The following is a 58,305-nucleotide window of genomic DNA, read 5'->3' on the forward strand; positions in this document are numbered from 1 at the left end:
ACCTTTATGGTTTTTATAGTATTTTGTGTCTGAACCTTTATTAGTTATGGTTTTTGACCAGGTGTATTGGTGTGGTTGTGGGTTTTGTTTTCAGGTCTTTGTTAGTTCCTGATTTTCATTGGATGGGGTGTTACACCCCCTCGGTTTCCCTGCCTCCTCCTCTGTTTGTGTTTATATTTGCAGATTGGGGACAGGTGGAGCTGATTGGGTTGTTATTAAGGTGACAAGTTGCACCTGGGTTTGGGATCAACTAGGTGATAAAAGGTCCTGATGCCCAGTCCTGCCTCTCTCCTCTCTCTCTCTCCACAAGCACCATTTTGTTTTGTGATCTGGTTGATTGTTTTTGTTTAGGTGGACCTTTAACACTTACACACATTTTACCTTCATCCCTGCATTTACATTACAGGCTTACTTTCACACTTCACAAGTTAGTTTTCTTGTTCAAATCTAGGCTAAGCACTATGCCTCCCTCAGTCATATGTTGAACAACATCCCTTATTGTACAAGTAATATCCCTCCCAGGAACACTGTACGTCTGAGTCAGATATGATACTCCCATCACTTTATTAACACGGTTAGCAAAAACCCTTGCCAAAATCTTATCAGTATTCCGTAAACTTAAAGGCCTAAAATTTTCCAGCTTCTCCCTGCTCCATTTGTTTTATAATATTTAACGATCTTGTGGACAATGATTCTGGAACTACCTGTGCCCGTTCCATGTACACATACACGTCCAACAATACAGATGCTAAAATATCCACAAATTGATAAAACTCACTTTTCAGCCCATCTGATCCCGGACTTTTATTCCTATTACTGGCCAAGACAGCCTCCCGTATCTCCATCAATGTCATATCTTTGTCATACATTTTTCGTTCAGCATCAGATAATTTAGCATCAATAAAACCTAAAACCTCCATCACTACAGCCTTGATCGCCACCCCCCCATTGCCCCCATACATGCACTCTTTTCAAAGTTATGTACAGCAGCCTGAGCTTCCATAAAGCCTGCCACATCATAACCCTCCACCGTATCAACTTTTTCCAGCTCAATGTCAAGTCGTTTATTCAAAGCTATCCGCTCCCTCTTTAAAATAAAATTCCTCCGTCTTGCATAGTCAACTCAACCCTCTAACCCTTCTCTTTTAGACCCTCCCACCACAATCCAATATTAACACATTTAAAATCACTAAACATTTCTCTGTTTAATACAATCGGCAATCATATCAATATATTTTTCTTCTTTTGGTAGCTCAGCATTCAAACAACGTACACCACCCCCTCTAGTAGGCACACTATGACCCAGCAGGAGCCCAAGAGGAATAATCACATAAATGTAAATCATACCTAATCTTGTGAACATATTGCACCATATTTACAGCCGCTGAACAATAACCAATGCGGCTTTGCCTGAGACCGTTTTAAAACAACCTGCCTCCTTGAGAAAGCTCTCTCACCTGGATGCATACCCCGACATACATCACTCAGTGATCCTTCATTACCCCCAGCAAGACTAGCCTAGTCGGATCAGAGCACAACAATGTACTCCTTGACGTGTCCAGTTTAGTCTCACACATTTTAAAATCCCCCAACCCATACCCACAAAATGTTACTCAAGTGACTGAAAAACACGTCTCGGTCAATGTCATTATTAGGTGCATAAACATTTAAAAAAGGTAATACTTAAAATTCTACCCTCACCTGTGTGCACTTCTCTAATATTCTGCACACTTTCCAGCTTAATTAAAATAGCAACCCCACACGTCCTCTCCCTACCATTATTAAAATAAAGCAAATCCATCCACCGCTTGACCAGCCTCCTTTCCTTCGCTTCTTTCCTCACTCTTTGGACTTCAATCTGTCGACACGTCACGCACAGAGTCCTTCCTCTTCGAGGATTCGCCCTTCACCTCCTGCACCTTCAGACGGATCCTTGGCCAACACTCCTCCTCCACCCTCAGGCTCCTTTCCATCTTCGATGACGGCGTCCAAGAACTCTCCGTCCATGCTAGACCCAATTCCATCTGCCACAGTAGATTCATCACCCTCTTCTCCTTCACCATCCTGGCCTCCTTTTTCTCCCTCCCGTCCTCTCCTCTGTCACACTCTCTTCTACCACCTCCTCCTGTTGTTCAATGTCAACACCGTCTGTCGGCCCAGTACACATGCAGTGGATGCCACACTCACCACAGCCATTGCAAGGTCTTTCCGCTTTCGCGACGCACTCTCACATAATGCCCTTGTATTCTCATCGCCGGCATAAAAAAATCATGGCAGTTCCGGACTACGTGGCCAGGCAGAATACAAACTCGGCACACTTTAACTTGCCTGTCGTGTATCACACGGAAGTATTCAGGCCTCTCCAACATCTCAAACTTTGCAGAATACGGTAGCGAGCACATCACGTCTATGAACCGGACCTTGCAGAATCTTGTGACATCCGCGATCTCCGTTACCAGCCATAATCTTCTCTAAATCAGAAACCGCCGACACACCCCATTCGTCTAATTTGGCAACAATAGCATCATCGCTAATATACACGGATAAATTCATGAAGGACGCCACCAGTTCATCCGATGAAATGTCCCTCGCCATTACCGTACACGATTTGATTTTCAGTCCATCCATCAGTCACTCCTTCCCATGGACATGTGACATCGTTATCTCGTACTCCTGATCCCCCTTGCATCTGCACCCTGTCACCGCTCCGCATGCCTCCTTTATCCCTCACAGCAATTCCATCGTTAGTTTATGATTCCCAGTGATATCCACCACCACAGTAAAAACCCTATCATAGAACTTTTCCCTCGACGGTGGTGCACCAGGATTATTTTCTCCATGTCCCGCACTCTTTGTTTCCTCGCGATGGTCATAGAAGCCATTGTAATCCGTCCGGTTACACAAAGAGACCTTTCCCCCAACACCATAAGCTGGTGAAAATCAACTCAACTAATAATTAAAAAAATATATTTCAAACAAATTGCCAAACTAAATATATATATATATATATATATATATATATATATCAAAAAGCAGCAAACAATTCCCTCTCCTACAAAACCAACTTGCCTGCAACAACTTCCTCAATCACTGACCCTGCTTAGCTTCCGAGATCAGATGAGATCGCAGACCAGACTAGCAGACAAGACAAACCTGAAGACAGTGGGACGAGCTAAGGGAAGACAAAATGATACACAGGTGTAATGCAAAACAGAACAAGCAAAAAAGAAAAACTAAATATAAATTAATAAAGAAAGGAAAAGGACCAGCGGGCCTGTAGTCTACCACCAAGACCAACACCTTACCCAGGACAAAATAAAATAATTGTGAAACAGAACAACAATAATACACTTAATAAAATAACTCAGAGCACAATTTCCCGGGTGCCCTCTGGCCTATGATCGCCTCTCCGATCAAATGCAGCAACTGTAAAAGAAAATTGCCTGTAGCAAGCCCGTTATATTTGTACAACATTTATACACATAAAACAGCATTTAAATTTGTTAAAAAGTACATGTTAACAATAGAAACAACCATGAATAAATTTATTTTTTCTTGTGAAACATCCAATCTGTAAAAGTCATTTAAATTGTGTACAAATGATTTAACAAAAGTAAAACATTTAAGACATATAAACATGTTTAAAAAAGTAATTTTGTTTAAAAAAGTGCTATTCCGAATCAATAACCGTCCTGTCCTTCGGGGCCCAGAGGAGATCCCTCCCTTAGGCGCCGCAGCGCTGTCAGGCCATGACCGCCGGGACCTTGGGTGTTGTGGGGGACCCTTCGCCTATGGGGTCGAGGCCCCCTTCTGTACCACCCCAGGTCTACTGTGGCTACCATGGCCACTGCCTGGGGGGTGTTTTCTACTCGTTTCGCTACCAGCAGGTTATGGGAGGACCACAGTGCTTCCTTCCACAGGTCCCTGGCAGCTCTGCACTCCCAGAGCAAGTGCCTCACCGACTCCTCTTGGCCATAGCCTGGTCAGGTGTCCTCCCCATGCCCCGGGAGTGCATAATGGCCCTGACCTGGAGGATCTCGTGGGTGACAATCCAGGACAGGTCCCATTGACAGTTCAGGAGAGCAGGATGGGCCACGTTGCGCCAAACCGTTGTGGGCTCGCCTGTAGCAAGCCCGTGCACGGGACACACTGGTTCCCGCTCCTGCAAAAGAGAGAGAAGAGCACAATGTTTAGTTAAAATGGTTACTGCCTCTTTTTTTGGTTACTGCCTCTTCTCCAGTTTAAAAAGTCTTAACTTCTGGAGCTGGACATAGTGTGCGGGGAGCAGGAAAGAGACTGGGATCAGCCTCAGTGTTCTGAGGAAAGATCCCAGCCAGAACTGCACTCCCAGGACTTCTACTTCAACAACAAATGTTGTTTTGGTTCCAAATAATCCATAGTTATATCCAAATACCTCAGTTTTGTTTGTGTGTTCAGGTCACTATCCAAACAGTAACGCGCAAGCGCATTTCGTGACAAAAAAATTCAAAATGTACCTTTACTGTACTTAGAAGCATGTCAAACGCTGTTTAAAATCAATTGTTATGCTATTTTTCTCGTAAAGTAGCGATAATATTCCAACCGGACAACGTTGTATTCATTCAATGAGAGAAAGAAAAAAATGGTGATCTCTCTTGCATGTGCCTTTGTCCTCAGGCAGTCCATTGACAAACAGAGCTCCTATACTTTGCCCAGAGACAGGTGATGCCCCAATCCACTTTCTGGCAGCTTTAGAGAGCCAATGGAAGCCTTAGAAAGTGCAACATAACCCCACGGGCACTGTAGTTTCGATAGACAAGCAGAACTACAACATCGCAGACCGGGCACTTCCTGCTTAGAATCTTCTCAGGTTTTTGCCTGCTATATGAGTTATGTTATACTCACAGACACCATTCAAACAGTTTTAGAAACTTTAGTGTTTTCTATCCAAATCTACTAATTATATGCATATTCTCGTTTCTGGGCAAGAGTAGTAACCAGTTTAAATCGGGTACGTTTTTTATCTGGCCGTGAAAATACTGCCCCCTAGCCCAGACAGGTTAACCAGCCCCTGCCTGGCATCCCACAGCCCTTTCTTAAAAAGACTGATAAGCAGCCACAACAGAAAACGATCCCTACCTACCCCCCCTGCTCTCCCTACCCCTCTCTCCACCCTCGCCCATGTTAAAACAACCCCCCCCCCTTCACTCTCCCTAGCAACCCCTGAGCCCTGGCCCACACTACTCCTGCGAAAGCACAGTCCCAGTACATGTGGCGTATTGTCTCCTCCCCACCACAAGTTGGTCTCGGGCACAGGGGGGACCGTGTCAAGCTATGCCGGTACATGATGGATCTTACCGGCAAGCACTTGTGGAGGCTTAACCAATTTAGATCCTTAAGACGATTGTCTATGCCCCGCGCCTGTATGGTCTCCCAGACCACAGCAGGGGTATCCACCACAGGGGGAGCACAAACGGTCCGTCTGACCTCCTCGTACAGGCGTCTGTGATCCAAACCTACTCGGGCGACTTCAACCTCGGGATGCGCACGTAGCCACTTCGCTGCATGGCTGAAGTGCCACTGCAGCTGTTCAGCCCGAGGACCCGTGTTGGACCACACCATTATCCTTCTCGCCTGGTACGAGAAAAACACCCGCAGGAAATAACCAGAGGGATGAATCACTGGATTAGCGAGCTCATTCAACAAAAACGAAGCAGAAATCGAGTCCAGCTTGAGTGGGAAGTGTGAAACTCCCCTCCCTCCCTCCCCGATGGTTGAGAGCATGCGAGCCCTGGCCCCCCCACATGAACTGAAACACGAGCCTTACTAGCCCCCTCATGCTCGCTGGAAATGAATAGATGTATGCCAAGTACAGAAGGGAAGGCAGTACATCCACCTTCAGGACCAGGACCTTGCCCAAGAAAGACAAGGATCTGGCCTTCCACATTACCAGCTTCCTCTGTACCACAGCAACTCTCGTGTTCCAGTTCAGTGTCGCGGAGCCGGAGGTCTCAAAATGGACCCCAAGAATCCTCAGGGCCCCATTACAGAGATAGTTCCCCGGGCACGTCTGCCGAAATACTTAACCTCGCCAAGTCATCTGTTAAGGACCGCTCCCGACGCCCGGGTAAAGTCTCCAATTGTGGCCAGAGACCTTAGCAGGCACGAGTCCTTGCACAAAAGCAAGGTGGTGTCATCGACGTACTGTGTCACCTTAACACGCAAACCGCCGCTCCCAGGGACCAGCAAGCCCTCCACCCCTACGTCAGCCCTAATGGCAGCCGCCAGGGCCTCCATATGGAGGGCGAAAAGGAGTGCTGAGAGCGGGCATCCCTGCCTGACCCCTGAGGAGAGGCCAAACACGTCGCTCACCCGGCACCCCGCTCCCACATACAAAATCTTGATCCACTTCATAAAGCGATCACTAAACCCTAACCTACCTTACACTCTGAAAATAAAAACCCTGCTGACGCGATCAAAAGCCTTGGCCTGATCAAGCGCCGCTACCATCAGAGGTAGACTTCTATCCTCAACCCAGACGAAGGAGTCCCTGATCAGTTGGAGGTTCCACCTAATAGAATGGCCTTCTACCCCACACGTTTGATCCTCATGGACAATGTAGGGAAGGGCTGTGCTCAAACGGTCTGCCATGACCTTAGCTAGAATCTTATAATCTACGCACAGCATGGTCAACGGCCGCCAGTTGCTAAGGTCGGCGGCGTCCCCTTTCTTGTAGAGGAGGGACAGCACGCCTACAGCCATTGACCTGCCCGGGACTCCAGTCTCGAACGGCCGTCAGGACTTCAAGGACCACCGGTCCTAGCATACCCCAAAATTTGAGGTAAAACTCAGCCGGCAGCACATCCTTCCCTTTCCCTATCCTCTTGAGGGCGCTCTCCACCTCCTCTAGTGTTATCGGGGCTTCCATCGCTTTTCTAATGTTCTCCGGCACACGCCGGGACAAGTGTTCTAAGAACACTTTTTCTACTACCCTCTCCTGGAAAAACCCCTGGAAATGGTCAGTTTCCACCCTGACCATCTGCTCTGGCTCCCTAACTACTCTACCCTGTCCATCCCTCACCCCATAAATAACCTGTCTTACCTGCTTTTTCCCTAAAATGGGGGACCCCATGAAGGGCGCTTCGCCCTTCTTTCAGTTTGGATGTTTCTTCTTTTTTCATTCCTTCTCTTCTGCTAGCTGTTCTACATAGCTTTGTGTATTTTTGTTGTCCTTGACAATGGGAGAAAAGTGTTGCACCGTTCCCGGAGGTACTGCATTACCGGGTCGATGCGTAGAGCGGACGGAGCAAGCCCCATTTCCGACTCCCTGTTCGAAAAATCTATTTAATATGTAGTCCCCCGATGGGGGACGTATCAGATATTAAACTGATAAGAACAGATTTGTATTTTTTTTATTAATACAAAAATTTTCAATTTACTGTGACATTCTTTTTCCATCAATACTTTTCCAGTTTCATGCAAGTTTTACACTTCCCCAAATGCCTTTACAAATGTCTTCCCCATGCTCGTATTTGTCCATTTCAATCACATTTCTTAACTTCCATACAAGCAAGTAAAAGGCATCTGCTGGTACCGTTGTATCTTTCTCCTTTTTAATACACACATTTCTTTTTTCCCACAGTACCAGCTTCCCCAAACTGATAATACTCCACACTGCTCTAAACTCTTTCTTTGGCAATGTTAGGATCTCCTCTCCATACACTATTCTTACCATTCAAAACAATCTTGTTGCAGACCATGTTAATGAAAGGTGCGCACTTTCCCCAGAAATGTTTTGCAAAACCACACTCCTAGAATACGTGCATTACTGTTTCACTTTTTTTACACCTGGGGCACTCTGCGTTCACCGCACAGTTGTCTATACATCCTCTCCTTTACAGCCAACCTATTTAAAGCACACAGCCATCCCAAATCCTTGCACTCATTATCCATCCATTTTGGTTGTATCCCCTCCCAATTAACTGCTTTCAGATCAGCCTCATCTCTGCTCCCAATTTTTCATTATTTCATACATTTTCCTGTGGTCTAATAAGACCTCTCTTTCCATTTCCTTTATGTGTATATTCAGAAATGATATGGCCTGCGTGTAATACTCAGGTTTTACTTCTGCATTCGGAACCCTGTTGTCCCAAGGTAACATCCCTCTTAAAGTGGACCCGAACCATAACCTAACAAAGAAAAATGATTTATGCTGTATTCCTTTCAACAAAGTGTTACACACCTGATTGAGGAAAAGACAATCCAGTTTCACCGACAAACATGGGATGTCCCTCCCTCCCTTTGATACTTAACCATACATCATCTATCTCTTTACGCTTTCATATGAGCCACCCCATAAAAATGAAAATATCAACCTTGTCACAATGATTTTACTCCTGGCATTGATTGGGAACACCAGTGCCAGGTAAATTAAAGTTGGTAATATATCTGTTTTTATTGCCATAATCTTTCTGCTGACCTTCTGCTTTTCCACATATTGAGTTTCACCTTTACTTTTTCAATCTTTCCTTCCCAATTTTCTTTTATCCTGTCCCTTTGAAAGAAATACACCCCTAATATTTTTAACCCATCTTTACAGACAGTTATACCTCCCTTGCCCTCTGTTCTCCCTTCCCAGGCGCCACAGTACATCATAGAGGACTTTCCCAAATAAATTTTTGACCCCACTGCTTCTCCATAAGTTTTCAACAGTACGATCGCCCTGTCTATCGCCCGGTCAGAGCATAGGAACAAAGTGGTGTCGTCTGCATACTGGGCAATTCTAACCCTTTCTCCGTTACTCCCTGGGATATGCACCCCGTCTATACCTTTATCGTTCCTTATCAGATTAGCTAGTGGTTCAGCAAATAGCACGTACAGTAGTGGTGACATCGGGCACCCGTCTCACCCCACCTTCTTGAAGTACCGGTTTGCTGAGAAATCCGTTGATTTGCACTCTACTGTATGCTTTATTATACATGGTCTTAATCCAATTAACAAAAATCGTGGCAAAATTCATTCTTTCTCGAATTGAGAACAGGAAGTCGAAAGCCTTCTCCTGATCAACGTTCAGCACACACAAAGGTAGGTGTCTGTCTTTGGCCCAAACGATCACATCCCTGGTTAACTGTTGGTTGTATGTTGCGGACCTATTCATAACCCCGCATGTCTGGTCTTCATTAACCAGGCTAGGCATCACCTCTTTCAGTCTATTTGTTATTACTTTCCCCAAAATGTTATTGTCCACATTTAGCAAAGTAATGGGCCTCCAATTTTTTAAGAGCTCTTTTTCTCCCTTCTTGTATATTAAGCTCACTACACCAGACCTCATAGATTCCGGCATCATCCCATCGACCAAGATCTCTCTATACACCTCCAGTAAGTCCTCACCTAGGATTCCCCAAAAACAACAGTAAAATTATTTTGGTAATCCATCACACCCGGGAGTTTTATCAGCTTTCAGAGATTTCAATGCCTCCTCTATTTCCTTTTTGGATACTTCTCTTTCTAAATTTGTTCTTTCTTCATTATTTAGCTTTTTGCTTATATTATTTAATAATTCCTCCGCTCTTGCATTTTCCACTTCTCTTTTCTTAAACAAAGCTTGATAGAACTCCTGAGCATGCACCATTATCTTTTTTTTGGTGACTTTCCCACTACCTGTTTCTAATTCGGAGATTACACACTTCCTCTGTTTTTCTTTAATACTTTGAAAAAAAAAACTTGGATGGTCTTGGATATAAACAGATAATCTAGTCTTTTGCTTGCTCCTCTTGAGTTTCTCCATGTTTGCCCTATACCTTTTTTATTATGTCTCCTATATATGTCTGCCAAATTGTAGTCACCCAAAAAATGTTTTAAATATTGCGCAGTAAAATCATATTCCCCCTCTAAGTATGTGTTGAAATCTCCACCCATTATCACTATGCAATTTGTGCACAGAACATTAGGTAAATGCTTAAAGAAATCTAACCTTTCTCCTTTTTAAAGCAGGAGCGTACACGTTTACTAGGCGAAGCTTGTTGTTGTTCAGCTTGCCATATACAAGCCTCCCTGGTATAATAATTATTTCCTCAATTACAAACCCAGTATCCTTAAATATTATCCCCACCCCGTCCGAGTGCACGTTGCCTATGCTCCATACTGAAGCACCTGCCTTCCAGTCCTTGCTGAACCTTTTGATGTCACTCCTGAAGGAAGCACACCTGGAAGTCCAATGCCTTTAAGGAAAAAAACAAAGATGTCCTCTTGACAGTGTCTCTCAATCCCCTGGCATTAACTGACAGGACATTAAACAATTTTATTTTATGTTCCGTCTCTTTTCCCCTTGGTCAGAAACATTGTTGTTGACTTCAGGCTATCCACCATAGAGCCACTCGCAAACTCCGGCTGGGAATCCACGCTGCCCTCACTGTCCTCCTCTGATGGTGCGACCAACGGCACTGGTGGAGACTCTCCTGCTGACGACAGCTCAGGACCCGGATCTCCTTGCTCTCTAGTCTCCTCATTCTCCAGAGCGTCGAACCTGCTGAAAGTCTCTATTACTTGTTTTTTTTTTCTCGGTGTCCAGCCTCTCCTCTGTTACTTTCCTTTTTGCTGTTCTCTTTCCCTCTACTGTTTTCCAATCCATCTCTTTATCCTCTTCTGTTTCACCCCACTGTACTCTACTTTCCACTGGGGTATCTGATATTATTATCCCCAGTGAAGATTCCTCTATTGCCGCCTGTCCTGGTTGAGCAGAGGTTCCTGCCACCGGATTCCCGAAAGCGTAGGGATCCGACACATCACCCGGAGTCTTTCTCAGAGAAGCCTCCGGAAGAGGCCTTGGGAGGTTCTCCTGTGCGGGTGCATGGTCTCTCGAGATCTTGTCCAATACCACCTCAATGTTCCTCAGTGATTCTGCATAGGTCTTGTGTCTGTCTGGGCAGTCTTTGAACATGTGCTCAGTTGAATCACACAGATTACACGATTTGGGTTTTTTACAATCTCTTGCCAAATGACCCGCCTCAAAACAGTTTCTACAGAACGTGTTCGGGCACAGTGCTGCAATGTGGCCCTCTTCTCCGCATCTTCTACACGTTTTAGGCTGCCCATAGAAGTAGAGGTACCCTTTTACACCGCCAATGTAGAAGGACGCTGGGGGATACTCAATTCCTCCCGTCCGTGTTCTGAATCAGACAGCGTACTTTCTATTCTGGTTCCACATACCATCATAATCCATTTCTTTTGTTCCAACCCCCAGTACATCACAGTATATCCTGCTCTTTCGCATATGGATTTTGCATGCAGACAGTTATGGTCCTTACCCGACTTGCGAACAGAGGCTCCACGCTGAAGTTGGAGATCGGTGTTTCGTCCTTGTGTTCCAAGCAGTTGTTCCAAGCTTCCTGATACAGGTAATCCACCGTGAAGGTGACCTCGAAAGCATTCCGTAGAGGAAAATCTCTGTAGCAGTAGATTCGTTCTGTCGTCACTCCAAGAAATCCAAAGATGACATCTTTTGCGAAGCTCCTTCTTCCCATAACGAACTGCATTCCGTCCAATTCTTTCCCGACAAACAAGATTGTTTTCAAAAGTCGCGCCGAAGGAGCCAACGTAAAGTCTCACGTCGCCATCACCTTCTCTTTCGTTGATCAAAATGCGGGCGTGCCACATGCTTGGTTTGAGCCAAAAGGCCGAGAAGCGATAACCCACAAATAGACCCCTGCGCCCGCCGGGCACCCGGGGGTCTCGGCAGACCTCAGCAGTTTGGCAAAAGTTGGCTCCTCCCCACCCGACGCTTCCCTGGTGACAGGCAGGTGTTTATTTTAACAAGTCGCTAATGCGTCTTTAAGTCACTAGCTCTTTAAGCCTAGTGCGACTATTTGTTCAAAGCCCGGCAAACACGCCAGTCGTCGTCGTCGTCGTCGGGCTTGAACTCAATTGCCCGAGCGACTACTTTGAGTGGAGAAATACGCCGGTCGGTCAAACGCCTGAGCAAAAAGTCTCGGCGTCATCTCTGTCAATTTCTCTTGAAACAAGATACCGGGCTCTGCCAGAAGCAAAGCCCTTCCAAAAATACATTGAACTCGTAAGTGTTCCTCTCCACGGAAGTCTTTAGTAAAATGCGAAAGGCTTGTGCATAATGAAGAGAAACCAGAGTCGTATTGAAGTCAGAGGTCGGGGCCCGAGACACACACTGTGCACTCTAGGCCGGGTTCCCGCGGGTGGTCCCCGAACCCACTCTTCCAAGTTTTCGAGGGCTGTGGGTAAAAAGTCACAGACAGACAGACAGACAGACAATCCTGTTGAAGTGATTGTATTTTTTGGGGGGGGTCAAAAACAGACAGACACACATATACACACACACACACAGAGACACACACACACAATCCTGGCCAATGTATTATTTTTAAAAAAAATTTAAGTAAAATGGCGGGAAAACGGGGGACCCCATGAAGGGTGCTTCGCCCTTCTTTCAGTTTGGATGTTTCTTCTTTTTTCATTCCTTCTCTTCTTCTGCTAGCTGTTTTACATAGCTTTGTGTATTTTTTTTCCTTCACAATGGGAGAAAAGTGTTGCACCGTTCCCGGAAGTACTGCAATACCGGGTCGATGCGTGGAGCGGACGGAGCAAGCCCAATTTCCGACTCCCTGTTCGAAAAATCCATTTAATATGTAGTCCCCCGATGGGGGACGTATCAGATATTAAACTGATAAGAACAGATTTTATTTTAATATTTTATTTTTTTATTTTTTTTATTTTTTATTTAACCAAACCATTCATTTCAAACACTTCACATTTTCCAAAATACTGGGCATTTCAAGAACTGGCTAACCAAAAACCGAGACATGGAGAAAAACCAACACTAACAAACAGTACATACACTTTGGCCAACCACTGCAACAAGGCCTCTTACTGATAAAGGTACTTCCAGCATTCCTTAGAGGCGTGGAAGCCATATTTTTCCACATCGAAATCATACCTTTTTCTCAGATCAGCTCTAACCCTACTAACCACTCCACCCACTCCCCAGTCCACATTGGATTTAACCAAAACCACCCTTGAATCCCACAGAGCTGCCTTCCCCAAGGAAATCAAGAGCCAAATTAAAAGGGATCCCCTCCCACTCCTGATCCCCAAACCCCGCCCCAACATAATTGCATCAAAGGATAGAATCCCCAGCACCTGGAAGAAGGAGCTCACATCTTCCCAAACCCTCCTGGCAAAGGAGCACTCCCAAAAAGTGTGACGGAGCGTCTCCTCGCCTTCACACCCCTCCCGTGGGCATACCTTGACCTTTGACAGGCCGTGCCTTTAAAGGACCTCCCTAACTGGCAGCCACCCATGTATACACAACCAATTTAGATCCTTCAACCTGTTAGAGAGACCTTTTTGCTACACCGCCGGCCCCACCCCATTGACACCGACAGGACCCCACTTAGCCACCAAGGTCCTGTATAAAGAAAGCCCTGTGGTCCATGCAGAGCAGACCCTCCTGGCACTCTGTGTGCCTTCTGCTCCACTTCACTGCATGTTGGAAATGAGCCGGCAGGGATTCCGCCTTAGGTCGGGAGTTGTCCCACGCTACCAACCTTCGCAGAGGGAAAGATGGCCAAAACAAAGCAAAAGCCTTGAAGCCATGGTTACAAGGGTTAACCAGACTTTTCCATATTGATGAAAAGAAAATAGTGTCCAACTTCAGAGGGAGGTCAGGAACTCCCCTTCTTCCCGCCTCCACTGATTACACCATCCAGTCCCTTTTTACATACTCGTAGCCCCCCCAAACAAAAGAAAAAATGGTTCGCACTAAATCCTTCCTGTAACGAGGGGGCAAAGGAAAAACATAGGCCAAATAAACCAAGGACAGAAGAATGTCTGCTTTAATTACTACAACCGGTCCACTCATAGAGAGCCGACGAGCTTTCCAAAGGCCCATCATGGTGCGCACTTTCGCGATCTTCTGCCCCCAGTTAACAAAGTCCCTCAAACCCCTTACATTCTGTTATTTTTTTTAGTTTAAATGTATCATTTATAAAATAAAACAAAAACACTTACTTCAGCACAAATAAACCCACAACAACAAAAACAGGAGGCTCACCTGATGCTCCCCTGCTCCATCTCATCCGGCGGGAACGTCCTCTCCTCTCCCGACGTCCCCCCGTCCTCCTCCATCTCTCCAACCCAGGATGCAGGCATGGTGTTAGGCCTTTGAGTGCCCTGCATCCTGGGTTCCCCACCAACACCCTCCATTCCTCCCTCCCTGAAACTGACTGGGCTTAGAGTAAGGGACCCCATCTCCCCAAACAGGAGTTGAGATCCCCCCCAGATGACCAGCCCTGAGTTACGCCCAGGGATTCAACCTCCACCAATTGTTGAGGTGCTGAGTAAACCAGCGAGGACAAAGACATTTCCCCCTCTCCCATAACTCGCTTGGCCACCCCCTCACTGTCTGTCTAGCGCCCCCTCCTCTTCCCTTTCTTTTTTGGTGTTGGAGGTAACGGGGAGACACCACCCCCCTTCCCCGCTAGCTCCTCCACCATTCCCCTCATCTCTTTCACTAGGGCGCTCGACATACTGTCCCCCCACTCCCTCACCCCCCCTCCTCCCTCCCCCCAAGCCCTGCCCCCGGCTCACCCCCCACCCCCTCTCCCTCCACTGTTGCTCTCTCCTGCTCTTCCACTCCCTTGCTTCCTTCTTCCTCTTTTCCTTCCTGTCCTTCTGTTTCTTCTGCTCCCGTGCCTTCTCTTCCTCCCTCGCCTCCTGCGGCCACCTCCTTCTCCTCCTCCTTCCGTGTGGCCGTCTCCTCTGGGCCTGTGCTTGGGTCTTTTTCTTTGTCACCTCCCCTGTCTCTTCTTCCCCCATCCCCCGCTCCTGCTCCCCCTCCTGCCGCAGACGCGTATGATCGCTGACGAGCCGGGCGGTCCCGCCACAGGTGCGCTGTTGAGCCACACCCGTGGCAAGCCTTGGGCTCGTCACAATCCTTAGCCTCGTGCTCCCCAGATCCGCAAAATCTGCACTTTCTAGTGCTGCACGAGGCCAGGATGTGTCCATAGGCCATACACCGCCTGCAGAACGGGGGCTGACGTGCATAATACAATGTCCCCCTGTCAGCCCTTAGGGAGAACATAGCTGGGGGATGAAGGTACCCACCCAGTCCTTTAGGATCCTCCCGTTCCAAAAACCAAGAGAATCCTTGAGGTGCCTTGCCGTGGAGACATTGTCCATGTACCGCTCCAGAAAGTCCCTCACCTCCTCATCCTTCACGTACGGGTTATAAATGTTCACAGTTATCACCCGGAAATTGTTTCTTGCCAAACTCTTCACCTCATAATGGCACATCGGCCTCGTATCTCCCACCGCTCTCACCTTTTTAAGGATCTCATCATGCTTGCTCTCCGTGTAAAAAGCCACGTCAAACGCTCCCTTCAAAGAGTTGCCTTGGAGGCAAAACACGTCCCGTACCTTCAGATTTAGCATTACAATCAGGATTGTTCTTCCAAATGTCTCTCTTCCAAAAGGATCAACATCCTTCTCTTTCCATGCAAACCGGAGGGTGTTCGCCAGTCTGATCCCTGGGACCGACCTATTTGCAGAATTTTGCACCATCTCCGCAAGGAGAATGACACTCTCGACTCCGCTCCCCTCTCGCTGTCTTCGACCTTTTGACTCAGCGGGCTTTGGGACACCTCGGTACCAAGCTTGAGCTGAGCCAAAAGACCAAGAAGCGATAACCCACAAATTGACCCCTGCACCCACCGGGCACCCGGGGGTCTCGGCAGACCTCAGCAGTTTGGCAAAAGTTGGCTCCTCCCCACCCGACGCTTCCCTGGTGACAGGTGGGAGTTTTTTTTAACAAGTCACTAATGCGTCTTTAAGTCACTAGCTCTTTAACACACAATCCTGGCCAATGTTTTTTTTGTTTTTTTTAAAGTAAAATGGCGGGAAAACGGGGGAACCCATGTAGGGCGCTTCGCCCTTCTTTCAGTTTGGATGTTTCTTCTCTTCTTCTGCTAGCTGTTTTACATAGCTTTGTGTATTTTTTTTCCTTGACAATGGGAGAAAAGTGTTGCACCGTTCCCGGAAGTACTGCAATACCGGGTCGATGCGTGGAGCGGACAGAGCGAGCCCCATTTCCGACACCCTGTTCGAAAAATCCATTTAATATGTAGTCCCCCGAAGGGGACGTATCAGATATTTTTTTTTTTTTGAAAAAAGAATTTATTACCATCAATACCATTCATACCTTTCAAAATCATAATTTTCATTCTAATTCAAATAATATTGGCATTTTTATTCCAAAAACAAACAAAAACCCCAAACAAAAACTCAGGGGAGCATCTTCCCTCCCCGCCATCTTACAATCTACCTTTCCCTATCTCCCCAGCCCTAATCCCACCTTCCACCTCTCCCGGGCAGCATACATCCCCCACTTCGTCTCCTCCCTTTTCATCCTCCCCCTCAGATCTCCTTCCACCCTCCTCACTATTCCTTCCACCCCCCAATCTCTCCCTGTCTTAACCATGTTCTGCCTGGCTTCCCACAGCCCCCGCTTAAAGAGGCTCATGAGAAGCCAGAGCAGAAACCTATCCCTATCCGTCCCCCTCGCTCTCCCTACGCCTCTCTCTAGCCTAGCCCACGTTAATACAAAATCCCCTCTTACCCTTCCTAACAACACCCGTGCCTTCGCCCATACCTCTCCGGCAACGGCACAGTCCCAAAAGACATGCACAGTCTCCTCCCTGCCACAAGAAGGTCTTGGGCAGGTGGGGAATCGCGCCAAGCTATGCCGGTACATGGTGGAGCGCACCGGCAAACACTTGTGGAGGCTCAACCAATTCAGGTCCTTGAGCCTGTTGTCCAGACCCCGCGCCTGCACTCCTTCCCAGACCACTGCCGGGATGCCCACTACAGGTGCTGGACTTACTGCCCGTCTGACCTCCTCGTACAGGTGCCTGTGATCTAAACCTACTCGGGCGACTTCAACCTCGGGGTGCGCACGCAGCCAGTAGTACTGGCTGAGCAAGTTCCGTCAACAGAAAAGAAACAAAAATTGCGTCCAGCTTGAGGTACCTCCCTCCCCGATGGGACAGAGCATGCGTGCCCTGGCGACCCACTCGTACCTGCCACCCCACATGAACTGAAACACCAGCCTCACAAGAGGCCTCCTCAGACAAGCCGGCAATGGGTAGATGTACGCCAAGTACAATAGAGATGGCAATACATCCACCTTTAGAACCAGGAGCTTGACTAAAAAGGACAAAGACCTAGCCCTCCACATCGCTAGCTTCCTCTGTACCACTGCAATGCCCATGTTCCAGTTCAGCGTCGCTGAGCCGGAGGTCTCAAAATGGACCCCGAAAATCCTCAGGGCCCCGTTACAGAGAGAGAACCCTCCGGGCACATCCGTCCTACCACTCCATCTTCCGAAAAACTTAACGGAAGTCTTCGCATGGTTAAGAACCGCCCCCGACGCTCTGGTGAAGTCCCCAATGATGGCAAGGGACATTGTCAGGCACGAGTCCTTGCAAAGCAGCAAGGAGGTGTCGTCGGCGTACTGTGTCAACTTTACACGGAGACCGCCACTTCCAGGAATCAGCAAGCCCTCCACCCCTGTGTCTGCCCTAATGGCAGCCCCCAGAGGCTCCATGTACAGAACGAAGAGGAGAGCCGAGAGCGGGCATCCCTGCCTGACCCCAGTCGAGAGGTCAAAAACATCACCTTAGTGACTGTTAACGCTAACCCGGCACCCCGCTCCGACATATAAAGTACGGATCCATCCTATAAACTTTTCCCCAAATCCTAATCTACCTAACACCCTGAATAGAAAGGATCTATTCACGCGATCAAAGGGTTTCGCCTGATCAAGCGCTGCTACCATTAAAAGCAGCCCTCTATCTTCTACCCAAGCGATGGAGTCCCTAATCAACTGGAGGTTCCATCTAATGGAGTGTCCCTCTACCCCGCACGTCTGATCCTCATGGATGACGTAGGGAAGGGCTGTGCGCAACCGGTCTGCTAAAACCTTTGCAAGAAGCTTGTAAACTACGCACAGCATGGCCTTCAAGACTTCGAGGACCACCGGTCCGAGTATCCCCCAAAACTTGAGGTAAAACTCGGCCGGCAGCCCATCCATCCCAGGCACCTTCCCTTTTCCCATCCTCCTGAGAGCGCTCTCAACCTCTTCGAGGGAGATCTGAGCCTCCATCACGTCTCTAATGTCCTCCGGCAAACGCCGGGACAAGTGTTCTAAAAACACATTTCCCTGCTCTACATCTATTACCCTCTCCTTAAATAAACCTCGGAAATGATCAGTTGTCACCCTGACCATTTCCTCCGGCTTTCTAACTATACTGCCATTTTCTTCCTTAACCCCATGCATTACCTTCCTACTCTGCCTGCCCCTAACTGACTTAAAGAACATAGCGGAACAAGTCTCATTGTGTTCTAAAAATCCATTATGCGCACGCTCCAGGAAAACTCGAGCGTTCCGCTCCTGCAGCTCCCTGAGCTGCGCCTTCAGGGCTGTGGATCTCTCCCAGTCAATCGACCCGCCGAGGTTACCTGCCTCATACTCGAGTTCAATCAACCTTTGGATAAGATCCACCTCCCTCCTTTCCTCCCTTTTTTTCCTCCTGAAATATCCTATTATAAAAGCCCTACTCCTTACCTCAACTAAATCCCACCACTCTAAAACCCCCTCACACATGGACCGGAGGCCTTCAAGCCTCCGAAAGAAAACAAAAAAGGCGTCGACGAAAGCTTCCTCCTCCAGCACATCCCGATCTAATTTCCAGTACCACCTACCGAAGAGGCAGACTGGCTGCCCCACCTGCAGGAGCACCCCGTCGTGATCTGAAAAGAACACAGGCAACAGCCGCCCAGACTACCGACCCAAAGACCTGGATACAAAAATGTAGTCGAGCCTCCGCGCAACCCCCCTGGAGTTGTGCCATGTGGGACCAGCCATTGTCGGAGTAGTGTGCAGGCCTCCATCAACCAGACCATGGCAAGCCATTAGCCCGGTGATGGAGCCTGCACTACTATCCCCCCCTACCCCTAAATCTATATTAAAGTCCCCCCCTAACACTAAGTGCCTATTTGTAACACACAGGGGCGTCAGACAGTCCACCATCTCCCTCCTGTCTGCCGCCACCTGTGGCCCATACACCACCACTAACCTATACCTACTATCCCTAAAAGTGACATCCATCCGCATAACCCTCCCCTGCATAACCATAAAAGAACCCTCCACCTTTACATCTCTGTGCCCACACAAAATCCTTACCCCCGATTAGTGCACTCCCCCTATTCCCCAAACCGACTCTCCCTTGTCCCACTCCCTTCTAAACCTATTGACATCCCCACCATCGCTCAGGTGAACCTCCTGTAGAAAACAGAAATCAAAACCCACCCCTTCTAAAAAACTAAACACCACCCTCCTCTTAACAAAATCCCTTAACCCTCTTACATTTAAGCTAACAAAAGTAATCATCTTGAAAGACAATTAAATTAAAATCAATACAAATCAACCTACCATCACCCAAATACTAAACCCAAATGAAAACAAAAACAGGAGGCTCACCCGATGCTCCCCTGCTCCATCTCCACCGGCGGGGACGCCCTCCGCACTCCCGACGTCACTCCGTCTTCCTCCATCCCACCAATCCAGGATGATGGAATGGTGTTTGGCCACTGAGTGTCCTGCACCCTGGGTTGACCCCCCACCTCCTCCACTTCCCCCTCCCCGTAACTTGTTGGGAAGAGAGTGGGAGAGCCCATGTCCTCAATCAAGAACAGCGTCCCCCCCTCAGCCTTGTTGGGTGGTTCAAAATCCCCCTGGAGTTGAGGGGCTGGGGAGGCCAGCGAGGACACAGATGTTTCTCCCACCCCCATCGCTCGCTTGGCCACCCCCTCCCCCCTCTCGCTGTCTGTCGAGCGCCCCTTTCTTTTTAGGTGTTTGGTGTAGCGGGGAAACACCACCCCCCTCCCCCCAGCTCCTCCACCCTTCCCCTCATCTCCTCCACTAGGGCACTCGATGTTATGCTGTCCCCCCACTCCCTCCCACCCTCCCCCTCCCCCTCCTCCTCGTCTTCTGGTCCTTCCGCCGTCTCCTTCTTCCCCACCTCTTCCTCCTCTGCTGCTCTCTCTGGCTCCTCCACTTCCTTGCTTCTTCCTGCCTCCTTTCCTTCCTCTCCCCCTGGTTCTCCTGCTCCCGTGCCATCTCCATCTCTTCCTGCTGCCGCTCTTCCCTCCTCCTTTGAGGCCGTCACCTCTGGGCCTGTGGTCGGGTCTTGTTCTTGGCCTCCTCCCCCTCCTCTTCTTCCCCCATCCCCCGCTCCTCTCTCCCCTCCAGCTGCAGACGCGTATGACCGCTGACGAGCCGGGCATCCCCGCCATAGGTGTGCAGACGAGTCACACCCGTGGCACGCCTTAGGCTCGTCACAGTCCCTAGCCTCGTGCTCTCCAGATCCACAAAATCTGCATTTTCTCGTGCTGCACGAGGCTAGGATATGACCGTAGGCCATACAGCGCCTGCAAAACGGCGGCTGACGTGCATAAAATAATGTCCCCCCCTGTCAGCCCCCAGGGAGAACATTGCTGGGGGATGAAGGTAGCCACCCAGCCCCTTCGGGTCCTCCCTGAGGAGGGCCTGGAAACCCCTCCTGCCATTCCAAAATCCAAGTGAATTTTTGAGGGCCCTTGCTGAGGAGACGTTATCCATATATCTCCCCAGAAAGGCCCTCACCTCATCTTTAACCTGTCTGGGCTAGGGGGCAGTATTGAGAATTTTGGAAAAATATGTTCCCATTTTTAACTGCCTCCTACACCAACTCAGAAGCTAGAATATGCATATTATTGTTCAGGTTTGGATAGAAAACACTCTGAATTTTCTAAAACTGTTTGAATGGTGTCTGTGAGTATAACAGAACTCCTATGGCAGGCAAAAACCTGACAAGGTTTCAAGCAGGAAGTACCCTGTCTGACAAGGAGTCGTGCATCTTGCATCTTTTTATTGAAAAGTAAGGATCTTAGCTGTAACGTGACAATTCCCAGGGCTCCAATAGGCTCTCAGAGCCCGCGAAATAACTGAAGGTTTACGAGGGAGCCTCAGGTTGAAACAGATTATCGCCTTTTGTAAGTGGCTGCTCCGAGGACCTTTGAATGATGCGCGTGCATGAGTCGCTTCTGAGGAGAAATTTTATTCGGCTGTTTAGGCTCAATGCATACTCCCGGTCGGAATATTATCACTTCTCTACGACATAAATGGCATAAAAATTGGTTTTAAACAGCGGTTGACATGCTTCGAAGTACGGTAATGGAATATTTAGACATTTTTGACACGCCAATGCGCCATGCGCGAAACCGGGAAGAAGCATTCTAGAACTCACGAACAAAATGTCGCTGTTTGGATATAACGATGGATTATTTGGGACCAAACCAACATTTGTTATTGAAGTAGAAGTCCTGGCAGTGTATTCTGATGAAGAACAAGCAAGGTAAGAACATTTTTCTTATAGGAAATGTGATTTTGGTGGATGCTGACCTGGGTGGGTATCTAAATAGCTAGCCCTGTAATGCCGGGCTATGTACTTAGATTATTGCAAAATGTGCTTCATCCGAAAAGCTATTTTAAAATCGGACATATCGAGTGCATAGAGGAGTAATGTATCTATAATTCTTAAAATAATTGTTATGCTTTTTGTGAACGTTTATCGTGAGTAATTTAGCAAACTGTTAGTAAATTCAATGGAAGTTTGCCGGGGGTTATGCGTTTTCTGAACGTCACATGCTAATGCAAAAAGCTGTTTTTTGATATAAATATGAACTTGATTAAACAGACATGCATGTATTGTATAACACAATGTCCTAGGTGTGTCATCTGATGAAGATCATCAAAGGTTAGTGCTGCATTTAGCTGTGGTTTGGGTTTATGTGACATGATATGCTAGCTTGAAAAATGGCTGTCTGATTTTTTCTGGCTGGGCACTCTGCTGACATAATCTAATGTTTTGCTTTCGTTGTAAAGCCTTTTTGAAATCGGACAGTGGGGTTAGATTAACGAGATTCTTGTCTTTAAATAGCTGTAAAATAGTCATATGTTTGAGAAATTGAAGTAATAGTATTTCTAACGATTCAAAAATCGCGCCACTGGAATTTCAGTAGCTGTTACGTAGGTGGGACGAAATCGTCCCACATACCCCAGACAGGTTAACATACGGGTTGTACATGTTTACAGTTACAACCCTGTAATTATTCCTCGCAAGGCTGGTCACCTCATCATTGCACATTGGCTTCGTGCCTCCCACTGCTTTCGCCTTTCTTAGTACCTCATTGTGTTTTTCTTCTTTGTGTAATGCCACGTCAAAAGCTCCCTCCAATGAGTTCCCTTGTAGGCAAAACAAATACTTTACTGACAGCTTGAAGATTCCGATCAAGATAGTCCTTCCAAATGTTTCCCGTCCAAACGGAAGCATCTCCTTGTTCTTCCACGTAAAACGAACCGTGTTTGCAAGCCCGATCACAGGGACCGACCTGAATGAAGTATTTTGCGCCATCTCCGCAAGGAGAATGGCGCACTCGACTCCTCTCTTGCTCTCTTCTCAGAAAGGGAAAACCCCTAAAAGAAAAACAAAAAACATAACAAAATGGCCGAGATTCAATACCCAAAAAATCAACAACAAAAAACTTACCGCCCTTCTACCTTCGACCTTCTGACTCAGCAGGCTTTGGGGTAACTCAGGACCAAGCTTGATCTGAGCCAAAAGGCCGAGAAGCGATAACCCACAAATTCACCCCTGCACCCGCCGGGCACCCGGGGGTCTCGGCAGACCTCAGCGGTTTGGCAAAAGTTGGCTCCTCCCCACCCGACGCTTCCCTGGTGACAGGCGGGTGTTTTTTTATCAAGTCGCTAATGCGTCTTTAAGTCACTAGCTCTTTAAGCCTAGTGTGACTATTTGTTCAAAGCCCGGCAAACACGCCAGTCGTCGTCGGGCTTGAACTCAATTGCCCGAGGGACTACTTTGAGTGGAAAAATATGCCGGTCGGTCAGCCGGCATCAAGTCAAACACCTGAGCAAAAAGTCTCGGCGTCATCTCTGTCAATTTCTCTTGAAACAAGATACCGGGCTCTGCCAGAAGCAAAGCCCTTCCATCAAAGTTGGATCAGCCTGTAGTGTGGTTTTCCACTTTAATTTTGAGTGTGACTCCAAATCCAGACCTCCATGGGTTGATAAATTGGATTTCCATTGATTATTTTTGTGTGATTATGTTGTCAGCACATTGCACTATGTAAAGAAAAAAGTATTTAATAAGATTATTTAATTCATTCAGATCAAGGATGTGTTATTTTAGTGTTCCCTTCATTTTTTGAGCAGTGTATATTACACTGGATCTTTCTTGAAAAAGTGGATCAGTCTCAGACCTCAACCACAGACCTCAACCCCTTCCTGTTTCCGGTCACAACTTGCAGACTTGTTTACGTGCTGCTGTGCGTTTTGTTGCCGATCTTACTTTGCTACCTGACTACTTTACGGTTTTTACTTTTTCATTACCGTATTTTTTAGTTTTTCCGTCACTCAACATTTTTCATTCAACTTTTCCACCCCGGAGGTTTTATCTGGACATGGTTCGTCAGGACTTCAAACAGCCGAAGCTAAGTAACATTAACATGATGCCTTCTAATTGCAGTCGTTGTACTTATAATATACAGGAGAACGATCGCCTTACGGCGAGGATAGCTGTGCTGCAAGCCCAGCTTCAGACGCAATCGTTAGGCAAGGGCGATTTCAGTGTAGGAAAGGATGAAACAGCGTCTGTGCCACCAGTAAGTACAGATAGTAACGTTAGTATAAACCCCCTCGCACGGTCCCCGCAGCCGGACAACTTTCTCATGGCTTCTGGAGGGAAACGCTGTAGGAATGCTCAACCGGTGTCGATTATTCAGCCGACAGAAACTTTCAACCGGTTCTCCCCATTAAGCGAGTCGGAGTCGGAGGCCGAAACTTCTCTGGTCTCTGCTCCTCCCGTTGTGGGGTCTGAGACACTGAAGCCTCCCACCATTAGCTCTGACAAATTGAAAACCCTAGTCATTGGCGACTCCATTACCCGCAGTATTAGACTAAAAACCAATCATCCAGCGATCGTACACTGTTTACCAGGGGGCAGGGCTACCGACGTTAAGGCTCATCTAAAGACGGTGCTGGCTAAAGCTAAAACTGGCGAGTGTAGAGAGTATAGAGATATTGTTATCCACGTCGGCACCAACGATGTTAGGATGAAACAGTCAGAGGTCACCAAGCGCAACATAGCTTCAGCGTGTAAATCAGCTAGAAAGATGTGTCGGCATCGAGTAATTGTCTCTGGCCCCCTCCCAAATAGGGGGAGTGATGAGCTCTACAGCAGAGTCTGCCCCTCCCAAAAGATAGAATTTGTAGATAATTGGCCCTCTTTCTGGGACTCACGCACAAACAGGACAAAGCCTGGCCTGTTCAGGAGTGACGGACTCCATCCTAGCTGGAGGGGTACTCTCATCTTATCTACGAACATAGACAGGGCTCTAACTCCCCTAGCTCCACAATGAAATAGGGTGTCTCTGGCCCCCTCCCAGTTAGGGGGAGTGATGAGCTCTACAGCAGAGTCTCACAACTCAATCGCTGGTTGAAAACTGTGTTCTGCCCCTCCCAAAAGATAGAATTTGTAGATAATTTCTGGCCCTCTTTCTGGGACTCACCCACAAACAGGACCAAGCCTGGCCTGTTGAGGAGTGACGGACTCCATCCTAGCTGGAGGGGTGCTCTCATCTTATCTACGAACATAGACAGGGCTCTAGCTCCACAATGAAATAGGGTGCAGGCCAGGCAGCAGGCTGTTAGCCAGCCTGCCAGCTTAGTGGAGTCTGCCACTAGCACAGTCAGTGTAGTCAGCTCAGCTATCCCCATTGAGACCGTGTCTGTGCCTCGATCTAGGTTGGGCAAAATTAAAGATGGCGGTGTTCGCTTTAGCAATCTCACTAGTATAAAGACCTCCTCCATCCCTGCCATTATTGAAAGAGATTGTGATACCTCACATCTCAAAATAGGACTACTTAATGTTAGATCCCTCACTTCAAAGGCAGTTATAGTCAATGAACTAATCACTGATCATAATCTTGATGTGTTTGGCCTGACTGAAACATGGCTTAAGCCTGATTAATTTACTGTGTTAAATGAGGCCTCACCCCCTGGTTACACTAGTGACCATATCCCCCGTGCATCCCGCAAAGGTGGCGGTGTTGCTAACATTTATGATAGCAAATGTAAATTTACCCCCAAAAAAACAACAACGACGTTTTCGTCTTTTGAGTTTCTAGTCATGAAATCTATGCAGCCTACTCAATCACTTTTTATAGCTACTGTTTACAGGCCTCCTGGGCCATATGCAGCGTTCCTCACTGAGTTCCCTGAATTCCTATCGGACCTTGTAGTCATCGCAGATAATATTCTAATTTTTGGTGACTTTAATATTCACATGGAAAAGTCCACAGACCCACTCCAAAACGCTTTCGGAGCCATCATCAAGTCAGTGGGTTTTGTCCAACATGTCTCTGGACCTACTCACTGCCACAGTCATCCTCTGGATCTAGTTTTGTCCCGTGGAATAAATGTTGTGGATCTTAATGTTTTTCCTCATAATCCTGGACTATCGGACCACCATTTTATTACGTTCGCAATCGCAACAAATAATCTGCTCAGACCCCAACCAAGAAGCATTAAAAGTCGTGCTATAAATTCTCAGACAACCCAAAGATTCCTTGATGCCCTTCCAGACTCCCTCTGCCTACCCAAGGACGTCAGAGGACAAAAATCAGTTAACCACCTAACCGAGGAACTCAATTTAACCTTGCGCAATACCCTAGATGCAGTTGCACCCCTAAAAACTAAAAACATTTGTCACAAAAAACATTTTGGTATACAGAAAATACACGAGCTCTGAAGCAAGCTTCCAGAAAATTGGAACGGAAATGGCGTCACACCAAACTGGAAGTCTTCCGACTAGCTTGGAAAGACAGTACCGAAGAGCCCTCACTGCTGCTCGATCATCCTATTTTTCAACTTAATTGAGGAAAATAAGAACAATCCGAAATTTCTTTTTGATACGGTCGCAAAGTTAACTAAAAAGCAGCATTCCCCAAGAGAGGATGGCTCTCACTTCAGCAGTGATGAATTCATGAACTTCTTTGAGGAAAAGATCATGATCATTAGAAAGCAAATTACGGACTCCTCTTTAAATCTGCGTATTCCTCCAAAGCTCCGTTGTCCTGAGTCTGCACAACCCTGCCAGGACCTAGGATCAAGGGAGACACTAAACTGTTTTAGTACTATATCTCTTGACACAATGATGAAAATAACCATGGCCTCTAAACCTTCAAGCTGCATACTGGACCCTATTCCAACTAAACTACTGAAAGAGCTGCTTTCTGTGCTTGGCCCTCCTATGTTGAACATAATAAACGGCTCTCTGTCCACCGGATGTGTACCAAACTCACTAAAAGTGGCAGTAATAAAGTAATAAATGCCAAATCTTGACCCAGAAATTATAAAAAACTATCGGCCTATATCGAATCTTCCATTCCTCTCAAAACATTTTGAAAAAGCTATTGCGCAGCAACTCACTGCCTTCCTGAAGACAAACAATATATACGTAACGCTTCAGTCTGGTTTTAGACCCCATCATAGCACTGAGACTGCACTTGTGAAGGGGGTAAATGACCTTTCAATGATGTCAGACCGAGGCTCTGCGTCTGTCCTCGTGCTCCTAGATCTTAGTGCTGCTTTTGATACCATCGATCACCACATTCTTTTGGAGAGATTGGAAACCCAAATTGGTCTACATGGACAAGTTCTGGCCTGGTTTAGGTCTTATCTGTCGGAAAGATATCAGTGTGTCTCTGTGAATGGTTTGTCCTCTGACAAAACAACTGTACATTTCGGTGTTCCTCAGGGTTCTGTTTTAGGACCACTATTGTTTTCACTATGTATTTTACCTCTTGGGGATGTCATTCGAAAACATAATGTTACATTTCACTGCTATGCGGATGACACACAGCTGTACATTTCAATGAAACATGGTGAAGCCCCAAAATTGCCCTCGCTAGAAGCCTGTGTCTCATACATAAGGAAGTGGATGGCTGCAAACTTTCTACTCTTAAACTCGGACAAAACAGAGATGCTTGTTCTAGGTCCCAAGAAACAAAGAGATCTTCTGTTGAATCTGACAATTAATCTGGATGGTTATACAGTCGTCTCAAATAAAACTGTGAAGGACCTCGGCGTTACTCTGGACCATGATCTCTCTTTTGAAGAACATATCAAGACTGTTTCAAGGACAGCTTTTTTCCATCTACGTAACATTGCAAAAATCAGAAACTTTCTGTCCAAAACTGATGCAGAAAAATGTATCCATGCCTTTGTTATTTCTAGGTTGGACTACTGCAATGCTCTACTTTCTGGCTACCCGGATAAAGCATTAAATAAACTTCAGTTAGTGCTAAATACGGCTGCTAGAATCCTGACTAGAACCAAAAAATGTGATAATATTACGCCAGTGCTAGCCTCCCTACACTGGCTTCCGGTTAAGGCAAGGGCTGATTTCAAGGTTTTACTGCTAACCTACAAAGCATTACATGGGCTTGCTCCTACCTATCTTTCCAATTTGGTCCTGCCGTACAAACCTACACGTACGCTACGGTCACAAGACGCGGGCCTCCTAATTGTTCCTAGAATTTCTAAGCAAACAGCTGGAGGCAGGGCTTTCTCCTATAGAGCTGCATTTTTATGGAATAGTCTGCCTACCCATGTGAGAGACGCAGACTCAACCTTTAAGTCTTTACTGAAGACACATATCTTCAGTAGGTCCGATGATTGATTAAGTGTAGTCAGGCCCAGAGGTGTGAAGGTGAACGGAAAGGCTGGAGCAACGAACCGCCCTTGCTGTCTCTGCCTGGCCGGTTTCCCCTCTTTCCACTGGGATACTCTGCCTCTACCCCTATCACGGGGGCTGAGTCACTGGCTTACTGGTGTTCTTCCATGCCGTCGCTGGGAGGGGTGCGTCACTTGAGTGGGTTGAGTCACTGACATGGTCTTCCTGTCTGGGTTGGCGCCCCCCCTTGGGCTGTGCCGTGGCGGAGATCTTTGTGGGCTATACTCAGCCTTGTCCCGGGATGGTATGTTGGTGGTTGGAGATATCCCTCCAGTGGTGTGGAGGCTGTGCTTTGGCAAAGTGGGTGGGGTTATATCCTACCTGTTTGGCCCTGTCCGGGGGTTTCATCGGATGGGGCCACAGTGTCTCTTGACCCCTTCTGTCTCAGCCTCCAGTATTTATGCTGCAGTAGTTTGTGTCGGGGGGCTAGGGTCAGTCTGTCACATCTGGAGTATTTCTCCTGTCTTTTCCGGTGTCCTGTGTGAATTTAAATATGCTCTCTCTAATTCTCTCTTTCTCTTTCTTTCTTTCTCTCTCTCGGAGGACCTGAGCCCTAGGACCATGCCTCAGGACTACCTGGCTTGATGACTCCTTGCTGTCCCCACCTGGCCGTGCTGCTGCTCCAGTTCCAACTGTTCTGCCTGCAGCTATGGAACCCTGACCTGTTCACCGGACATGCTACCTGTCCCAGACCTGTTGTCCCAGACCTGCTGGAACCCTGACCTATTCACCGGACGTGCTACCTGTCCCAGACCTGCTGTTTTCAACTCTCTAGAGACAGCAGGAGCGGTAGAGATATTCTCAAAGATCGGCTATGAAAAAGTCAACTGACACTAACTCTCGACAACTACTATGATTATTATTATTTGACAATGCTTGTCATTTATGAACATCTAGGCCATGTGCTGTTATAATCTCCACCCGGCACAGCCAGAAGAGGACTGGCCACCCCTCATAGCCTGGTTCCTCTCTAGGTTTCTTCCTAGGTTTTGGCCTTTCCAGGGAGTTTTTCCTAGCCACCGTGCTTCTACACCTGCATTGCTTGCTGTTTGGGGTTTTAGGCTGGGTTTCTGTACAGCACTTTGAGATATCAGCTGATGTAAGAAGGGCTATATAAATAAATTTGATTTGATTCTTGTTTTTTCTCTGACTTATTCTGTGTCTCTACGGTACAGTTTTTTATTGCTATTTAACTGTACTGTTAGTTCTTCAATTTCCTTTGTTAATATGGACTCTTTTGGCCTAAATTGCTTTGTTTTATAGATAAGTACTGAATTGCATGGCCTCTAAAGGCATATTTAAAAGTGTCACATACAATAAGGGGATCTGCTGTACCGATGTTTCGTCGGAAAAAGTCAGTTATAAATTCTTCTGTCCCTGTTATAAACACGTTATCATCCAGAAGGCTTTGATTAAATTTCCAATATCCTCGCCCACGTGTAAATTCTGTAAGAGTAATATATATGCCAATTATGTGATGATCCGACCGCATTCTGTCCCCAATCAACACTTTTAAAACTTTTGGTGCCAGAGAGAATGCCATAAGAAAGTAATCAAGACAACTAGCTTGATTAAGCCTCCGCCATGTATATCTCACTAGGTCAGGGTATTTAAACCTCCATATATCCAGAATTTCCAATATATCCATGACATTCATGATTTCCTTAAGTGCCCGAGGTTGATAGTTTGTAGTGTGATTTCCTTTTCAGTCCATAGAGGTATTTAAAACCGTATTAAAATCTCCCACCATAATAATAGAGTCTAGTGTTGTTTGTAGAGTTGATCAAATCTTATATATATTTTCAAAGCTTGGATGTCACGACTTCTGCCGAAGTCGATGCCCCTCCTTGTTCGGGTGGTGCTCGGCGATCGACGTCACCGGTCTTCTAGCCACAATTGATTAGTTTTTCATTTTCCATTGGTTTTGTCTGGTCTCCTTACACACCTGTTTCTTATCCCAGTAACTACATGTTGTGTATTTAACCCTCTGTTTCCCCTCATATCCTTGTCGGTGATTGTTTATTATGTTATGTACGTGTTGATTATGTATCGGTGTGCGACGGGTTATTGTTTACCCGGATTATTAGGTACGTTGGTTTTGGAGTTAGTTTTAAAAAATAAATACTCAATTTTTAACCACTTTGGTTTCTCCTGCGCCTGACTTCCCTGCCACCTACATACATGGATTATGACATTGGATCATCATTATTTGGACCGTATACATAAATAAGGCATATCTGTTTATTGTCCAATAACATATTTAAAATATTCCATCTACCTTGATGATCTGTTTGGACAATTTGCACATTCAGATCAAAATGACTGTTAATGAATATCATCACCCCTTTTGAGTGTCTTTGCCCATGGGAGAAATATATTTTGCCCCCCAGTCCTTTTTCCACAAAACTTAATCTAAAATTGTTGAATGAGTTTCCTGTAAACAATTGATATTATATTCCTTCTCTTTAAGCCAGGTAAATAGTGTTCGTCTTTTCTTATTATCTGTTAAGCCATTACCATTATAACTGGCTATACTTATTTCACCAATAAAGTTTCAACTCTATTTATCATAATATTATATGTTTGTAAATGTACCATTAAAAAGTATCATAGTGATTGAATGTCCATATAGCTGTACCATGATATTTGCATTGCTACTAAGTAACCTCCAATTGGCCCCCACTATTCCACCCACTTAAACTCCTCCTCACCCCGAGTTGGGTTGTCATCCCAATGCCCAGCAGACCACCCCCAACCCCCTGGATCCCATGGCCCCGGGGAGAATGGGACCCATCCTTCGAAAAGAGCACACAGAGCCACCCACAGAACAGAAGCAGATCAAATGCATTTCCATCGCCCTCACCTCAATTTGTATTATATATAGCATTAAAAAATATATAGATATATATATTTAAACAATTCTGCTTATCATATTTTCCATAATTAGCTATTAATATTTGTAGTATTGTAGGCAGTTTATGCAAAGGATTTTTACCTCTCACCAGTCTTGCCATTACCAAAATGACATTATGGCAAGTAATTATTATTTTAGCAAACAATTATTGTGATTCACCCTATATTGTCCCGAACATCTTTTACTGTCTTGCAACAGTTGTGGGATACACTCATACACACTCAACCCCTTTCCCCCACAACAACCATAGACTCAGGTTCTCAACAGTTGCACCATCCCAGAGCCCAACTCAAGAAAGGTCTTGATTTACGAATGCATATACAGTTGCAGCTGTATGAGAGAGCCTGCAAAATTGAGGGGGAAAAATGGGCAGAAATGGGGAGACTTGATTAACCATTGTCACGTCCTAGGTGATGGAGGTCAGATATACCCTCTTCCCCTGAAACAGCCACTCATGGACCCCCGTAGTGACCATATTCCCAAGCATTTCCGTGCAGTCAGACCTTTGATTTTGTGCCACCATGGCCACAATAATATGCCCCCTCTCTGAATGTCCGAGTGTGACCCCCTCCCCATGGGTTACTGCAGCTAGTGTTGCTAGCACTGCCTCTGCCTGCATTGTGGCACCCCACCGGAATCTCCACCGGCTAGGTACAAGGTCGTCAAGGTTCTCATTAGCAGCTTTGAGAATTTCCTTGTATATTATGCTCTCCCTTCAGGGGGCTTTGGCTTTGCAGGACCAACCCTGCCAGGCAGGTTCAGAATCTTGAGGGGGCGGTGTTGATCTAGAAGGTCTCTGATAGCATTTTGGCTGCATACAGGCCTCTTACAGCAGGCCCATAAAACAGATAGGGACTTCTCCTTAGTATCTGGGTCATTCAGATGGATGTCTAGGGTATAGGGTTGTGGACCGTTCCATCAATATAGGACCATAAATAAATCAATTAGATGTATAATTTATTTAAAAAATGTAGTTCCCCATGATAGGACAATAAATGCATTATATGTATAATTTAATTTAAAACGGTGTTCCACCATGATAGGACAATAAATAAATAAGATGTATAATATATTATAAAATGTATATCCCTCATCTGCACAACATTGAAAGCTCTCTCACAACCCCTGCTCACAGACATACATTGGTTCTGGGATATGCAACCATTTCCTTTCTCACTCAACACCACACTTTCCCAAACACCAAAAAAACACACACCACACCCTCCATCTCAATACATCCACACATACTGTGCCTTCTGTCTGCTGTGTTTTTATCTCCACCATGTTGAATTAGTCCTTTTGTGTTCCAATTAGTTATATTTGAAGATAGATAGAAAAGCTATATTTTTGTTGTTGTATTATTACAATCCATAACAGGGCTAGAATTGTTTCATTATTTGCCTCCTTTATGAGAACTTTGTAATTTTTTTGAATTAATTTTTGGCTACCCGGATAAAGCACTAAATAACTTCAGTTATTGCTAAACACGACTGCTAGAATCTTGACTAGAACCAAAAATATTGATCATATTACTCCAGTGCCAGCCTCTCTACACTGGCTTCCTGTAAAGGCTAGGGCCGAGTTAAAGCTTTTACTGCTAACCTACAAAACATTACATGGGCTTTCTCCTACCTATTTCTCCGATTTGGTCCTGCTGTACATACCTACACGTATGCTACGGTCATGCTTTGCTGCAGGAGGGATTGTGCACTTCACAAAATAGATGGCATCATGAAGACAGAAAATGATGTGGATATATTGAAGCAACTCTCAAAACATCAGTCAGGAAGTTAAAGCCTGGTCGCAAATGAGTCTTCCAAATGGACAATGACCCCAAGCATACTTCCAAAGTTGTGGCAAAACGGCTTACGGACAACAAAGTCAAGATATTGGAGTGGCCATCACAAATCCCTGACCTCAACCCTATAGAAGATTTTTGGGAAGAACTGAAAAAGCGTGTGCGAGCAAGGAGGAACGGACCAAAATTCACCCAACTTATTGTGGGAAGCTTGTGGAAGGCTACATGAAACGTTTGACCCAAGTTAACCTCTCTAGCGTAGGGGGCAGTATTTTCACGGCTGGATAAAAAACGTACCCGATTTAAACTGGTTACTACTCTTTTCCAGAAACGGTAATATGCAAATAATTGGTAGATTTGGATATAAAACTGTTTGAATGGTGTCTGTGAGTATAACAGAACTCATATGGCAGGCCAAAACCTGAGAAGATTCCATACAGGAAGAGCCCTCTCTGACCATTTCTTGTACTTCTGTGGCATCTCTGTCAAAAATACAGCATCTCTGCTGTAACATGACAATTTCTAAGGCTCCCATAGGCTCTCTGAAGGTGCCAGAAAGTGGAATGAGATCTCTGCCGTCTCTGGGCTAGGTACAGGAGCGCTGTTTGTGAGTGGTCAGGCTGGTGGCTCAGAGACAGGAGATGCGCGGCCCCGAGAAGTGGCCATGTTTTTCTTTCAGCCTTTGAACGAAAACAACGTCGCCCGGTTGGAATATTATCGCTATTTTACGAGACAAATAGCATAAAAATTGATTTTAAACAGTGTTTGACATGCTTCTAAGTACGGTAATGGAATATTTTGAATTGTTTTGTAACGACATCCGTCCGCGCGTCACCCTTCGGATAGGGACCTGAACGCACGAACAAAACGGAGGATATTTGAACCAAAACAACTTTGTGGTTGAAGTAGAAGTCCTGGGAGTGCATTCTGACGAAGAACAGCGAAGGTATTCCAATTTTTCTACTAGTAATTCTGAGTTTACTGAGCCTCGACGTTGTCTGTTTAGCTAGCCTTGATGGCCGAGCTATCTACTCAGAATATTGCAAAATGTGCTTTCGCCGAAAAGCTATCTTAAAATCTGACACTGCGATTGCATAAAGGAGTTCTGTATCTATAATTCTTTAAACAATTGTTATGTATTTTGTAAACGTTTATCGTGAGTAATTTTGTAAATTCACCGGAAGTTTTCGGTGTGTATGCTAGTTCTGAACGTCACATGCTAATGTAAAAAGCTGGTTTTTGATATAAATATGAACTTGATTGAACAAAACATGCATGTATTGTTTAACATAATGTCCTAGGAGTGTCATCTGATGAAGATCATCAAAGGTTAGTGCTGAATTTAGCTGTGGTTTTGGTTTTTGTGACATATATGCTAGCTTGAAAAATGGCTGTGTGATTATTTCTGGCTGGGTACTCTCCTAACATAATCTAATGTTTTGCTTTCGCTGTAATGCCTTTTTGAAATTGGACAATGTGGTTAGATTAAAGAGAGTCTTGTCTTTAAAATGGTGTAAAATAGTCATATGCTTGAGAAATTGAAGTTATAGCATTTTTAAGGTTTTTGTATTTCGCGCCACTCGATTCCACTGGCTGTTGACTAGGTGGGACGATTTCGTCCCACATACCCGAGAGAGGTTAAGCAATTTAAAGGCAATGCTACCAAATACGAATTGAGTGTATGTAAACTTCTTACCCACTGGGAATGTGATGAAAGAAATAAAAGCTGAAATAAATCATTCTCTCTACTATTATTCTGACATTTCACATTCTTAAAATAAAGTGGTAATCCTAACTGACCTAAGACAGGGATTTTTTACTAGGATTAAATGTCAGGAATTGTGAAAAACTATGTTTAAATGTATTTGGCTAAGGTGTATGTAAACTTCTGACTTCAACTGTAGCCTATAGTTAATATACTTGCAAGTTTGATGTATAACTACTAACGTTAGTTAGCTAGCTAACATACCGGTACATACTGTTGTAAGGATATGCTATGTGGTTCGTAAGGACAGCGTAGCTAACGAATTGTCAGCCAACATAACGTGTAAGGTAACTAATTTGAAAAGTCATTACTTTATTACATTGAGTAGCAAGCTACCCCTTGGTCGTTAGGGCAAATCTGGTCTGTGATAGGAGGGGGGGGTTTCACACCTAGCTCGGCTATTAGACAATTTTTTAGTAAAGGTTGAATAGTCTATTGTTCAGCTATTAGCCCTCCTCCCCAACTTGCAACAAATTGCTGTTCTCATCCCATTCCTTCTTCCCCTGGTCAATTTTTGGCTCCTGAGGGGCTCGTTTGGGGGCGTGCTGGCAGGATATGGCAGTATCTTCGGTTGTGCGCCAAGAATTCTGCATATAGTAGCACGTTTGTATGAAGGTGTGGTTATTCACAGGCAAATTGTTATATGCTGTGGAGGTACATTTGTGTCTTTTTGTCAAGAGCAAAACCTTTTATATTTTCAATCAAAAATAATTTTTCTGAAAGGAACTTTTTTCCGACACAAGGGAAGTCAAAGCGGACACCTACAAAGATGGCATCTCAGGTAAGCAGCACTGGGCTGTATTGATGTATCCTAAAAATGACATCTGCTGCTTTAGAATGAACGGTCATATCTCAGTTATTGTTTTCATGTCTATAAAAAATAAGCTGTTTTCTTTACTTTCAGAGAGCGAGCTGAGCAAGGGGTCGAAAATGTAGATATTGGCAGATGTTCACTGTCCGAGGAACAGGCCGTGGAAGCTTTATTGCTGGCAAAAGTGTCCATAACCAGAGGTAATTAAACTGTTATGTGTTCTTTTTCTCCATCTCTGCCTGTCTTGTTGTACATGGAACCTGTCTCACATGCATTAATTAAAAAAACCTTAAGATGTCAGCTGCTAATTTTCAGATTTACACCACATAAACACAGCCATTTTCACTGGACTATCTGTTGCTGCCAAGTCATGATTTCCCTGGGGGTTAGCCTTGTAATAACCAAGTGGTGAGACATAGCCCTCTATATTTAAATGTTTCAGGTACACTCAAGATAGGTGTCTGCGTCACATACAGTATCTTCTATTGACATTGTCTTCTATTGTTTGTTCTCATGTGTCTGTTTTTCAGCATAAAGTACTCTCTAGCCACTTAGTGTGGACACCAGGTGAGACAACACACACTAACAGTCTCTCTTCTTCAATTCATCCCTCTCCCCCTCCTCCCTAAAACCTCTGTTATATCAGCTGTTTTGGTTAAATCCTCCCACATCTGAACTGGTTGACACAGAGGGTAAAGCATCATCAGAGGTGAGATGTCACTTGGTTGGATCAACAGGAAGTGTTATTAAAGAGATGCTTTACATTGAATACAGACAGAGATGTAGTAGTTCTAGATTAATGATCCAAGGTCAGTTTTCCATTTCACCTCCTGATTTAACATGACTGACCGTGTTAGAATAAAACAACCAAGGCTTCATCATGCTCTCTCTCTATCCAACTGTGTCTCATCTGCAGGTATGTTTTGATGTGAGAGAGGAAGCCAGTCCCGTCATCGCCACCTCACCCGCTCTTAAGATAACCTTCGGCCAAGTGGGGGCCCAAGGCTGGTTAGGACACCATGTAATTGTGATGAAATGAGAGAATATTAGGGTAGCACTGTAATTCATGAATCATATGCTGTCTGCTGCTGTTCTTACATCTTTCCCTTTCTGTCTTCTACACCTCTCTCCCCACCTCGTCTGACTTCCTCGTTGTATAATGCACACCATATGTGCATTGAAGTACAGATTGAACTTGCATTTATAATATTACAATTATAATAATTATAGTGCATTTATGCATTTATAACACCTGGATAATGAACTTCTTTCAATAAAGTGTTTCACATTCTCCACTGGTTTAAATTAAGTATCTCATTGAAATACTATCCTGTGTCCTCAGATTAATGCAGATGAAGGGAGTTAGATATGCATATTTTTTTTCTGTATATATGAACTATAAATCAATCATGTTTCTAGTCTATTGCATAGTTACAATGTGTAATCATTGATGTCCCAGGAGCAGGAGTGGTAAACACTGTTGAAGTGTTTAATTGTAATACATACATGCAGACACAGCATCATTCAAATAATGGAGTTTGATATGACTGAAAAATAATGTCTCAGAGATTCATACCTGAACCGCACCTTTATTTGAAAAGGAAGAGTACATGATCAGTGAATATATTCAATGTACAGGCTACAATGTGTGAATGTCATTGGTGGTAATAACTACAGTACATGTATATAGGACTTGCATCCTTGGAAAAATAAAGATTTTATATTCTACTCTATCCGTAGGCTTCATTAATGCCATTCAGACTTGACGTTGATACAACAACTATGATAGCTGAGGTTCATAGATTGGTATGAATATTAGTTCAGAACCTAACGTTTTAGGGTCCATACACAGATCAGCTACATACTGTAGCTGGCTACACATCCATAAGCATACAGTTATTTTTATCCTCCACTACACAATAATCAAGTGAATAGTTAGCTAGCTATGTTACTTCAGCTGCATTGCAAGGTAAGCTTACACAATTGTACATACAATTTGCAGTAAATGCTTTAGCTAGCTAGATTCATTACATCCACTGTTTCACAAGACGACAGCCTGGTTTGCTGGTTTTCTCAGGAGTCCCTAAAACAATAAACAACACAAATTACAAATTCATTCTCCTAACACTAGCTAGCTGGCTAATGTTAACTAGTCAGATAACTTGCTAAATAGCAATTTCCGTAAATTAACTTTACGACAAAAAAATAGGCATGAACGTTTGTCTCTACATTAACTAACAAATTCCTCTCAATTGTAAATTTTTTGCTTGACTCATTATGACATTATAACAACTTACATCTGGTTCCACCGTAATGTTTTGTCAGCCATCTTTGTTGAAGAATTGGGCCACAAGGCAAGGGCAAAATTCGTCATTGGAACCACGCGATATGATTGGTCATAAAAACCTTGGGACCCAAATGCATAATGAGTCTCTAACTCCCCCTTGTGGTGGTCTGTTGCAATGAAGCCGTAACGCTGGGTACCTCTAAGTCCCGCAGTGCAAGCTCACAACTTTTAAAGTAGGAACCACTGCATTATTCCAGCCCAGCTGCAATTTAGATTTTGGCCACTAGTTGGCAGCAGTTTATGTGCAAAGTTTTAGGCTGATCCAATGAACCATTGTATTTCTGTTCAAAATGTTGTATTATGACTGCCCAAATGTGCCTAATTGGTTTATTAATAACTTTACATGTTCAAAACTGTGCACTCTACTCAAACAATAGCGTGGTATTCTTTCACTGTAATAGCTACTGTAAATTGGACAGTGCCGTTAGAACAGCAATTTAAGCTTTCTGACAATATCAGATATGTCTATGTCCTGGGAAATGTTCTTGTTACTTACAACCTCATGCTAATCGCATTAGTCTACGTTAGCTCAACGTCCGGTAGGGGACCCACCGATCCTGAAAACGTTTTTAACAACACTATCAACAAGGTAGGTCCTTACAGGTCCTAGCTTTGTCGCACCTATGCTACTGTTCAGTAGTGTGGTCAGGTGCCACAAAGAGGGTCTTTGGAAAATTGCAGTTGGCCCAGAACAGAGTAGCACGGCTAGCCCTTCAATGTACACAGTAAGCTAACAATAATGATATGCATGTCAATCTCTCATGGCTCCAAGTGGAAGAGAGATTGACGTCATCACTACTTTTCGTAAGAAGTGTTGACAAGCTGAATGTACTGACCTACTAGCACACAGCTCGGACACCAATACCCCACAAGTCATGTCACCAGAGGTCTCTTCACAATCCCCAAGTCCAGAACCGACTATGGGAGATGTACATAGAGTCACAGTACTACATAGAGCCATGACTACATGGAACTCTATTCCACAGTAATTAACTGATGCATGCAATAGATTCAGATTTATACAAACTGGTAAAAAATACACCTCATGGAACAGTAGGGACTGTGAAGAGACAAACACAAAAGGTACAGACACACATATGCATTAATTATAATATTGTTGTATGGTGGTATTATACATTTTGTATTGTATATTGTGATTGTAGATATGTAGTGGTGTAATAATGTGATATGATGTTTGGACCCCATAATGAGTAGCTGCTGCCTTGGAATTTGTATACAAATACACATTTTTCAGAAATGTTTTGGTACCCTTCCCCAGATCTGTGCCTCAACAAAATCCTGTCTCAGCGCTCTACTGACAATTCCTTTTACCTCATGGCTCATGGCTTTTTGCTCTGACATATATTGTCTACTGTGGGACCTTATATAGACAGGTGGGTGCCTTTCGAAATCATGTCCAATCAATTGATTTTACCCACAGGTGGACTCCAATCAAGTTGTAGAAACATCTGAAAGATCAATGGAAACAGGATGCACCTGAGCTCAACTTCGAGTCTCATAGCAAAGGATGTGAATACTTTTGTAAATCAGGTATTTCTGTTTTTTATTTTTAATACATTTGCAAAAATGTCTAAAGACCTGTTTTTGCTTGGTCATTATGGGTCTTGTGTGTAGATGATGAAAATGATTTGTTTAATACATTTTAGAATAAGGCTGTAACGTAACAAAATGTGGAAAAAAGGAAGGGGTCTGAATACCTTTCGAACGTACTGTACATTTTTAATATTGCAGATATACATTGATAGAATCCACAATCTGTCACGATTGTCGTAAGGAGTGGACCAAAACGCAGCGGGAAAATGTATACTCATCTTCTTTTTTATTTGAAGAAGGAAAAACAAAATAAAGACGTATACAAAACAAACGACTCCAAACAGTCCCGTCAGGTGCAACAAACACTAAACCAGGAAATAACTACCCACAAACCCCCATAGAACAAACACCCCTATAAATAGGACCTTCAATCAGAGCTGCCTCCAATTGAAGGTCAACCCAATAAACACCACATAGAAATAGACCAACTAGAAATAACATAGAAATACACTAACAGAACATAACCCAAACAACCCCAAAACACCCTAAATAAACACCCCCTGCCACGCCCTGACCAAACTACAATAACAAACAGCCCCTTTACTGGTCAGGGCGTGACAGTACCCCCCCCCCAAAGGTGCAGACCCCGGATGCACCTTAAACAACAACAATTTTTTTTAAAATAAACCCCAACACGAAATAATCCCCTAACTAAAGGGAGGGAAGGGAGGGTGGCCACCGTCTCCGACGGTTCTTGTGCAACACCCCCCCCCTCCCCAACCTCCTACTACGGAGGTGGCTCAGGCTCCGGCCTTACTCCCCAACATAACCTGTCCACCCCCGCTAACTGCTTATTATTATTTACCCCTCCCGAAGTCTCTGGGCTAAGGCACATCGCTGGAGACCTCGGGCTGAGACGCGTCGCTGGAGACCTCGGGCTGGAGGGTGAATCTGGGAGCTCCGGACTGGAGGGCGACTCTGGGAGCTCCGGACTGGAGGGCGACTCTGGGAGCTCCGGACTGGAGGGCGACTCTGGGAGCTCCGGACTGGAGGGCGACTCTGGGAGCTCCGGACTTTGGGCCGTCTCCGCTGGCTCCGGACTGTGGGCCGTCTCCGCTGGCTCCGGACTGTGGGCCGTCTCCGCTGGCTCCGGACTGTGGGCCGTCTCCGCTGGCTCCGGACTGTGGGCCGTCTCCGCTGGCTCCGGACTGTGGGCCGTCTCCGCTGGCTCCGGACTGTGGGCCGTCTCCGCTGGCTCCGGACTGTGGGCCGTCTCCGCAGGCTACGGACTGTGGGCCGTCTCCGCAGGCTACGGACTGTGGGCCGTCTCTAGACGGGGTACTGTCGCCGGAAGCTCTGGACGGGGCACTGTCGCCGGAAGCTCTGGACGGGGCACTGTCGCCGGAAGCTCTGGACGGTAAACTGTCACCGGAAGCTCTGGACGGGGTACTGTCGTCGGATGCTCTGGACGGGGAACTGTCGTCGGAAGCTCTGGACGGGGAACTGTCGTCGGAAGCTCTGGATGGGGACTGCGCACTGAAGGCCTGATGCATGGGGCTGGCTTTGGAGGTGCCAGACTAGGGACACGCACCACTGGGCTAGTGCGAGGAGCAGGACGAACTGGACTGGGCTGACACACTGGAGGCCTGGTGCATGGGGCTGGTTCTGGAGGTACCAGACTGGAGACACGCACCCCAAGGCTAGTGCGAGGAGCGGGAACAGGACGTACTGGACTGGGCTGACGCACTGGAGGCCTGGTGCGTGGTGCTGGCTTTGGAGGCGCCAGACTGGAAACATGCACCTCAAGGCTAGTGCGAGGAGCGGGAACTGGATACACTGGGTCATGAGTAGGCACCGGCGGTCCGGAGCGCACCACCTGCCCAACCTGTCCTGGCTGGATGGTAACAGTAGCCCTGCACGAGCGGGGTGCTGGCACAGGGAGAACTGGGCTGTGCAGAAGCCTGATGGCTGCCGTGCGTTGAGCAGGCATAGGGTAGCCTGGGCCTAGGAGGCGCACTGGTGGCCAGATGTGCTGTGCAGGCATACTCCTACCCGGCTGGATGCCCACTCTAGCACGGCACTTGCGAGGGGCTGGGATCGCTCGCACCGGACTGTGCGTGCGCACGGGCGAGATCATGCGCACTTCCACATACACCGGTGCTCTCATGATCCGTTGCTCCCCATAATAAGCACAGGGAGTTGGCTTGGTCTATTATCTGACCTAGCCACTCTCCCAGTGTGCCCCCCCAAAATAATTTATTGGGGCTGCCTCTCGCACTTGCCAATCGGCGCGTATAACGCCTCGTAATGGTGCCTTTCGGCCTTGGCTGCCTCCAGCTCCTCCTTAGGGCGCTGGTACTCCCCAGCTTGGTGCCATGATCCTGCCATCTCCCCCATGTCCATGAATCCTTATATTCCTCCTGCTGCCCTCTCCTCCACTGCTTGGTCCGTTTGTGGTGGGTAGTTCTGTCACGATTGTCGTAAGGAGTGGACCAAAACGCAGCAGGAAAATGTATACTCATCTTCTTTTTTATTTGAAGAAGGAAAAACAAAATAAACACGTATACAAAACAAACAACTCCAAATAGTCCCGTCAGGTGCAACAAACACTAAACCAGGAAATAACTACCCACAAACCCCCATAGAACAAACACCCCTATAAATGGGACCTTCAATCAGAGGCAACGAGAAGCAGCTGCCTCCAATTGAAGGTCAACCCAATAAACACCACATAGAAATAGACCAACTAGAAATAACATAGAAATACACTAACATAGAACATAACCCACACAACCCCAAAACACCCTAAACAAACACCCCCTGCCACGCCCTGACCAAATTACAATAACAAACAGCCCCTTTACTGGTCAGGACGTAACAATGTAATTGTCAGCATCATTTTGTATCCCCTATATATAATATTTTATATATCTTTTTTTTAAATTCCTTTTCCTTTTTATTATTTTCCCCTAATCCTACCACCATTCCCCTAATTGGAGTAAACAAATGAAATACATTTTTCTTCTTTATTATTTCCCTCTTACTGTCACGTCCTGACCATTGAAAGAAGTCATTTTTCTATAGTAGATGGGTCAGGGTGTGGCAGGGGTGTTTGGTTGGTTGTCTGGGTTGCTATTTCTATGATTTGGGTTCTAGTGTTTCTATTTCTATGTCGGGTTTTGTTTGAGGTTGATCTCCAATTGGAGGCAACTGCTTCTTGTTGCCTCTGATTGGAGATCATATTTATGTAGGTGTCACGTCCTGACCAGTAAAAGAGGTTATTTGTTATAGTAGTTTGGTCAGGACGTGGCAGGGGTGTGTTTGTTTTGTGTTGTCGGGGTTTTTGGTTTGTGTTCTATGTTTTGTATTTCTATTTTTCTATTTTTTCTATTTCTATGTCTAGTTTATTGTTTTGACCTTCAATTGGAGGCAGCTGTTCCTCGTTGTCTCTAATTGAAGGTCCTATTTAGTAGGGGTGTTTTTTCTATGGGATTTGTGGTTAGTTGTTTCCTGTTTAGTGTTTGTTGCACCTGACAAGACTGTTTTCGTTGTTATTTTTGTTCGTGTGTTTTTGTTTCTTTTCTTCAATAAAAGAAGATGAGCATTCACGTACCCGCTGCATTTTGGTCCAATTCATACAACACCCGTGACAGAACTACCCACCACCAATGGACCAAGCAGCAGAGGAAGGAGCAGCAGCAGAGTTATAAGGAGTTTTGGACTTGGGAGCAGATACTAGCGGGAGAAGGACCATGGAGGAAGGCTAGAGAGGACGATATGCTGGGACACGGCTGGCAAGGAAGCCTGAGAGGCACACCCAAGACATTTTTTTGGGGGGTCACACGGGTAGTTTGGCTGGGCCAAGGGTGAGCCCTAAGCCAACTCCCCATGTTTATCATGGGGAGCGTGTGGAGTGGAAAGCATATGCGGAAGTGCGCATGATCTCGCCCATGCGCACGCACAGTCCGGTGCGAGCGATCCCAGCCCCTCGCAAGTGCCGTGCTAGAGTGGGCATCCAGCCTGGAAGGAGAATGCCTGCGCAGCACATCTGGCCACCAGTGCGCCTCCAAGGCCCAGGCTACCCTACGCCTGCTCAACGCACGGCAGCCATCAGGCCTCTGCACAGCCCAGTTCACCCTGTGCCAGCACTCCGCTCGTGCAGGGCTACTATTAACATCAAGCCAGGATGGGTTGTGCAGGAGGTGCGCTCCAGACCTCCAGTGCCTACTCATGGCCCGGTGTATCCAGTTCCTGCTCCTTGCATGAGCCCTGAGGTTCGTGTCTCTAGTCTGGCGCCTCCAAAGCCAGAACCACGCACCAGGCCTCCAGTGCGTCAGCCCAGTCTAGTACATCCTGTTCCCGCTCCTCGCACTAGCCTTGGGGTGCGTGTCTCCAGTCTGGTACCTCCAGTACTAGCCCCACGCACCAGGCCTCCAGTGCGTCAGCCCAGTCCAGCTCGTCCTGCTCCTGCTCCTCGCACTAGCCCTGTGGTGCGTGTCCCTAGTCTGGCACCTCCAAAGCCAGCCCCACGCAGTCCCCATCCAGAGCTTCCGGCAACAGTGCCCTGTCCATAGTGTCCGGCAACAGTGTCCGGCAACAGTGCCCCGTCCAGAGTGTCCGGCAACAGTGCCCCGTCCAGAGTGTCCGGCAACAGTGCCCCGTCCAGAGTGTCCGGCAACAGTGCCCCGTCCAGAGTGTCCGGCAACAGTGCCCCGTCCAGAGCTTCCGGCGATAGTGCCCCGTCTAGAGATGGCCCACAGTCCGGCGCCGGCAGAGACGGCCCACAGTCCGGAGCCGGCAGAGACGGCCCACAGTCCGGAGCCGGCAGAGACGGCCCACAGTCCGGAGCCGGCAGAGACGGCCCACAGTCCGGAGCCGGCAGAGACGGCCCACAGTCCGGAGCCGGCAGAGACGGCCCACAGTCCGGAGCCGGCAGAGACGGCCCACAGTCCGGAGCCGGCAGAGACGGCCCACAGTCCGGAGCCGGCAGAGTCGCCCTACAGTCCGGAGCCGGCAGAGTCGCCCTACAGTCCGGAGCCGGCAGAGTCGCCCTACAGTCCGGAGCCGGCAGAGTCGCCCTACAGTCCGGAACAGACAGAGTCGCCCTACAGTCCGGAACCGACAGAGTCGCCCTACAGTCCGGAACCGACAGAGTCGCCCTACAGTCCGGAACCGACAGAGTCGCCCTACAGTCCGGAACCGACAGAGTCGCCCTACAGTCCGGAACCGACCTACAGTCCGGAACCGACAGAGTCGCCCTACAGTCCGGAACCGACAGAGTCGCCCTACAGTCCGGAACCGACAGAGTCGCCCTACAGTCCGGAACCGCCAGAGTCGCCCTACAGTCCGGAACCGCCAGAGTCGCCCTACAGTCCGGAACCGGCGCAGCCAGAGTCGCCCTACAGTCCGGAACCGGCGCAGCCAGAGTCGCCCTACAGTCCGAGGTCTCCAGCGACGCGCATCAGCCCGAGGTCTCCAGCGACGCGCATCAGCCCGAGGTCTCCAGCGACGCGCATCAGCCCGAGGTCTTCAGCGATGCGCCATAGCCCAGAGAATTCGGGAGGGGTAAAATATAATAAGCATTTAGCGGGGGTGGACAGGTTAGGTTGGGGAGTAAGGCCGGACCCTGAGCCACCTCCGTAGTAGGAGGATGGGGAGGGTGGGTTGTAGCACAAGAACCGTCGGTGACGGTGGCCACCCTCCCTTCCCTCCCTTTAGTTAGGTTTATTTTATTTTTTTATTTTATTTGTTTGTTTATTTTTGTGTGAGGTGCTTCCAGGGTCTGCACCTTTGGGTGGGGGGGTACTGTCATGTCCCGACCAGTAAAATAGGTTATTTGTTATTGTAGTTTGGTCAGGACGTAGCAGGGGTGTGTTTGTTTTGTGTTGTCGGGGTTTTTGGGATGTGTTCTATGTTTTGTTTTTCTATGTTCTATTTTCTAGTTTTTCTATTTCTATGTGTAGTTTATTGTTTTGACCTTCAATTGGAGGCAGCTGTTCCTCGTTGCCTCTAATTGAAGGTCCTATTTAGTAGGGGTGTTTTTTCTATGGGATTTGTGGGTAGTTGTTTCCTGTTTAGTGTTTGTTGCACCTGACAAGACTGTTTTCGTCGTTATTTTTGTTCGTGTGTTGTTGTTTCGTTTCTTCAATAAAAGAAGATAATGAGCATTCACGTACCCGCTGCATTTTAGTCCAATTCATACGAAACCCGTGACAGTAGGGGGTTTTCCATTTGTATGCCGTGGGTTGTTAATTGTGAGTAGTGTGTTTTCCTGCTCTGCGTCACGGCTTTATTGTTTTGGTATTTTCAAGTTTATTGTATATGGCATTCGGTTTCACGATTCAATAAAAGATGTGGAACTACGATCACGCTGCGTATTGGCCCGATCCTTCTGAAAGCCCTGACACTTACCCTACCACTCCTCCCCTATTTGGAGTAAATGAATCCAGCATCGTTTTGTGTATCCGTTCGTAAACCATGTGCCATGGAATCGGTACATCGAAAATGTCCTCCAAACTATTTTGCAACCCGTATGGAGCAGCCGTCAATTTTCGGGTCCTTAAATGAAACTGGTATACTTTATTAAAACCTGTTGTGGATAGGGGGCAGTATTTTCACGGCCGGATGAAAAAAACGTACCCGATTTAATCTGGTTACTACTCTTGCCCAGAAACTAGAATATGCATATAATTAGTAGATTTGGATAGAAAACACTCTAAAGTTTCTAAAACTGTTTGAATGGTGTCTGTGAGTATAACAGAACTCATGGCAGGCAAAAACCTGAGAAGATTCCAACCAGAAAGTGGCCTGTCTGCGAATTTGTAGTGCTTCTGTTGTATCTCTATCGAAATTACAGTATCTGAGCTGTTACGTGACACTTTCTAAGGCTTCCATTGGCTCTCTAAAGCCTTCAGAAACCGGATTGACACGTCTCCTGTCTCTGGGCAGATAACAGGAGCACAGTTTGTCAGTGGACTACCTGGTGACAGAGAGATTGGAGATGCGCGTTCACGAGACCTCGCCATTTTTTATTTTCCTCTTTGAATGAATACAACATTGTCCGGTTGGAATATTATCACTATTTTACGAGACAATAGCATAAAAAATGATTTTAAACAGCGTTTGACATGCTTCAAAGTACGGTAATGGAATTTTTTTTACATTTTTGTCTCGAAATGCATTCGCACGTCACCCTTTGGATAGTGACCTGAACGCACAAACAAAACGGGGATATTTGGATATAACTATGGATTATTTGGAACCAAAACAACATTTGTTGTGGAAGTAGCAGTCCTGGGAGTGCATTCTGATGAAGAACAGCAAAGGTTCCCCTTTGTTCAATTTTTCTAATAGTAATTCTGAGTTTAGTGAGCCCCGAAGTTGGCGGGTGTCTGAGTAGCTAGCCTGTGATGGCTGAGGCATGTACTCAGAATATTGCAAAATGTGCTTTCGCCAAAAAGCTATTTTAAAATCTGACATAGCGATTGCATCCGGCTGTGAAAATACTGCCCCCTAGCCCCAACAGGTTAACGAGAGTCTTATTTTCAAATGGTGTAAAATAGTCATATGTTTGAGAAATTGAAGTTATAGCTTTTTTAAGGTTTTTTTGTATTTCGCGCCACGCTCTACCATTGGATATTGGTGAGGCGTTCCGCTAGCGGAACGTCTGTCCTCAACATTAATGCATCATACTTTTGGTCTTTAAGACACTAAAAGCTTACAGTCGGTAGGCAATTAAGGTCACAGTTATGAAAACTTAGGACACTAAAGAGGCCTTTCTACTGACTCTGAAAAATGCCCAGGGTCTCTGCTCATCTACGTGAATGTGGCTTAGGCATGCTGCAAGGAAGCATGAGGACTGCAGATGTGGCCAGGGCAATAAATTGCAATGTCCGTACTGTGAGACGCCTAAGACAGCGCTACAGGAAAACAGAACAGACAACTGATCGTCTTTGCAGTGGCGGACCACATGTAACAACATCTGCACAGGATCGGTACATCCGAACATCACACCTGCGGTACAGGCACAGGATGGCAACAACAACTGCCCGAGTTACACCAGGAACGCACAATCCATCAGTGCTCAGACTGTTCGCAATAGGTTGAGAGAGGCTGGACTGAGGGCTTGTAGGCCTGTTGTAAGGCAGGTTCTCACCAGACATCATTGACAACAATGTCCCCTATGGGCACAAACCCACCATTGCTGGACCAGACAGGACTGGCAAAAATTGCTCTTCACTGAGAAGTCACGGTTTTGTCTCACCAGGGGTGATGGTCAGAGGAAGGAGCTCTACACCGAGGCCTGTACTCTGGAGCGGGATTGATTTGGAGGTGGAGGGTCCGTCAAGGTCTGGGGCAGTGTGTCACAGCATCATCGGACAGAGCTTGTTGTCATTGCATGCAATCTCAACGATGTGCGTTACAGGGAAGACATCCTCCTCCCTCATGTGGTACCCTTCCTGTGTACCACATGATCCTCAGCATGACATTGCCACCAGCCATACTGCTCGTTCTGTGCGTGATTTCCTGCAAGACAGGAATGTCAGTGTTCTGCCATGGCCAGCAAAGAGCCCGGATCTCAATCCCATTGAGCACGTCTGGGACCTGTTGGATCGGAGGGTGAGGGCTAGGGCCATTCCCCCCCGAAATGTCCGGAAACTTGCAGGTGCCTTGGTGGAAGAGTGGGGTAACATCTCACAGCAAGAACTGGCAAATCTGGTGCAGTCCATAAGGAGGAGATGCACTCAGTACTTAATGCAGCTGGTGGCCACACCAGATACTGACTGTTACTTTTGATTTTTACCCCCCCTTTGTTCAGGGACACATTATTCCATTTCTGTTAGTCACATGTCTGTGGAACTTGTTCAGTTTATGTCTCAGTTGTTGAATCTTGTTATGTTCATGCATGTTAAGTTTGCTGAAAATAAATACAGTTGACAGTGAGAGGACGTTTCTATTTTTGCTGAGTTTTGGCGGCCATAGCTTCATTCTCTGGGATGGATAAGGGGTAGATCCGACACTTAGGGGGCAATGCCCCGGGAAGGAGGTTGATCACGGAGTCCTCCGGGCAATGAGGGGGCAGAATGGACGCCTTTTTCTTGCTGAAGACACTCAGAACTGAGCATATACAGGTGAGATGTGGGTTGGAATGGCAGACACCAATCCTTCTATAGAGGTGGCTCAATAGGGTAGACTGAGCAGTTCTTAAAACAGCAGTTCCCCTTGTCACCAGGAGATGAGGGGTTCTTTAGGTGAAGACAACACCATTAACTGAATGACCTCAGAGTGAAGGAGTTCAATCTGAAGGGTGATACTTTCGGTCATGCAAGTCACAAGACCACTTCCGAGAGGTTGTCCATCCAGCGCATTAATTCTAAATGGAGGATTAGTTTGACTCTTAACTGTTGTGCCAATTGTTTGTCAATGAAATTTCCTGCGGCCCCCGAGTCCACTAGTCCCTCCACAAACTGAGTGACCCCATTAGCAGAAAGAAGAGCCGGGATACCAAACTACCTTTTGGTAATATTCAAAAACGTAGAGGTGCTTACCCGGGCGGAAGTGGAGGGGTTGTGGTCACCCACTCGTAGGGGGCCAATCGGACAGCTAGTGAGTAGGTGGTTACTCTCTCCACAATAGAGGCACAGGTTTCCACGTAACCTTCATTGTCTCTCGGCTGGCGTGAGAGGGGCACGGCCGAGTTGCATGGTTTCGGGGCTATTGGACCATGGTTCACGAGAGAAGGGTGTGGGAAACTTGCAGGCAATGCGCGACAGTATAGGTCTACGGTTCACCAGTAGGTTGCCAATGGATATGGCCTTCCGGATGTATTGATTTAGGTCCGTTAAATCTCCTCTGCAGGCCAGTTCGGTCTGTAACTCCCGATTAAGATTCCTCCAGTAGACTAAGGAGAGCTGGTTCACTCCATCCACTGCTGGCAGCCATGGTGCGGAACTCAAGGGCATACTCAGTGGTGGAGCGACGGCCCTGTCACAGCTCACATAACAGGTTGCCTAAGTATGGCTTCCAATCAGAGACAACGAAAGACACCTGCCTATTATTGGAAACCATACCCGGCCAAAACATGGAAAACGAAACATAGAAATAGAATTCTAGCACGATCCCACCTAGAAACAGAAAACCCCAAAACCACCCAAAACAATCACCTGTCACGCCCTGACCACTCCACTATGGCAAATGACCTCTTACAATGGTCAGGACGTGACAGGAATGGTATTTATAGCGGATTTTGAAAAGGCATTTGATAAAGTTAGACTGGATTTTATTTATAAATGCCTGGATTTTTTCAATTTTGGTAATTCTCTTATAAAAAGGGTTCCGAACTGTGTGAGTCTGCCTACAGTCCGGAACTAAGCGAGTATGACTACAGTCTGGGTGGCTGTAGACCAGAACCTGAGCCACCTCCAGTATAGGTGGGTTGGGGAGGGGGGGTGTAGCACAGGTGCCATCGTTGACGGCAGCCACCCTCCCTTCCCTCCCTTTAGTTTAAGGGATTTATGTTTGTTTTTGGGTAATTTCGTTTTTTTGTGTGAGGTGCATCCGGGGTCTGCACCTTTGGGGGGGGGGTACTGTCAAGTCCTGACCAGTAATAGGGGTTATTTGTTATTGTAGTTTGGTCAGGACATGGCATTTGTTTTATATGGTTCGGGGTGGTGGTTTATTTAGTAGGGTATTTGATTTATGTATTCCGGGGGTTTTTGGGCACTGTTCTATGTTAGTGTATTTCTATGTTCTGTCTAGTCTTTTGTATTTCTATGTTTTGTTAATTGGGGTTGGACTCTCAATTGGAGGCAGGTGTTTTCTAGTTGCCTCTGATTGAGAGTCCTATATATAGGTGTGTGTTTGTTGAGTACTTGGTGGGAGATTGTTCTGTGTATAGCCTTGTGCCTTTCCAGCCTGTGAATAGTCATTGTGTTTTCTTTGTGTACGTGTTTAGTTTGGTTCTCCTTCTTGTCCGATTATAATAAAGAAGATGAGTGCACATTTCCCCGCTGCATTTTGGTCTATATCCGACGACAGCCGTTACAACAAGGTAATCCCTGGGGAGGTCCAGTGACAACATTATTAGGCACCTATACCATAACTTCTCTCCGGGAAGTGGATATCACTACCTGAAAAATAGTTACAATTGATGTGTATTAGAGCGTGGGTGCGGAGATCTAAACACCCTAGACAGCTTCGAGAGAGGCATTAGAATAATAACTATTGAAATGGAGACCGGTGGCCCCGATTCTCCCTGTAAAGCGTGACTAGGGGAAGAAAAGTTTAGGAAAGCTATAGAGGCGCTGAACGAGGCGCACTAGCATTCTACCAAATTGGCTCGAATATGGGAAACATTTTGCAAACTGGAAAAAATTGGTCAGATGGAAAATTCCAATCTAATGAAGCATTCAGAGATGCGATTGTGACTTGGCACAATGACATAAAAGTAAAATCAAAAGCTCAATACACCAGCGTTTTGATGTCAACATTCTATCAACAAAAAAGACAAACCGATAAACCCAAAATCAGCTGCAATAAGACTGGGTACGTGAGTACATTGATGGAATTTGTACGTCTGCTTTGATGGCAGGTTTGAAACCTTTTTATCAAAATGCCAATTGCGGGGGTAATAGATGAAATAGAGCTGGATGTTTTGAGAGTGGAATCTAACTCCGCTCACTTTGCAGTGCGTGTTGTCGCTGCTCAACATACTCCAAGTACCGGTAATGGATTCAAGAGTAAGAAAAATAAAATCAAGCGGAGAGGAAAAAATTACAACCAATACATTCGGCAGCGAAAAGCCACCATTGGGTGAGAGACTGCATGGGGGTGCCTGAGCCCTCTGTAAATCAAATCATCAAATAAAATGTTATTGGTCACATAAACATGGTTAGCAGATGTTATTGCGAGTGTAGCGAAATACTTGTGCTTCTAGTTCCGACAGGGCAGCAATATCAACAAGTAATCTAACAATTCCACAACAACTACCTAATACACACAAATCTAGGTAAAGGGATGGAATAAGAATATGTACATATAAATATATGGATGAGCAATGACCGAGCGGCATAGGCAAGATGCAATAGATGGTATGAAATACAGAATATACATATGGGATGAGTAATACAATATATGTAAACATCATTATTAAAGTGATATAAATACAGTGACTAGTGATCCATTTGTTAGAGTGGCCAATGATTTCAAGTCTGTATGTAGGCAGCAGCCTCTCTGTGTTACTGATGGCTGTTTAACAGTCTGATGGCCTTGAGATGGAAACAGTACCAGTACGTGTGTGAATATGTGAATATGCTTTGCCACATTGTTTTTGCAGTATTACTTTATTGCCTTGTTGCAAACAGGATGCATGTTTTGGAATATTTGTATTCTGTACAGGCTCCCTTCTTTTCACTCTGTCAATTAGGTTAGTATTGTGGAGTAACTACAACGTTGTTGATCAATCCTCAGTTTTCTCCTATCACAGTCATTACACTCTGTAACTGTTTTAAAGTCACCAATGGCCTCATGGTGAAATCCCTGAGCGGTTTCCTTCCGCTCCGGCAACTGAGTTAGGAAGTACGGCTGTAGCTTTGTAGAGACTGGGTGTATTAATACACCATCCAAAGTGAAATTAATAACTTTACTATGCTCAAAGGGATATTCATTGTCTGCTTTTTTAAATGTTTACCCATCTACCAATAGCTGCCCTTTTTTGCGAGGCAATGGAAAACCTCCCTGGTCTTTGCGGTTGAATCTGTGTTTGAAATCCAATGCTTGACTGAGGGACCTTACAGATAACTGTATGTGTGGGGTACAGAGATAAGGTAGTCGTTCAAAAATCATGATAAACACTATTATTGCACACAGAGTGAGTCCATGCAACTTATTTAGGCTTGCCAAGAAATGATGTGAATAGTTATTGACTCAAGGCATTTCAGCTTTTCATTTCTAATTAATTTGTAAAAATGTCAAAGAACATAATTACACTTTGACATTGTGTGTATATTGTGTGTAGGCCAGTGACCAAAAAATCTAAATCTTACCCATTTTAAATTCAAGCTGTAACACAACAAAATGTGGAAAAAGTCAAGGGGTGTGAATACTTTCTGAAGGCACTGTATGCCCTTTTCATTTCTTTCATCTTACATTATGAGTATCAACTCATAACTCCAGCTCAACACTCTGACATAGAATTATGAGATTGGTTTAAAAGACATGCATACACAAATCCTCAATCTGCAATTGTCTGTCTCTCTGTCGCTTATGGTCAGACACATGCACTTACTGTACAGTCAACTCCATATTTCCTTATTCACCTTCTCAGATCCACTCTTCAGTTTTCCTGAAGGTATGTGTGGCAACAGTAGGTGTGTGTGTGTTCGTACGTACGCTCATCCACGTGTGTGATTGTGTGTGTGTGGGGAACAGGCTGGCTGACCTTGTAGAGTCAATGTGCATTCTCTTCTTCCTCTCTGTCACTTTCCTCCTCTTATTTATAGTGTGGTAAACCATGGGGTGTTGGGTTGAGCGTGCAAAAATTAACACAGAGACAGGGAGGTTCTAGTCTGCAAAAACAACTTTACCAGGACAGAAAATAAACATAAAAGAAAACCATGTAGGTTTGGATCAGTCCTTCTTCTCCGCTTTTGCTCTGTGTCGGTCTCTCCCCGTTCTTCCTCGCGGTGTGCCACAGTGCTCCTTTTAATTTGGCCTCCACAGCTGGTTGGCACTTTCTCCTAATTACCTCCACTTGGAGCTATCCGTGTCGGGGTGCCCAGCTCACGTACTCCCAGCAGAGGGAGCCAACGTCGCTTCACATACCCCCCCTCTATTACCATCCCGCGGGGTAGACCTCCTGGGATACCACAACAACCACTCCCGCATCAGCGACATTTCTCCCTCTACCTGCTATCTCCTCTCTCCTGTTCCATCCATCTTACTCACTTCCCTCCCCTCTTCACTCCTTGCTACTCCTTTCCACCCTTCTTCCTCTCTCAATTCCTCTACTCTCCTGTTTTTTCCTGCTCTGCAGCGCCTCATTTCTCACAGTCACACAGCCACTAGAGCAATAAGCCCTCAATTAAAATTAATTATTGTAATGCTAACTGCATTTATACAGCATGCTGCTAGAAATTGCTTGGATATGTGGCTTATATATTCATATTTAATTATTCAACCATATTGTCCTGATTAGTCCCCTGGGTGAATTGAGGGAATCATTGGCCCAATACACGGCTGCTGTTTTAGATGTGGAACCACCACCACCACACTGTGGTACTGTAGGTCATTTAAGGTTTGTTTCTTATCTGCTTTACACTCCTCTGCTACTCTCATAAATTGTATAATAAGACTACTGTAACCATCTAGCCTACATTTGGAAACAATATGGTATTCACCTGGATTCCATTACTTTGTTGATTACCTGCTCTATATCTGTCTGCTCCTCACTTTGTTCCCTGTGTCAGCATTGATGTCGTTATTTTTCACCTGTCCAGACGCTGTTCCTGTTTTGTTTCATGTCCGTTGTTTATTAAAGGTTCACTCCCTGTACCTGCTTCTCGTCTCCAGTGACGATCCTCACAATATGATTGTATTGTAGCAGTAGCTAGTAAACTACTAGCCTAGCAACTATTTGAATGTTTGCTCTAACTGTCTTGAGCAGCAATCGTTAGGGATGTACAGTGTATGATTGGGTCTCACAGGTACTGTACGTTTGATTCTAATGTTAGAGTCACTATAGTGAGAGTGAGTGAACAATGCTCTCTGTAGTGAGCACGCTAGCACAAACAGACGGCCCACAGGACTATGTTCTGAGTTGTCGTTAGTTACTTATTCATGATGCCATGCATGGTTTCTCTATTTTGAACTGTCCCCATTGTCCCACAGTATATTTGTAGACAAATACTGAGCTATGAAATAAGAGTATATTAGACAATGGCTGGGATTTTGTTAATGGTTTAAACATGTTGTCATCGATCAATAAATTTGCTTATGGATGTATATCCATCAGCCACTGAAAGGTTACAGAGTACCTTCTATTCCTGCTGCAGAGAGGTTGGCTGCAGTATGGTCCTGAAAAAACGCCATTGAGACTGGTGGAAACTGTGCAACATTTCCACCTTCCTGTTGTGGGTTTTGGTTATGTTGGTTGCAGAGTTGTACGGCATACTGAAACCTCTGTACTTTTTTGATACTAGAACCTGAAAAACAGTTTGGTACTAGAATATTTGTTACTTCTGTACTATCAAATGTGTCTCACATGGTCTACTGATTGCAGATCGGTTGCTACAACCTAGCCTATGAATGAAAGTTTACAACATAGGTGCACACAGGTCGAGAGAAACATTTGAGGTGACAGACAGTGGTACATGGACAGGCAATGAAAATCCCTGTTTCGTTCAGTTTGCTTCCGTTTAAGAAACATTTTTCTACAGAATCGTCGGAATGATTACACCCCTGATCACATGTAAACACAGTTCACTTTCATAGCAGCCAAGTTATATTCCTTCTCACATCTATGCGGCCTCCTCAACTCACCTTTTCCCTTCACTTGTGGACTTCAGTGCACAGCACATCAACTGTCTGTGACCAGGCAAAAAAAACATCTTCAAGCCAAACCATATCATAACCGCTAACCGCTACACACAGCTTTGTTGTCACCGTATTAGCGAAAGTAATGTCATAGTCAACATAGCTAATAAAACTAACGTGTTAGTTAACCTGCTGCAGTCATACAGTACAGTATACAGTCAGTAAGCAGTTTAGCAGTTACACCGGTGGTCCCTGGTGGCTTTTTGTCAAACGAAAAGCTTACCTTGACTTGGAAGAGTTCCAGTGTTGGATAGTCATGGCCAGCTAGCTAATATAGCATCCCTTTGTTTGAGCCGGGTGTTTGAGTTGGCTAAAATAGCTATCTGCATTTGCTAGCTCATTCCCTCTACCCACACCACTCTCTTTCTCTCTCTCTCTCTCGCTTCTCCTTCATTTTGAAGAAATGTATTTAATCAAAAGTGTGAAACTATTGTCTTTCTACAGATTTTATTCACTGCAGTGCTAGCTAGCTGTAGCTTATGCTTTCAGTACTAGATTCATTTTCTGATCCTTTGATTGGGTGGAAAACATGTCAGTTGATAATGCAAGAGCTCTGTTAGGTTGGAGGACGTCCTCCGGAAGTTGTCATAATTACTGTGTAAGTCTCTGGAAGGGGGTGAGAACCATGAGCATCCTAGGTTTTGTATTGAAGTCAATGTGCCCTGTGGAGGACGGAAGCTAGCTCTCCTCCGGCTACACCATGGTGCTACCCTTCATAGTGCTGTTGAGGCTACTGTAGACGTTCATTGCAAAACTGTGTTTTAATCAATTATTTGGTGACGTGAATATATTTAGTATATTTTATAAAAAATTATGACTTTTTAAAAGATTCACTGAGGATGATCCTTCCTTTCCTCCTCTGAGGAGCCTCCACTGACTGATTGAGAGAGGTTCAAGTATGCTTATCAGTGCAGTCGATGTCTCCTTATAGCGCGAGATAGGGCTGAACAATTTGGACCAAATATGTAATACGATTTATTTTGCCAGATATTGCAATTGAGATTATGAATTGTGATTTTGAAACACTTAGGGGAAAACTTGGTAATTCCATCAGACCTGGTTCAAATACGTTTCAGGGTAGAGAACATAACTTCTAAAATGATATCATATGAATTAGTACATACTGTGCTAACTGAATACAAAACCAAATGAAACAAATCTTTTCCAACATTGTTATACTTATAATAATAGATAAGATTATCACAGACCCCTTGACTTTTCACATTTTGTTACGTTACAGCCTTATTCTAAAATAGATTAAATTGTTATTTTTCCTTATCAATCTACACACATACCCCATAATGACAAGCAAAAGCAGATTTTTAGAAATGTTTCCAAATGTATTAAAAATAAAAACGGAAATATATAATTTACATAAGTATTAAGACCCATTACCCAGTACTTTGTTGAAGCACCTTTGGCAGCGATTACAGCCTCAAGTTATCTTGGGTATGACGCGACAAGCTTAGCACATCTGTATTTGGGGAGTTTCTCCTTCTGCAGATCCTCTCAAGTTCTGTCAGGTTTGATGGGGAGTGTCGCTGCACAGCTATTTTCAGGTCTCTCCAGAGATGTTCGATCGGGTTCAAGTCCGGGCTCTGGCTGCTTAGGGTCGTTGTCCTGTTGGAAGGTGAACCTTCGCCCCAATCCGAGGTCCTAAGCGCTCTGGAACAGGTTTTCATCACGGATCTTTCTGTACTTTGCTACGTTCATCTTTCCCTCGATCCTCACTAATCTCCCAGTCCCTGCCGCGGAAAGATATGCCTCCGGCATTATGCTGCCACCACTATGCTTCACCGTAGGAATGGTGCAAGGTTTCCTCCAGACATGACGCTTGGCATTCAGGCCAAATAATTACATTTTGGTTTAATCCGAATCTTGTTTGTCATAGTCTGAGAGTCCATTAGGTGCCTTTTGGCAAACTCCAAGCGGGCAGTCATGTGCCTTTTAGTGAGGAGTGGTTTCCGTCTGGCCACTTTACCATAAAGGCCTGATCGGTGGAGAGCTACAGAGTTGGTTGTCCTTCTGGAAGGTTCTCTCATCTCCACAGAAGAACTCTGGAGCTCTGTCAGAGTGACCATCGGGTTCTCTGTCACCTCCCTGACCCTTCTCCACCGATTGCTCAGTTTGGCCGGGTGGCCAGCTCTAGGAAGAGTCTTGGTGATTCCAAACTTTTTCCATTTAAGAATGATGGAGGCCACTGTGTTCTTGTGGGCGTTCAATGCTGCAGAAATGTTTTGGTACCCTTCCCCAGATCTGTGCCTTGACACAATCCTGTCTCGGAGCTCTGTGGACAATTGCTTCGACATCATGACTTGGTTTTTGCTCTGACATGCACTGTCAACTGTGGAACATTATATAGACAGGTGTGTGCCTTTCCAAGTCATGTTCAATCAATTGAATTTACCAATTTGTAGAAACATCTCAAGGATGATCAATGGAAACAGGAAACAGCAAGTATCATAGCATAGGGTCTGAATACTTATATACATAAGGTATTTCTATTTTCTATTTTTAATACATTTGTAAAAATTGCAAAAAACCTGTTTTCACTTTGCCATTACAGGGTATTGTGTGTAGATTGATGAGGACGGTTTTTTAAATTTAATCAATTTTAGAATAAAGCTGTAACGTAACAAAATGTGGAAAAAGTCAAGAGGTCTGAATACTTTCCGAATGCACAGTACATATTAACAAACATATATTTTTTTACATGGTCATCAAAATATAGTGCGCTATAAGCAAGGCACTTATTAATTAATAACATTAAGAGTTCCTATTTTACCATTATGAGTTCTTAAATAAGTTCATTATTTATTCAGGCAGCCATAGGCTGCAGATGGAATAGGAAGCTTATGATTGTGTAAATATGTAAAGTATGCAAGGTGCAGCCTATGTCCAAAACATTGGAGTCTGGTCCAGTCATTCAGAGCAATGTTTTCTCCCGTGTGATCTCCGGTGAAGTAACCTATGATGTTTGCAAGCACCAACCTTTCAGTTGAAACACCTCATCAATAACACACTTGAATAATGCAAAACAGCATGTAGAAATGTTGAAACTGTTTTTTACTGTTCGCAAAACAATATCAAATATACAGGATAGAACACTATACAACGCAAGAAAATACCGGTAGCTTCCAGCTTTGTAGGCTAACTTTCCTTGCTAGCTTACACCTGAAGGTAACATCAATTCACTACCCTAGTATCTTGTTTGTGATAATATGCAAACCATAATGTAAAATATTGCTGATTTCAAAGCTGATTGTCACCAAAAACGTTATTCATTCACTTCATCTCCTCGTCACATCTCTCCAAGTCATGATCATCTTTGCTCAATCTCGAACTGTCTTCTTCTTATTCTGTGGGTTTTATGGTGGACTACATCCCAGAAAGGTATATTAGAGTTTGTGTGAATGGGTCTTAAAGAGCAGCACACACTTTTCATAAAATAAGAGATTTCTTCTTCTATGCGAATGTTGTTGATTAGTAAAATAAAATAAGTCCCAAATGGAAGGGAAAGAGATTGTTTTTCATCTGTAGCCCATTTCAAATGTAATGATATTGAATTCAAAATATCTGTCTGGACCAAGTGCCATTCTGGGACTTTG

At 45.5% G+C, this 58,305-nt stretch overlaps 2 non-coding genes and 2 pseudogenes across 2 annotated transcripts; all 4 read right to left on the minus strand.

Annotated features, from left to right (window-relative positions):
• Nucleotides 1-7,226: 7,226 nt before the first annotated feature.
• On the minus strand, nucleotides 7,227-7,410 carry LOC115161597 (U2 spliceosomal RNA). The gene has a single exon (XR_003869306.1). It is a non-coding gene; the product is annotated as a U2 spliceosomal RNA (small nuclear RNA).
• Nucleotides 7,411-12,006: 4,596 nt separating this feature from the next.
• Nucleotides 12,007-12,123, minus strand: LOC115161687 (U5 spliceosomal RNA). The gene has a single exon (XR_003869380.1). It is a non-coding gene; the product is annotated as a U5 spliceosomal RNA (small nuclear RNA).
• A 408-nt stretch (nucleotides 12,124-12,531) lies between these two features.
• LOC115161599 (uncharacterized) lies at nucleotides 12,532-12,703 on the minus strand (annotated as a pseudogene).
• Nucleotides 12,704-16,022: 3,319 nt separating this feature from the next.
• Nucleotides 16,023-16,179, minus strand: LOC115161614 (uncharacterized; annotated as a pseudogene).
• Nucleotides 16,180-58,305: the final 42,126 nt, after the last annotated feature.

This window comes from Salmo trutta, chromosome 24, assembly GCF_901001165.1.
Source record: "Salmo trutta chromosome 24, fSalTru1.1, whole genome shotgun sequence".
Taxonomy (NCBI): Eukaryota; Metazoa; Chordata; class Actinopteri; order Salmoniformes; family Salmonidae; genus Salmo; species Salmo trutta.